This window comes from Peromyscus eremicus, chromosome 13 (assembly GCF_949786415.1).
Source record: "Peromyscus eremicus chromosome 13, PerEre_H2_v1, whole genome shotgun sequence".
NCBI lineage: Eukaryota > Metazoa > Chordata > Mammalia > Rodentia > Cricetidae > Peromyscus > Peromyscus eremicus.
Window position 1 is genome coordinate 324276 of NC_081429.1, and position 68555 is coordinate 392830.

General features: G+C 39.1%; 1 pseudogene; it reads right to left on the reverse strand.

Annotated features, from left to right (window-relative positions):
- Window positions 1-36326: 36326 nt before the first annotated feature.
- LOC131923131 (glyceraldehyde-3-phosphate dehydrogenase-like) lies at window positions 36327-37445 on the reverse strand (annotated as a pseudogene).
- Between the last annotated feature and the right edge of the window lie 31110 nt (window positions 37446-68555).

Genomic DNA, 68555 nt, shown 5'->3' on the forward strand with positions numbered 1-68555 from the left:
AATGGAGGCACAGTTCAGTGATCTGCTCCCCTATCCTGTCCCTTCTCTTTAAAGACTCATGAAGGCGGTAGTCAGGCCAAACCTAATGTGACCTCCCACCACTAACTCCACTCCCAAGTCCATCCCTGACTCAGTAAACCTCAAGACACAAGGAAATCAAATTTGCAATAATTTGGAATAGTAGTTGATCTAATAGAACATATTAGATCATCCAGACACAATTCTTCTGCCTAATGTTTAATTTTAAATAACAGCATGACACTCTGAACAATGACATGAAAAGAAGGTTCTTCATGAGCTCAATCAGGCTCTGCCTTCTTTTCTTATATGTTTAGGCCATGGAGTGTTTTCTATATTCCAGTCAGATAATGTAAATAAGTCTGGTTCAAGAGCAGTGATTTGACCCTCTTTGCCCAAAGGGGATTTTGTCAGCATAAGACCTGGAAGACCACAAAAATTCTGATGTGGGAATAGAAGCTGCTCTCACTCTTTTAGAAAATATTTTATTCATTATCACAAAAAAAATGTTAAAAGAAGAGGCATATACATGCATACACACTCACATGCACACACACACACACACACACACACACACATATATATATCCACATATATATATATGTATATATATATGGATATATATTTTGTGTGAGCTTATGTGAAGATAGCCTCTAATGGTTTCAGCTATACACATAGAACTGTGGCTTCCATTGTATGTTCACATGGGAGTGTGCTGAAGGATTAATGCCAATGTGGTCCATAAAGCAGAGCAAAAGAAAGGAATGTGGTTCTTAATGATGTCCTCATTTCTAATATAAAAATCTCCCACTGGGCTTCTTTGCAGCCCTCAAACACCTTATACCACCCTTAAACAATTATCTGAGATAGTCTCAATCATTTTTTTTTTCTCAACAAGGACAAGGTTCCACAAAGGCCCTTGGTGTCTTCTAGGTGGAATAAAAACCTTCACGCTCACTTCGCTGATGATGCCAAGGCAGCAAATGAAAAACCAGGTAAGAATTTTACCTCTACATCTCACCCTCATCTTCATTTTAGAATCATGACATCATTCACCATGCTTCAATGGCTCTATCAACTTTCCAACTTCTTGAAAGAAACTTCAGTTTCTCAAATTATTTCACCAGTAATCTTGCAAAGCCTAGGTTTCTTTAGTCCTTCCTCAACCTTCCTGAAAACAGGTACCTTATACCTAGAACTCTTCCCTTGACTCTCCCTGCTGGTCTAAAGCACCAAACAGTACCGACTGCTGTTGTGTGGCTGCATACCGCCACCATCCTCACACAAGTATTATACATTTTCACTGTTGGATGTGACTCAAAGCTGCAACAACATGCAGCAGGTGAAAGCTGTAGCTTCAGCTTCTGCTGCTAGAAATATTCCCATATGGAAACTGGAAAGCCTGTAGCAAGCAGAGCCTTCCTGATGAAAAGGTCTCCTCAATTCTGACACAACTGATAAAGTATGAATTTTAGGATAGGCTTGTCTTGTCTTGGGGCCTCAGGTCATTATCTGATTAAAACTGTCAACCAGCCCTTACCCTGTCTCCCACCTGATTCTCATTAAAATATCTTACTCCACCATGAAATGACAACTTAAAAATTGAAGGTAAAAATAACTTCTTATTTTGAAAATTATGTTTAAAACATAGCTACTTTTACCTGCTCCCATTGATTTGTTTTAATATTAGAGATATAAGCATATCTACCCACATATATAAACATATATTTAATGTTCTGAGTCCAAAGTTGCCATCATTAATTTCTTAAACTTTATGTATCATTGAGTGTATGTGTGTGGTTGAGGATAGGCACATGCCCATGTGCTAGAGTGCACATATGGAGTCAGAGGAGAAACTTGCGCAGTCAGTTCTCCCTTTTCACCTTTACATAGGTTCCAGAAATTGTACACCAGCTATCTGGCTTGTGCTTCAAGCGCTTCACCAGTACACTGAGGCATCTCACTAGTCCACCATCATTAAATTTTTTGAATGAATTTTGTCTACCATCTCTTCCTATTATTTTAAGACAAACTAACTTTCACAATGCATTTTCTTGTTTGGTTTTGGGGGGCTTTCTTTTTTAATCAAAGAACCCCACCCTCAACCATGACACCATTGCTCTCAATAACACTCTTAGTGAAGAGTGTTCGTCTTCTACTATGCTTGCTTCAGATGGTGTATGTATACACATATGTGCAAACAGGTACAGACATGTACTACATGACTTAGTGTGTCACATTGAGAAGAAAAGGAGAAAAGAGATACTACCTTTTACTCTTTCACTGTCAACTATCAATCTCATTCTCTGAAAACCTACTCAATCCCATGAAACCACTCCTCTTTTCCCCTTCTTGTTCCTTACTTATGTGCATGACTTCATGACACTCCTACACATGTGTCAAGAATTTGGCAGCAAGACTCTAAATCACACACCATCTACAGCTCTGATGTACTAGGGTAGACATGACAGCAATCCACAGGTCTTAAACTTGGATATGGCACTGCCACATTTGGCATTTAAGTGAATCACTTTAGACTGGAAGCAAGCATATCTGGGATCCAAGAGGTCATCTGGGAGACTGTCAGTAATCCAGAAAACATTTGATGAGTAACTAGATTTAAAAGAATGTCAGAAATGACAAGAGGTGTGGTAGTTTGAATAAGAATGACCCCCACACCCTCATGTGTTCGAATACTTAGCCCATGGGGAGTGGCACTATTAGGAGGGGTGTCCTTGTTGGAATAGGTGTGACCTTGTTGGAGGAAGTGTGTCACTGCGGAAATAGGCTTTGCTGTCTTATGCACTCAAGCTATGCTCAGTGTGCCACACAGTCTCCTTCTGCCTGAGGATCAAGACATAGAACATTCAGCTCCTTTTCCAGCACCATGCGTGCCTACATGCCACCATGTCTGGCCATGATGATAATGGACTAAATCTCTGAAACTGTAAGGCAGCCCTAATTAAATGTTTTCCTTTATAAGAGTTGTCGTGATCATGGTGTCTCTTCACAGCAGAAAAACCCTAAGACAGAAGTCATGTCTAAAAATTGCTGGTGGTTAGTCTGTGGTTGAATACAGAATATGAAAAGGCAGGAACTGAAACGTTCTCTAGGTTGAATGAACTAGTAGGCAGTGATGCTGAAATTGAAAGAAAAATATCAACAAAATATTAATAATAGCTTGTATTAATTGAGCATTTACATGCAAGATATTCTTCAGCATGGTTTTCAGGTGGCTTTTTACTTCATTCTCACATAACTTAGGGTTTTTGTTGTTATTGTTGTTGTTGTTTTGGTTTGGTTTTTACTATTTTAACTATCAAAAGAAAAACTGATTTGCACATTAAATATGTGATGTAAGGCATACTGTTGGGAATGATGGAGTATAGGTGCTCTAACATCAGGACATGTGCTTGTACTTTCTCTGAGCCTAAGGGGCCACAGTAGCACCATAGCCAGGCTTCTCCTGGTCCCAGCCTCCATTAGGCCTGAGTTTTAAGTTAGTTTCAGTTTCCATACCCTGTTAAAGCAGGAAGAGTGACCCCAGCCAATCAGGTTCAGGGTGACCTCATCCCCCTCCTGGCTGCCTATAAGAGGAGCTTGTGAGCTCCATTTGGGTTGCAGCCATTTTGTTGTCTGGCTGGCTGACCCCAGCAAGCTGGAATTAACAATGCTCTTGTTGATTGCATATGTGAGTAGTGATTTTTGTTTTGTGGGGTGTTCTGTGGACCCTAACAAGCCATTGGTGGAAATGTAGGTAGGTGAGGGGTGACATCCCATGAACATTATGGAAGAGATGGTCTACTCTGGTTACTAATGTGGATTCTCAGAGACTCCCTTATGCAAGGAATTGGCCAGATGAGTTGGAACTGTGGGTAAGCATAGATACATTGGAAGTGTTAGTGTGGGCAGTAGCTGAGGTACTTTGGAAAGTGAAAATTCCAGTGGACTGAAGAGAGATCCCTAGGGAAAAAACAACATGGAGAGACAGTTAAAACATGAATCTGAATAAGAGAGAAGCATCCATCAGGGTCTATGAAACACATAAAAGGTTGTGGTGGGAAACATAGTTGAGAGCCTCTTTTCATAGTAATAGATCTAATAGAAACAGCCCTGAAAACACTTCATTTAATTTTTGAATGAAAAAAAAATAAATAATGACCCAAAACATGTAGGAAGGGACCCAAGAATCAGGGGACAATAGGTTCAGAAATAAGTGAAAGGTGGCCAAGTGAAGAGGTAAACACTGATTAATTTGCAGGTAGTAGGGACAAGAAGTAGAAACCAGATGATAGCTAAGAGATACACATACTCAAGGTCATTTCTTGTTATTCATGTAGTTCTTTGGGATAACAGAAATAAACACACTGTTGCAAAATTGCCTATGTAGATGATCAGGGAGGAAGCCTCCTTCCCACTGCAGGAAAACAAGGGTCCATGGGAGAAGTTAAGGTTGCATAGACACCTTCCCCTGTACCCATTCCTATGTTTTGTTTCTTCAGTTCAGTAACAGAAAACTTATGAAGTAATCATGAAGGGAATTCCCCTCATCTTAGTAAAGTTCCAGCTCCTTTATCTGACCTGGAATCTATCCCAGAGTCAAGAATTCTTGTCATTAGTTTCTCTGTTATCTGCTGTACTTCAAGCTCAACTTCTCCCCAAGTCCTCTCTTTTTGGTCTCTAAGAAATTCCAAGAGACACTACTCTCCTCAATTCTATTTTCTCCTCTAGTTCCCAATCATCTGGGTCCCATTTCCCACTGACAAGCTTTAACAAGAACTGTTTTATAGGCAAAGATTACATCTGTTTTCCTCCATACTCTCATTCTATAAGGTTTGGGGTTCTATTACAGTAGTAAATTACTCTCTTAAAAGTTATCATTACGTCCATACCTCTTTGTTTCTTTTTTTCTGCTAAATTGAGTCCTGTAGTTCTGCAAGTTCACCATTTCCCTTGCTACAACCAATGACTATATTATTTTGATTTCTCCATATCTGGCTGTAAATCTTCTACTATTACCGGTACTACTAACATTGTGTAAAACTTTCCAAGTACATGCTAAGCCCTCCAGACTTGTCTAAATCATTACACGAATTAAACATTGGTTCAAACTTACTTATGAATCAGAGGTATAACTATCTCCATTCTGTAGTGGAGTAAACAGATTCAGTTTGGTTAACTGAATTACATCAAGATTACATCACTAATGAGAGCTATATACAAGATTGAAACCTAGAAAGCCTGATTCAAATCTTATGTTCTTGATCCCCTATCAGGAACAGCTTATAACAATTCTTAGCCTACATAGAGTGATCATACATGGTGACTTCTTAGGATCTCCCAAGTTTGAACTGTAATTGCTCCATAATTATTAAATAATCCACTTACACACACACACACACACACACACACACACACTCACACACACGCACACGCACACACAAATAAATAAATAGAAATTCCAATTTGAATAATAGACTACATAATCATGCTAATCATTTCCCTATATTCACATTTTTCAGTCTGCTTAAGGCCTGTCCTGGGCACACAACATTCACAATTACTAGTCCTTACAGCTATGTCAGCTATGTATCAAGCTTAGGTTTCTCATTCCCCTGCAAAGATGGGTTTAGGAAAAAAGCCACACAAGTAGTAAGTGGCTAAATCTGGCAGAATAAAACCATAGACATGTCTGGCTCTGAAACCTCTTGTCTGTGTTTTTATTTCTTCTTGTGCATTCTAATCATCTTAGCCCCTTTCTTTGAATGTCTCTGGGTGGTACCTTCTCTTTTACTTGTGTGATAGTCGCATATCTGTCTTCTATAATTGTCGTGCTAGAAACCTCATCCAACTACTGAGGGATCTGGATGCAGAGATCCATGACTAGGCCCCAGGTGGATCTCTGGGAGTCCAATTAGCGAGAATGAGGAGGGTTTATATGAGAGAGAATTGTTGAGACCAAGGTCGGATAAAGCACAGAGACAAATAGCCAAACAAACGGAAACACATGAAAAATGAACCAATGGCTGGTCACCAACTGGATCAGGCCCTCTGAGTGGGTGAGACAGTTGATTGGCCTGATCTGTTTGGGAGGCATCCAGGCAGTGGCACCGGGTCCTGTGCTCATTGCATGAGTCGGCTGTTTGAAACCTGGGGCCTATGCAGGGTCCCTTGGCTCGGCCTGGGAGGAGGGGACTGGACCTACCTGGACTGAATCCACCAGGTTGATCTCAGTCTGTGGGGAAGGCTTTGCCCTGGAGGAGATTGGAATGGGGGGCGGGCTAGGGGGAAAATGAGGGGGGCGGGAGGGGGGAGAACAAGGGAATCTGTGGCTGATATGTAGAACTTAATTGTATTGCAAAATAAAAATTAAAAAAAAAATCTGTCTTCTATCAATAATGAATGGGACCTATGCAGCCTCAGCCTCAACCAGTTTTACATTCTCCAGCACTCAGATCATTTGACCGTCCCCTATAAATCCCTTAGTAACTATTTTTTTTATTTTTATTCAGCAGTCTCATTATTATGCACAAGTAGCTCAGGTGTTGAATTTAACTCTTTTTTCCCCCCTGGCTTTCCTTGGGGCAAGCTTCTCAACTATTCAGCCCACGCACTACTCTGAGCTCTGATACAGTCAGCCACAGTCTGCTGAACACAATTTCCACTTGATGATTAGAAAATGCAGTCCGATCAAAAGCACATCTGCCCCAACATCCTCCATTAAAATTTGTGGGCATTGAGTGCCACCTCCCAAATTCTGAAAGCACCAGGCCAACTGCAGTCACAGATGCATTTTCCATTTGGAAAAGAGAATGAGTTTCACTTTTCATGTTCACAAACTGGGAGTGGATTAAAAACAACCTATTTTGATCCTCTACTCAGTGCCTGATGCTCAGGATTACATGTTTTTAAACTAGTGCATGATTTTAGGTTCAGTGATGGTGGTACAGTCAAATCACTTGGGAACTTAAAAAATGCACACATGCCCAGAGCCCACAACAGACCAATTATACCAGATCTCTGTGCTTCAGTGTTTCTTTGACCTCCCTCAAGTTATTTTTGTCTGCAGCCTGGTTGAGAGATACCAAGTTAGGGGGAATTTACCTGTCCCCATAGAGACTTTTGAAGACATCCCTAAAGGGTTCCAAAGAAGAGAATCTGGAAATAAGGTAGAGAAGATTCCCCACTGTAACAATCCAAATCCATGGATTATACATTTTGGCAGCTTATACAATCTCTGCTTCTAGAAGAATGCAGAAGACTCCCCCTTCTTGCTCCAGAAAGATCTATAGAATGAGTAGCTGCACTTCCTCATTTTGTGTTTGATCAGCTCCTTTTGGATGTGTGGCTCAGGATGAGTTACCCTAACTCCTCCCTGGACCCCTGTGTTTCTGGACATACTAGCTCAGGTCTTTCCTGGTTCTGGTAAGGCTAACTGAGGCAATATGTAAAACAAAAACACACCAAACAAACCACCAAACAGAATCACTACCAAGAGTGAATGTAGACATTTCTACAGACATAGGCTTTCATCTTTCTTTCTTAATCTTGGCCTAAGGATAAGAAGGGAGCATGGGAAGAGAGAATTACATCATTCAAAACCCTCATCAAAATGGAACTGCATTGTTATTGTCAGTGGAGTTTGCAGGCCTATTCTGCTTTGCTCTTTTGTGTATTTTTTCAGCATTATTTTTATGAGAAGGTATGTGGGACACTATAGAAAAATGAAGTGCCTTCATCATGGATCTGAGAACTTACTTCTTGTAAAGGATCAAATGAAAACCTACTGCCACAGGTCCTTCTTGATTAGTAGCTGGGAAGCCCTGATGGGGGACCCTTGCTTGCCCCCATCGTCTGAGTTAGGCAGGCTGCCAGGATTGGTGACTGCTCACTGTTTTGCTCATCATGTTCAAGATCTAAGTTTCCTGTTAGGTAAAAGTCCATCTCCAGTGATGACCTTGACTTAAATGTCTCTGTAAAACTTAGATGGTCTATATGTTATTGGCAAGGAATCCTGGACTGCCTTGACCCAATAATTTAATTTATGCCAAGCAATGTTAATCTCACTGGTGCCATAAAGAGAGACTCACATTTGGGCAGAGTTATAACAATCACCATCACTATCCTCAGAGGGCTTACCCTCAATTATGCACACCTTCTGCTGCTATCATTGAGTTCACCTTTCAGAGCATGCTCAGCTAGGCATGATAATTATATCTCTGTTCTATAAATGGAATATGAGACAGTCTTAAAGAGCCATATTTCATATTGATACCCAATTACATCTGGAGTGGCTTTTTCCCCATTGGTTTAAAGGAATTGGTGAGGAAGGTTAATGATTTAATTAAGTCCACTGCCAACCCCCACACCCATCCTACTATTACTCCTGAATGGAGGCTTGCATAGCTCAAAGGAGATGCAGGGAGGAAGGGAGGCATAGAACGGCAGCTTGGATTTTTCAGTTAATGGCAGTTTTATTATTGCATCTTGAACTAGTGATACTGGCTCAGGGAGTTGCAGGGGAACAGTGGTGGTTGCCAAAGTTCACATTAAACTATGCTGACAAAGAATATACTATGAATGACCAGCCAAGCAATCGAAACTCTCCTCTTGACAGGAGCAAAAGTCTTAGTCTATGTACTACTGAATTCTTAATCTGTCTGCCCAAGATTTGGGAAAAGTTTGTAACCCATTCTGTATACTTAGGGGTGGTAGGCATGTTTTAGACATTGTTTCCTCTTTCCATCTCACACCAAGTGGCATTTGGCCACGTCTCTCTCTAATGAATGGCCACGTCTCTCTTTAATGAATGAACGGTAAAAAGTAATTTGGATACAAAGTCTAATCCACCACTCTTCTGCTGTGGAATCAGCCATTTCCTTTACTTCTTTGTTCTATTCATTAGTCCAAAGCTTGCTTGAACATGTACTTGAAGTGCATTTGTGAGACCAGGAATAGGCTTCCAACTCCACAAAGGCTGTGCTTTAGAAGCAAAGAAAGTTACAAGAAGTATGTGATCTGCTTACTCTGTGAGAAGATAGCAAAATCTAGGGAAAACAAAGTAGACAAGATCGTTGGGACTGGCAGCAAAGGAAAGGGCATGCTCCACATCATCATTGATAAGGTGTGCCTTGGGCAGCCAGAGAAAAGGGACTCCCTTAGCTGGAAGATGGTGGGGAGAAACAGACCAGGCAGAAGGCAAAGGCCATGAAGAGGTTCTGTGGCAAAAGCCCAGGAGGAGCCTGTGAACTAAGTTGGGAGGGGGAAGCATAGATCAGAGAAGCAATATTAAGCAGGTTACATGAGGCCTTAAACCACTATGGAAGCTCATGTTCCCTTTGAATAGAAGAAGGGTCATTGAAGATTTTAAATGAAAGAGTAGCAAGATACAACCTCAATTTTCAAAGAACATCTGTGGCTCTGCATGGTGGACTTGGGGGGAGTACAGAAAGTAGAAGCAGAGGGATGGCATTTAAACTTTGAGTTTCTGGTTTCTTATTCATTTTAAGGCTCAGTAGACTCTTACTATTCCACTGTTCCAATGCTAAAAATGATCCTGTATCTTCTATTAACACTCATTGCAATGATCTCTATTTAGGGAACAACATTATGGGCTTCTTTCACAAAGTTTCCAAAATTTCTGCTGAGTCTGATTGACCACAGCCCGTCAATGAAACTGTATGCCACAGCTAATCTTTAAGGTTCCGTAACTCTCTAGATTCAGGTCCTCAACTGATAACCAGGGTGAAAAGAAAGCTTTGCCTAGTATCGTCCCCACCCTACAAGACCATACTGGCCTGACAAGGTGAATTTTCTCTGCCCACTTCCTTCCTTCAGGCAACTATATTCAGCTCCTTTACCAGGCCCACGGTGATATTGTTTCTCCTGCCTCCTTTGTTACTATCTAATAAAACCCACTTTTCTCTTCATGCAATCCTCAAGGCTGAAGTGAAATAATTATTTATCTAAGAGCTTGCTGACAACATAGATATGAAGAACAAGGCATGCTGTTCATTATTAACTATGAGCTATATCTGTACTGCAAAGTGGTCTCTAAACATTACATAGTTCATCTTTTCTCTCTGCTCATGGAATCAAAGAATCCAAGAGATAATTCTGAGATGATTTTTACTCTCTCTGACCTCATAATTCCCCAATTTTGCTTTGTTTACAGTGCTCAGTGTGCTCTGATGGGTGGTAAGAAGAGGGGTGGGGGCTATATTTGATGAAGCTTATCTGTGAGTATATAGAAATATCAGAACTATGATACTGCTCAGGAATTCTGGATTGGTGCTTGTATAACAGCCTTTATAATTTTTAGACAATTGCTAAGAATTAAAATCCAGAGGCATAATTTATAGTTCCAAATATCACCCTAAATAGAAATTTATGGATTCCTTAGCCCTGACAGTGCTGATGTTCTGATAAAATTTTTATAAAGAACAGAGTATGTCTTGTCTTTCCTAAATAGGATTAATTCTGAGTTATAGACAATGTACATTAATAAAATCACACAAGAGATCAGCATTGTGTCCTACCTCTATTTAAATTGTATATGTACCTTGAAGATAAGATTTCATCTGGTGAAATGGCTTAAGTTTAAAAACTACCTTATTAATTATGAATTTTCATCTAGTGACAATCATTTATTGTCATAAAATTATAAGAATTATTCTGCACTTATTGGGCTATCATATATAGCATGCTACTTGAATCTCACACTGGCCTGAGACCCACACTAGTGCTTATTGATAGAGAGCTGAAGGGTATTATATATATATATATATATATATATATATATATATATATATGAACTTCCTGATAAGATTTCAATATTTCTATCAGATGACAGAAATCTATGAGGACTAGGGACTGCACCTTCAGTTATTTTATTTTATTTTATTTTATTTTATTTTACATAGGAGAAATAAGGTTTGTGAGGGAGATACAGTGAGGACTTTCTCTTTTACTTTTTTACCATGGGCCATCTGGAGACTGGATATGATGAGGCTGCTTTCATGATGGCTGTGTGTGTGTAGCTTGTCTTCGCATTGCTAGGTTTTCAAGAGAGCCACCATTTGGCAAATGGAAAAGCATCGTTAAAGATTTACTCCACCTGCTGAATTAATCTGTGTTTTATTTGTGCCTTTTTTTCTTTCCAGTCCATGTGAATTCTGGGAGACTCAGTTTCATTCAGATTCTTGTGACTGTTATTGGTAAAATTAGAAAATAAATCAATGTCATGCATCATTTCTAATAGGTTACTAATGACAGGATGTCCCATCTGAGATAGCTTACTTATTCCGTCAAAAAATCCACATGGCAATTTCTTTCAGAATTAAGCTTTTGTCAGCTCATCTTGTCTCTTGATTCGTATTTCCTCAGCACAGTTTAAGAACAGAACAAAAAAGGGAAGGGGAAATGATTCAATGGCTAGAATGTCTGCTCTGCAAACATGACAACTTGAGCTCTGATCTACAGAACCCACATAAAGCCATGTGTCTGTGGCACTCAGCTGTAATCTCAACACTGCTACTGTGAGATGGGAAGGAGACATAGGGGAATCATTGGCAGCCCCAAGCCAGCCAGCCTGGTCAGTGGATATACTGGCAAGCAATAAGAGACCCTCTCTTTTAACAGGTAGAAGATGAGAATCAACAAACACCTAAAGATACCCTCTGACACCCACATGTGCACTGTGCTCATATACAGGAACACAAAACATACACATGGATGTATGCACAGCACCAGCACACTCTCACACATAGGAAATTTTACAAAATTTAAAAATGAATAGAGGGATAAAATATAATCCCTTCCCAACCTAGGAATCAGGCGGATAATATCTTGTCTCAAGTCAAATTTCAGACACCATATACACATGAACAACAACAACAAAAGATGAAGGAAAGAGGGGAAGATATCAAAATAACTGTGGTCTTATGATGTATAGTCATGCTTGCGGAGGACATGTGGATAGCGTTGAATGTTGGAAATGTTTCAGATGGTATTTTCTAATTGTTGTAACAGTTGTGTAAGGTTCAGACTTGCAGGGTGGAACTGTATACATTGGGTCATCCAGGATATGACAAAAGAAGACATCATCCATATAACACTAGGGTGACCTTTCCTGGGAGGATAAAAGGCTGCAAATGGTGGTTACAGATGAACTGTTACAACACACTCCGAGAATCTTCTTATTTCTGAATCTCGAGACAGTGGGACAAAAGAAATCACTGGTGTCTGTGATGAGGAAGAAACTGAATCTCAGATTAAAAACAATCTACAACTTCAAAGGGAAAGAGCTGATGGAAAAAATATTTGAATTAATTAAAGAAATAACAGGGCTGCTTGTTGGTAGGGATTTTTTTTTTCCATAGGCATATTTCAGAACATCTATGCTTGTTTCCATGGAGATGCTGGCAGGTTTGTTGTTAATATACCACATGAGCAGGAAAGAAGAGAAAAGTACCTGTTCAGAAACTAAATATACACCTTCCCAGAGAGTCTCAGAGGTGTTCTGGCCTCTCATCTAGGCAGAGGTTGCTTCAGTTGCTGTGTGAGTTGTGCCAAGATCAACAGACATCAACTATTTTTGGCACACTGATAACCTTCCTAAAAGTTTTACCAATGGTCCTTAGTTGTGATGCTTATTAGATGAAGTGATCTAGTTTAGAAAGATCAAAAAAGAAGTACGTTCATCTACTTGAATGTTTTTAAAATAATAATGATTCATTCAAGTTTGTCCACTCAGAATAGAAGCCATTCTGAAAAGCTTATATATATTTAGTTCTGTTTTCGTATATGAGATATCCTCTGCTTTACAAGGCCATGGTGTCTGTTATTCTCCTCTGATTTCCCTCTAAATAAGGGAAATCAAGTCCTTATCAGCCTTCAGTGTTTTGTTTCTGTTTTGTACCTAAGTTTCTGTCAGGGTGGAAAAGATCATTAAGTGGTCTTGGCACTCAAAGCCACTTCCTGGTTTGGTCTCAGCCCCTCTTCCCCTCATAGACAGAGCTGCCTGGCCTCCCTGCTTCTCTGCTTTCTAGTGATCCTCTCACCTCCTCGGTGATTCCTGCCTCTTCCAGTCTTACTCCCTTTGGAACTAAGTCTATTTTACTCCTGATTCTCCTCATTCTCTCTGTTGCAATGGGACGACATAAAATCCTCCATCTCATCAGAAGTCTCTTCTAGGTGTTTTGTGCTTCAGATCTTGAGTCAAATTAGTCCTTACTTCATCTTAAATTCATTTTTATTTATTATATAAGCAAATGGTCTAATTTTATCTTCTGCATATGTACATCCAACTGAGCCAGCACTCCCTCAACTGTGTGTTCCCAGAGATATTTTATGAAAATTATGGGTGTGATGGGTTCAGGGTTCTCCATTGTGTTTCACTGACTTGTGTCAGTGTATCCAAGACATTTCTCTTCAGAACATTCAATATCGAAGAGGATAGAAAGTTAAATTCTATGGTTTGGCATGTTCATTCAATTTTTGGTTTATTTAAGAACTTCCTAGATACTATTGGGCCAGCTAGCTAACACCACTTCTTATTTCAAACAGAATAAATGGTAAGTTCTAGAATTTCTCATGAAATAAACATGGCCCTACAAGTACACTTTGGGGTTGTTTCATAGCTATTAGCAAAGAAAAGATAAAACCAAGTTAATCTCAATAACTGTTCCTGAGGCACCAATATTCACAAAAATATAGTAGTCTAATATTATGATGGCTATAGTAACAGATGCCAAATATTAGACTTTATCTCTAAGTACTATTTAATACAAAGTAATGCCTTAATTGTGAATGGCTTTTAAGTGATTACCTCTTAGCTGATTTCAAACACTTCTAGGTTGTTAAAGAAAAATATATTCAAAGTGCAGGAGACCATCAGTGACCATCATATGCATGCCTGGATATCATGTTTGATAGCTCATTCACCTTTCAAAACAACTTTGTGTGATGTTGCTATTATTATCTTATTTCTTAGATGAAAAACCTCTTTTATGAGTTGTTCACAAATTTACCAAAGGGATTCTTAGAGGAAATAGGTTTCTCACCCATACCTTGTCCTCGGTATGTAGAACCCATGAAATGGGGTTCAGAGCAGTCTAATGCACAGTTCTTTGCCTTAGTGAATGCTTCATACTGGGTAGACAGTCAGTGCTTATTGAATCAGAATGAACTGGCCGAATTTGCATCTTTCTATTACCCCGTGGTACCCAGAACTGTATGCTGCACGAGCTGGAACTGTTGATACCATTATTCATCCTAGGAATCTCTAGGATGTTCCCAACAACTTTGAATTTTAGAAATTCACCATTAGTATTTGAAATAACTGGGAATCATCTCAATAACTGACATGCAAAGCCAGTGTGAGATAAAACAAGGTAAAGTACTGTGCCCTAATATTTTTACTATTATGAAAGACTTTTAAGTGATTATCTTCCAGTTGATTTCAAACACTTGTCATTTTTTGTTGTTCTTAAATGTACAACCACACAGATAGATGCAAAACACGCAATTGATCAAAGGAAATATTTATATAACAGATAAATACTTAATAGCTATGTTAAGCTGCTATGTAGTGTATCAATAAACCTTGACAAAGATCTTCTGAATGGGTCATAATGCCAACATCCAGTAAAACAGAACAGAAAATTGAATATTAGGAAATTTGGTTGGATCCTAGGCTGTCATCTTACTGGATTGAAACTGTTTATTTTTCATGAATACTGATATTATTTTTTAAATATATAATAACTAGAAGAATAAGATAAAACCCATAGAAACTTGACAGAGTTGTTATGATCAGTTTGTAGGGAACAGCAATAGTTTGTTTAAATGGGCATGATCCTCTTTAGGGAAGGGCTCTGAGATATGCATTATCTTTACCCTCACTGCTCAAAGGAGAGAGCAAAGTAAACATAGCAAGACAAACCAGCTTGTGTGAAGAGTTCCCATCGGAAGGGAATGTATGCATGGCTGGATCCCTTCTCCACAGTTTCTGCCATTTGTCACTCCATTCCACAGTTCCCTGTCTGAATGAAGAAAGGCTGGTCAGCAGTTCAAATCCAAGTGTCTCTGCTGGTTTTGTTCTAGAGAGTACTACATTTCATCACACTTGTATTTGACACAAGCAAAAATGAATTGCAGTGAAGTGAAGGAGTTGCTAAAATTTAGAAAACAAAGTTCTTTCTTCATCAAAGATGTAATTGTTCCTAAAATTATTCTCAACATTTTTGTAAAAGGAAAAATTGAGAAACCATCAAGATCTTGATGTAGGTTTTTATTAGTTATATATTAAATGATATGGAAATAAATATAGATACAGAATATGTATAACTATAGATTGGATGATATGGATATAGATAGATAGATAGATAGATAGATAGATAGATAGATAGATAGATAGATAGATAGATAGATGATAGACATCTGCCAGGCTGACTGGGTAAGTGCCTCACTACTGACCTACAGCATCAGCCAATCTTTATTATTTTACTACATATTCACTCTGCTATGAATAGTTAATAAACAAACATTGAGGCTCCAGAGATGGCTTGGAAGTTCAGATCTCTTCCTGCTCTTGCAGAGGACCCATTTCATGCAATTAATAATTACCTGTAACTCCTGCTACAGGAGAGGGGATCCAATGTGTGCTTCTGGCCTCAGTTGGTACATGCCTGTTGTGTTCATATATACACTCAGACATATATACTTATATACAAAATAAATACATCTTTACAAAAGAAATGAACATTTTACCACTTTCTATATCATTTCTATTTTTGGATTTTAATCCCTATTCCTTCTTGGTTATCCCTAAACAGATTCAATCTCTGTGTTATATATAAAGCGGGGTCTTTTTATTTTAAAGTTTTCTCAGCTTTTGCTGATTTTCCATTGCTAAATTGTTAATTTGATGCAAATCTTTTGTCTAGCATTTGACAGCCAGTGCTCCGTTTTGTTTGCTTGTTTGTTTTCTGTTTGTTTCTTTGTTTCTCAGGAGCTTTGTTATTATTTGTTTTTTGTTCCTTTGTTTATTATTCTGGAGAAGAGTTTTTTTAACATTTTATTCCTTGAACTAATACATCTATTAGAAGTCTGTTGTCTGGCCAAGTATGAAGAACTAACTACATTGTCCTCTCAGTCCCATCTCTCTAAACAGTGCTGGATTATTTCCTCAGTTATTTGGAGAGAACAGCCGTATTCACTCCTTGCTTGGTACTGAGAGTAGCAAATGTTAAAATTCATTTCACATTTTCTTTGCCTCTCCCCAAGGTATCTTTTTTTCAACCTACTTGTGTATAAAACTGTTTTCCTTTATTCTTGGATTTCAAAGTGTGCTTCACTATTTACTCTATTTCAGTTATCCTCACAGACATACATTTTCAGCCTGCTCATTCACAGATTTATGTCAGAAAAGTTTCTTCCTCCCATTTTAAAACATATTTTTTTAATTCCATTGTGGTTTGTATAGTGAGTTCCTGTGCACTGTATCCATGCATTCTCCATAATAATTCCCCCGCCTTTGCTCTCTTCTCAGTCTGAGATTGCTGCTCTTGCAATTTCCAAGCAAAAGGATTGAATCACATTTGCATAATTTTCTGGAGCTTCTGGTGTGCTTTTGCTTTTTCATTTCTAAAACTTTTTTGTGTTATGCTCTTTTCTCTTTTCTGTTCACAGCCAGCTTGTATTTTGTCTCCTAGAATTATTGTCATGTGATCTCTCCTTCAGCGTGTCCTTTGAGCTTTCCCTGAAAAACAATGCAGTGACAAAATATGCCACATTTGATTATTTCATACTCTGAAATGCTATTTTTGTTCATTTTGATGTGTTTTAATCAGCAAGCCTCATTTCATGCCAATTATGTCTTCCACGTGACTTCTGCTTATATTTCCCTCCCCTGGATTTCCATCCCCCCCCCCATATCTCTGTACAAGTTTCACGATGACTGCTCCTGGAGTAGAGAAAGAGAAGCAACTGGAAATGTCTACAGCTCTTACCTTGCATAGTATGGCAAGCATTTCACAGCATCAGATACTTAGCGCATCTTTTTTTCATGTTCCTTCTTTGCTTTGGTAGCACATGTTTCTCAGTTTTCAGTAGCCAAGTACCAACAATATCTAAGGGCAACGGTTCTGCCTGTTCCCTGATCACCTTTGGCTCCCTTGTGATGTCTGTGGTGTCCTGTACTTCTAGGTAATGCAGTCAAGTAGACATGGTACTGTTATCGTGGGTCCTCCTTCAGCTTCACATACCCATTCTGTCCCTCAAAATTCTTTAAGAACACACTCAAACAATAGTTCTAGGACTCTAGGATGTAACCAACTGATCTATAGGTCAGGCAACTTTGTAAAACTCAGTTTTGTTTCTTGACAAAAATCTGAGAATGTATGCATGGCCTTTAGTATTTTCACCTGGTTTAGTATAGATGCCACACTCAAATATGTATGTCTTCGGGTTGTGACCATTCTCTTACTTCATTGAGAATTTTTGTTTATCATTTCTTTTCTGAAATGGGTTTTATTGAGAAGTTGTTTGAACCCTTGAACCAGTTTATCAGTTAGGTGCAGGTAAATATGTTTAAAAGCTTAAAATTGTTCTTTATGCCAACCACCTATTCCTCTAGGTTTATGTGTTGTATTTTTCTTTCTGTGAAATCCCATTATCTACTTCAGGGAATAAACCCAATACATACCTCTCTCCCAAATAAAACCAGAAGTCAATAAACAAATATTGTTCTTAGAAATTCTTCTAGCAATGATGTCTAGCTAGGCAGAGGAGGTGGCGCATGCCTTTAATCTCAGCACTTGAAGGCAGAAGCAGGTGGATCTCTGTGAGTTCAAGACCAGCCTGGTCTACAAAGTAAGTTCCAGGAAAACCAGAGTGGTTACACAGAGAAAGTGTGTCTCAAAACAAACAAACAGAAAAAAAGAAACAAAAACATTATTCCATCCATCTTCCAAGATAGAAATTCTAAAGTAGGAAATACAGAACCTCTGTATTCAGAATCTGTTTAGCATAGTAAGGCCAAGATGGCCCTGTTCTTGACACATAATTTAAGTACATTTAGTTCTAGATAAAAGGAAAAATAAAGGGATAAAGAATATGACATAAACTGAGGTAGATAATAGTACAGGAGGCAGGGAATATTTTCTAGAAGCCTCCCCGACCCCATATTACTCCAGCCTGTATTTCAGTAATCTGTATGATACATACAAAATTACCAAATATTCTTTCATATTTTTTCATCTATGAGAAAAAATGATACTCAAGCTAGTGTTTTTGAGTAATAGTTAATATACAAAATAAACTAATATAATGCAAATAAAGGCTATTAAGAGTTCGAAGAAACCCAATATTCCCTTGCATATATTAACATCTTCTGATAATCTGGGGAAAACTCAATTTGCTTAGGAAATCTTTACTTAATCAAAAGCAATGAATACTGCTAAAGTAGAGATTATCTGATTTAGAACCAATAATGTTGTATCCTATCGTGGTGATCAGCATTATTATATCAGGGTTGTAAAAACATATGACTAATCTCAAACATTCACAGTATACCTTGCTCTAAACATATCGAATCATAAACATTTAACACATTTTAGTTAAGATATTTTACGATATTAGAAAAGTTTTATTCAATTATAAATATAGCACATATTTAGGGTCAAAATATTAAGATATCACTTGGAAAATATACCTAAATTTTTACTACAGTTACTTATGTGAGTTGTGGCAGCATGTGTGGAGGTCATAAGACAACTTTCTAGAGTTCCACCATATGGCTCCCAAGGATCAAACTCAGGTTGCCAAGCTTGGCAGCAAGCACTTTTAGACACTGAACCTGTAGTTAAAGTTAAATAATCTTTAACCCTTTAAGCACTGTATAATCACTATTAAGGTGCTGAGGTATTGATTATAGAATCTTCTCCATGTTTATCTCTCATTGTTTATTATTTAAAAACATGGAACTGGAAATTTTAAGGCCATTTTTTTCCTGCATTTTGCTGCTCTGAATTGGGTTTCCCAATTTCCAATTTCCCTCCAACTACTCTGGAGGGAAATACACAGTATATACAATGATGTCATTGGCAAATTTATAACATCATGTTAGATAAGCAAAACCTTTTAATTCTTTTCAGATGTGAGATCATTGGTTTATATCCAAAGTTAACTTTACATTTGATATTAAAACATGGTCAGATTCCTGGATCTTTCTACCCTATTTCAGACAGGATTATATACTTACCACAGAAGACCTTCAAGCTGTATTATCAAGACAGCACATAAAGCCTTTGCTGACATGATGTTACTTTAGTCAACCTTCATCTGTGATCTCACACAATATTTACTGATCTCATTCAACTTCCAAAGCATTGATAGAAAAGTTACAAATCAGTTTTCCTAAAATTGAAAATGCATGCATGCCATTTCCAGAGAATGATAAAGAAGTCATCCTGGGAGTCTCATGTAAGAATGTTGGACGGCCATTTGAATCATCCATATCAAGCATGTAGAATTCATTAGTTAGTGCCATGTGACAGAAAATAGTTGCTATGTCACCCATTAACTCATGTGGAGCACACAGAATTAGGCTGCATCAGCTTTTTCAGCCTGTGCTTCAAGAAAGGTAGACTATTCAAAAGAATGCCTCATTCCATGGGCTTTAAGAGACTGGAAGTCACAGCCTGGCCATCACACACCATCTGCTGCTTCTAACCACACCTGGCTCCCTGACATCAATCTGAAGAGAGTGGTCCCTAGAGGCAGAAGGTTCATTATGAGACAGCATGGTGCCTCCCAATTTATAGATGGTAATCATCATTGAAGTTGTTATGAAAATGTTTACCAAGCATGTCTTTCTATTACAGCAAAACCTGCCCAACAAGAGCATTTAATCAGTCATTTAATCAGATTTCAAAAGCTGTAAAATTCACTTTCACTCTTTAAAATCTATTTTTGGAATAGATTTAAATGTGTAGGAAATTGTGGAAATAGTACAGCAAGGTTCTCTCCTATTGGCTTCTTAAATAAGTTTCAATTAATAACCTGATATTTGTATACTGCCAATGAGTTTTAAAAATCTTCTTATTTTATCTTTTCCTTCTTGTGTTCCAGGTCGTTGTTCAGGTCCTCTAAGGTTGTTTTTCACAATGACTCTTTCTAAGAGGCACTGTTTTGACTGTTTGGATAGTTTCATGTGTTTTGATAAATGTCCATTCAGTGACGTTTGCATGATAGCTGTCTCACCATTAGCCTGGACTTTTGGATTTAAGGTGTATAAGGCCAAGGGAGTAAAATAGATCTGTATGACATTGAGCCAAGAGGGTCTACTAGCATAATACTGAATTGACCTCCCAGCCATGTTATTATGAGGGTTTTCCACAGTGAAGTTAGATGTTTTTTTCTCCTTTTCTATGCTGTGTTTTCATAAAGGAAGTCACTATGTGCAGCCCACACAAAAGAAGTAGATACAGGCTCTAAGTTTTAAAGAGTATATATCTGTGGCATTTTTGGAATTTATCTCCACAGGGAATTCATTTGTTGTATTAATCCATATTTCTCACCTAATATTTATTGAAAGTGGGAAATACATTAACATTGACACAGGAAGCACCAAAAGCTAACTGCCATTTTCTACATCAAATTATTTAATTTCCCACTTCCCCAAAGGCATTTTCCTTTGGAGCTGAATTACCTAAACTCATTGAGTACTTTGGCAGAAAGTGTCCTCTCTATAATCCCCCTCTCTATCTGGTCTTCATTTAGTGGGGAATCAATGAGAGGCACTTTATAATGTTGCATTGTATTGCTGCTTACATGGATTTTATTTTCTGTAGTTAACTATAAATTAATTGTCTTATTATTCCACAGCTTGACTTAAACCAAAAGTTACTTATTAATAATTAGGTTATATCCTTGCTGACTCTCTTAAGACAATTAAAAAAGATCTAGGTCGACTTGTGCATGGCATGTGAGCTTCTGGGGCTTCAACTGTCCATCTACAAAATGGCCAGATTAATTACTACAATGCATTAGGTTGGTGTAAATATTAATATAGGTAATTTATGAGCTGACACATATCAATAATAATTTATAACTGCTATAAAACAGGATATATTTAAGGCTTATTTGTACTTTTGTTTATGGGTATTCTTGTTGTATCTGCTAATGTGAATATATGCCACATGTATGGGGTGCCAATGAGGCCAGAAGAGGATTTTGTATCCTATTGAGTTCATGTCACGGGCAGTTGTGAGCCACTCAACATGGGTGCTGAGAACCAAACTTGGGTCCTTTGAAACAGCAGAAAGTATTCCTAACAGCTGAGCCATTTTCTAAGCCCTAAAACTAGTTTTCAAAAGAGAGGTCCTTTACATTGAAATTAAGGGAAAATGTAAGCAGATGTGGGGAATCACACCTACAATCCAGACATCTGGGAAGTTGAGGCGGGAGGATTATCATAAGTTTGAGTCCAATCTAGTGTGCAAAGTGAATTCTAGGCTAGCCTAAGCTAGAGAGTAAGAGTCAGTCTCTGTCTAAAACATTTGTTTCAATGCTAGGCTTTCAATGAATGTCTGTTAGCATTGTTGTATTCCAAGCCATATGCTGCAATGGGAACATTAGGAGGAAAGAACAAGGCCTTCTCCTAGGGAACATCAAAACTTGTGGGAACTGAGCTACATTCACACATAAAATTGTCTGTCACTGTGGATCTAGCACAAGAATCTTGAAGTTTTAAAAATACTTATGAGTGCAGTTTTACTGTTTTGTTGTTTTATTAATTGAAATAGAATTACATCATGTTCACGTGTGTGTGTGTGCGTGCACACACACACACACAGAAGAGAGAGAGAGAGAGAGAGAGAGAGAGAGAGAGAGAGAGAGAGAGAGAGAGAGAGAGAGAGAGAGGAACTCATGTAACCCAGGCTGGCCTTGAACTTGCCATGGAGCCCAGATGACCTTGAACCCCCGATTCTTTTTCTTTCACCTCTCAAGTGCCAGGATTACAGGTGTCCACCACACCAGTTTAATGTAATGCTAGGAAATGAACCATGCATGCTAGGCAAGCACTCTTAACAACTGAGCTACATACACAGCCCCCAAGTATAGTTCTGTATATTGCTCCCAATCATTTCTATAAAATCAAAGACAAAAAATTTAATGGCATTCTTTATCAAATGAATAGAGATAAATTTTTCATGTCATGAATAAGTAAATGATAAATTGATTAAGGGTTAAAGCAAACTCCTCTATTTCCCCAAGGAGAGAAATCCAACAGAGAATTTATTATGATGTCTAGGTGCTTTGAAATACAAGTTAGAAGGGTAAGTACTGGAGGAAGCAAGATTTGAGCTCTTTTCAGTATGAACTCAAACCAGTGTTTCCCCAGGGCCTTTCATCAGAGCTTCAAAGTCCAACAAGTCACTATCACATCCTAATAATTTTTGATAAAAGTCTCAGTGTTCAGCCTCAGCCTCAGAATGAAGAAAAGAAAGTCCTGTCATCTCTCTAATGCTGAAGGGCCATAAAGCAAGTGCAGACACCCTGTGGGAAGGAGTCATGAATAGATGCTGAGAAATTGCTGTTTCTTTTTCCTTTAACCCAAAGCTGGTGAGGTGTTAAGGCCTCTTTCTTACTCTCTTAAACATAGGGTACCTGCTACCTCACTTTTCATACTCAGGATAAAAGTCAGCCGTATTGACAGAGCCAGCTACATAAGTTGCCAAGAGCAGTAAACATGAAATATCAGGGCCTTTTATTCAAGAGCATTAAAGATTTCAAGATGGCAGCCACATAGCCTTAAAACAAGGCCATTCCTTCTGAAGTTATGATCCTGTATAAGTATGTAATCACAAGCCCTTGAGCAGCTCTGCAAGGGAGATCTACAATAGCATTCAAGGGGAAGAATGCCATAGATCAGCCTTACTTTCTCTTTTGAGGAGTAGTTAGAACTGGTAGAGACATACCCATTCCACAAAAGCCAGTGCTGGGTGGGAAAAGGCAGGTAGACTTTTCCTGTGGCCAGCAGCCTCTTATAGAGCAATGTTACAGGGAAACAAGGGGAAAGGTGGCCTCAGAGCTACAGTTTGAACAGAGAGAGGTAAAGTAGAGTTTGTCGTTGACATTGTTTTTTGCAAGAGGATGGGAAAGTTGAGACAGAAAGAAAATTGGGACAACGTGCTATCTATGCACATAGAGTAAGATTCCCTCATATTTTCTTCCAACCTCTTAAAGATTTGCAGTTTTACAAACTTAGGCCCTGAAATCTTTAAAAACCATTTCTTAAGACCAATTAACTTTTATTTTATGTGGATGAGTGTTTTGCCTGAATCTATATAAGAGCACCAGAGTGACTGGTGTTAGAGCCCCTGGAACTGAACTTGTAGACAACTGTGTAACTGGAAGATTTCCTGTGTCCCAGCCTGCTGGCAGTTAGGAAAAAAAATCTCTCCCACTCAAATCTCCCAAGTAAACACACAGAGGCTTGTATTAATTATAACTGCATGGCCATGGCCCAAGCTTTTTGCTAGCTAGCTCTTATATCTTAAATTGGCCCGTAACTATTAATCTATGTATCGCCACATGTTCTGTGCTTTATCTGCATTCCATTACATGTTGCTCCTTAGGTGGCTCACTGGCCTCTCTCCCATCCTTCTTCCTGTCTCTCTCTCTCTCTTTTTGAATTTCCCTCCTGCCTCTAAGCTGCCTTGCTATAGGCCAAACAGCTTTATTTATCAACCAATCAGAGCAACACATATTCTCAGCATACAGAAAGACATTCCCCCATCAATTCCCCCTTTCTGTCTAAACAAAAGGTTTTACCTTTAAGCTATTAAAATTACATATAACAAAACAGTTATCAAGCAAGAATTAAAGTTACAATATCTAGTCTATTTGAATTTTGTAAAATTAAAGAAAAAATTTTCTATCTATCCTATATTTGTGAGTCTAAGGTTTCATATCTAATTTATCTTTTATCATAACCGAGGAAAGTAAACAGGAAATGCATGTAAGCAACTTCCAAAATTCTGGAAATGACAGAGCCAGCTGCCTGCCTGGACAGTTATGCAAAATTCCTCTGTAACATTGGGGCATCCATCTTCAGCCTATCGGTCTAGTCTCGGTCATTTTTTTCTCTGTGTCCTGTAGAATGTCTGGCAATCTCTTCTGCAAAGCAGGAACCCAAAGAACCATATCACCTTGCAGAGTTCAGTGGTCACCTTTCTATGGACCCTGCATGTCCAGTTGATACAACATTTTATCAAGCAGTCCAGGCAAGAACAGTTTCTTCCCAAAATGGCCATTTTTGCCAAGAAGAAGATAAATTCCATGTGGAGTGTCTTCAATGCCCATCTTTCTCTTTGAAGTAAATTGGTGCTGCCAGGAGTAGACTTGTTTCACTGTCCAGAAAGTCTAAGTTTTTAAGACATTTTAAATGCCATATTCTGTGGGTCTTGAAGTATTTGAAGATTACCTACCTAATTGAACTGTATCTATGTATACCTAGAAAATTTAACTAACATAACTATAAGTTTGATTATCATAGATGACTAATTATTAATCTGTATTTCTCAACTATACATTACAATTTCAAATGAGTTGCACAAACAAACAAGAATAGAAATATACATACAGTATAACAAAATTAACTTTAAATTTGTATCAATAAACTAAAATCCATAGCATTGTAAAACATTTCAAACAACTTGTTGCTCTTTAAAAATAGATTCAATAATCTACCCTTTTATTCTATCATATCTAATACTATCCCCTTTTCTTCTTTAGAAGGAGATTGCCTTTATAATCAACCCCCTTTAAATAAAAATAAACATTTATAAACAATATTTTGGGAATTTGGGCATAGCTTCTCATACTACTTCCTGCTGGTTGTGGGCACTGATAATCTTACGGGGATCCAGAGAAAATTAAGAATTGTGGTCAAGTCCTGACTGGAGTAGTCTGTGATGCTGCATTGTCTGAGCCAATTGCCTTGAAACTGATTTTGAATGTTGATTCACCTGGAAACCTCTCAGGGGATCTTCCTTGACCAAACCATTTGAGCCGGGAAGTAATCCACAGGTTCTCATCTTCTGTGGAAACAAAAGCAGAAGCTCTTTTCCAAAGCAACATATCCTTATTCATAAATTTTGAAATCAAGAGATCTTTGAAATATATATTGATTTAATTCAGCAGCTTTTACAATCAAATGTCTCTCTGCAGTTAAAAATCCCAAAGACAATATAATCCAGATTCTCTGTGTAATATTCATCTTTATGTGGCTTGTTTTTTGTATTACCTTTACTGTCTCTTTAAAGACTTTATTTTTAAAAACTATTTCTTTATATAACTGCCTATATTCATTTTATTCTCTCTTCTAAGCCTACGTACATTTCTACACACACGGTAAATCATTTAAAGTCTTACTCCATCTGAATCTGCCTTATTGTGAATCTAATGCTGTAAACTGCAGTGGTTAGTACTGAAGCAGCAGCCTTGGCTGCTGACTCTGCCCATGTTAGCTTTTTAACATGGTGGAGGTAATTCACCACCATGCTGTCCGCTGACTCTGGGAGGCAGCGTATATCCCAGAAACCTCTTTCTTTTTCTTTCTTTCTTTTTTGTTTTGTCTGTACTAGCAAAGGCTAAATCCACCACTCAGTGTAATGTGCAACTTGAAGATGTCTCTATGTACCTTTGCAGGAATTGACTAGGCTGCAGGTCAAGCCCACACACCATGAACCTACCATAGAATAGCTCAAGCCCACAGGCTGTGGCTGGCCTGAGAAAGACAACTAGAAAGCTGTTTTTTAAGCTCTGTTTTAGAATCTTTTTTTTTTTTTTTAAGCTTTCTCAGATCTTAGGTGGAAACTCATGCCCCACATTTTGGCGCCACAACTACAAGCTGCTATATGAGTTCTTTGTAAGAGAAGCAAGTGCTTTTAACTACTGAGCCATCTCTTCAGTCCTAGCATTGAGTTTTTTTTTTCTTTCTTTCTTTTTTTGTTTTTTTCGAGACAGGGTTTCTCTGTGTAGCTTTGCGCCTTTCCTGGGTCTCACTCTGTAGACCAGGTTGACCAGGCGGTGGTGGCGCACACCTTTAATCCCAGCACTCGGGAGGCAGAGGCAGGCGGATCTTTGTGAGTATTGAATTCTTAATGAACATGATTGCATAATGAGGCAGGGTCATACAGTGCTCTGAGTGAAATAATCAAACAGCCCCTGTGGAAGCCTAAAGCAGGATTCAAATCTGTACTTGAATAGAAGGCCACCTGACTATCACCCAGGAAGCCACACTCTAATGTCAAGAAAGGGCTGAGAGTCAGCCTGTCCAGGGGCTTACCCCCACTCCCACCCCCACCTCCGCCACACACACAGACATACACAGGCATGCATGTGGCAGCAGATGGAATAGTGGGGATCTCAGACATTCTCTTTCCTCTATATAACTGCTTTCACCTCATTCTCACTTGGACTTTCTATTGCCGGAATACTGAGACTCTCCAGACCCTCTGTGCATGCTGAGGAAAGTGCTATTAGCAGTGCGGGGAAGGACTGCCATGTCTTTGACATGGGACCCTCAGAGAAAATGTCACTTGTACATATTAAGAACAACAGAATGTGGCAAGATTCCAAACAGAGGGACAGCCTTCTCTTTTAGGGTCTCTCCAGGTCTGAACAGAGAGACACACATTCAGAGATCAGGTATCACTTTACTGCTGTCCCTCATGTTTCCCAAGAGATTATGGTAGACATTCTCTATCAATGTCAGGCATCCCCAGAGGTGTGGTCCAGCCAAAGGAATCACACTGCCAGCTCCTGTCTCCTCAGCATGACTATTTTTGAAAACTATTTTTAAAAATTAAGTATCCAGAAAAAATTTGAAAGAAGAAATTACGATACAAATGCAAATAAACATGCTGAGAAGTGGAAGAAGAAACATTCCATCTACTTGATATATAGCTATGTAAAGATACCCCAGTGGATTGATTGATATCTATGAGGATATTTATGTAAACACACATACATATACCTGTACATAATATAATCATTTATTCTTCTATATATTTGTTTATGTAAGTTTAATTTATGTCTGCATAAATACATACATATGTATGTCTATACATTTTTAAAGCACCCACTAGAAGCTCAAGAGTCTATTTCTGAATTTTATTACTTCTTCAACTTAACCACCAGTGAGGTAAAAATGTAAATCTGGCTCCAATATCAACCTCAAAAAACTTGTGACTGACCTCTTACTTGGGGCTCTTGAGGCTACAGCCTCAGAGTACTAGATGTATGTCAGCATTTGGGTTTCCTCTTTTTCAATGTGTTACTGGTATAGCTGTGCTGGCCAGTGTCTCTGTGCACACTGTTTGGAACATTTCAGCATCCTCAAGGGTGAGGATACATAGTCTTTTTTATCAGCTTGCCAATAGAATCTTTCTGATGCACTCTATCCATGGCCAGTTAGTGTCAGATCAATGATGAACGCACTACAAATTCAGTATCAATCCAGAACCAAGTCCTATTGAAAGAGAATTTGGGGATTGAATGAAAGAATCTGTTTGAAAGTCTGTTCAAATGATAAAGACTGTAGATTGGGAACCAAAAAGATATTATAGGTAGTGAGTGTTATAACTCAGTTTTCTGAAGTAGAGTGGCTATCAGGAACTATGTAATCTCCAAGGAATGGTAGTGTAGGGGCTGATTTATCTTTGGTGTAGGCCTTTGGGAGTTAATAAATATGCATATATGAAAGAAAGATAATTTGCATAAGAAATAAACTATCAAGATGCTGTAATTGGCAGAATATCTCAAGCAGCACCAACCTGCTAGAGGCAGAGCTATTAGTGTGAAAGATTGTTAATATGCTTATCATTCCATTCATATTAGATGCACTTTAAAGCGTAACTGGCTTGAATAGCTTCTAGAACAAAGCTATTATGTTTGGAATTGGAAATGGCCCCCAGAGACTCATGCTTTGAACACTTTGTCCACAATTTGCAATGCTAAGGAACCTCTGAAAAGTGGGGTCTGCCTGGAGGAAATGAGTCACTTGAGGTGGGCCTTTATAGTTTATTCTTATCCCTGTTTCCATTCTAGCTCTTTCTGCTTGCTGGAACACTGCCATATGGATAATTCGCTGCATGCTCTTGCCACCCCTGATCTTACCCTTCATGTTGCACTCCCTGCCATGGTGGGCTATGTCCCTCTCAAATCATGACCCCAAATAACTCTTTCCTCCCATGAATAACTTTGGTCAATTATTTTGCCACATTGATGATAAAAGTAAATAATGGTATTTATGAGCCCACAGAGGTTAGCCTAGAGTTATTAAATTAAGAAACATTCAAAGCCACTATTCTTCCCTTTGAAATGATATTTTACCCAATTTGCATTTTTCCAAAGCTGAACAGCCTTGCATCAAAAATAGCTGAGCATTCATCCTCAAATTCTAAGAAGAAGTTGTCACCTCCTGTTGTGTTTTTCCACTACTGCTGTCATTGATTGTTAGTGAGCCATGGCATAAAAAAAGGACTAATTCTGCAGATGGGTTTGGAAACTCATCTGTCTACTGGATTCTAAATGAAAATGAGTCAGATGAGGTAAAGGAGGAGGAGCGGAGAAAGAAGAAATCAACTGCTCCATTACCTGTTGTTTCTTTAACCCAAGTTGGCCAGTGCATTTGCATGCATTAGTGATCCAAATATTCCTGATCTTATTTTCATTACATAGCACATCAAGGTTATTGGACATCCTATAGTACTGCTCTGTGCACTTATATAGAGAACTTGCCAATCCTATTTGACAAAGAAAGGCTATGTGTTTGTACAGCAGACAGATGTACACAAAGCCATTGTTCTTAAAACCTCTGACAGTCAATCTTCATTGTCAACTTCACTAAATTTGAAATCACCTAAGGAGACACACCTCTACTCATGTATTTGAAAGCATTTGAAGTGATAATTAACTGAGGAGAGAAGGCCCACTCTAAATGTGGATGCCAACATTCAATAGGTTGAGCTCTTGCAGTAAATGAAACTGATGATCTCCTTTCTTGGCATCCTCATTGCTGCCACAAGAGGAGTCACCCCCACTACCATGCATTCTTCACCATGATGGACTACCTTCTTCTGTATTGTGAGCCTTTCCTCCCTTGAGTGGCTTTAAGTCAGGTATTTGATTACAAGTGATGAGAAAGCAATGCACACGCTGTTATAATCACCACAGGCTGCTATAAAAAAATCTTAGACTGGGTGGCTTAAACAATAAACATGGATTTTTTTCACAGTTCTGGGGATGGAGCTACAAGATTATAGTCAGTTTCTTGATGGATACTTTCCTCCTGATTCACAGAAAACAAGTGTACAGATCTCTTCTCATACAGACAGTAGCTCTATTGCTCTATTAATTAATCCATTAATGAGGTCTACGTGCATGACTCAATTACCTGTCTCAGGCATCATCTACTAACAGTATTCTATTGAAGCTTAGAGCTTCAGCAGAAAAATTTTGGAACAGGAGAAACACAAGCATAATAGGGCCAATTTAAAAGACTAGCTTTCAAGCACTCTTGCCTCCCCCCAATCCCCATCCCCAGATGGAAGGTTACCTCTTGACAACAAAAAGCTGACAAGATTTAGGAAGCTCATGAAATTTACAAGTGCTAGGAGGTTCCTCCCAAAGGGAATGAAAGAGTAAACAATTGCTAGGGGTTGGGAGAGGAGATATTGGTAGAGTTGCTGCCTGTAAATTGGGCAGGTAACTAGAAGGATGAAGCTTTCATTTGTCCTTGACTATGCAAGGGGTACTTTTTGGCAATGCAGCTGCCTGAATTACCCATGGTCCTTTAAGTAACTTTTCATATCTCTTGCAGAAGACTCAAATGCATTTCCTTGATACTCTAAACCCAGTGTACTAGTCATAGATCATTGCCAAAACTGTATGTGACCCATATGGGGGAAGGATGTTTTAAATTTTATATATTTTAAAAGGTATAGAATTCTTAGCATTTCATATGATATATTTTAGCCAACAAAAAAATCATCATCATAGTTCAGACTATGTTTGGAGTCCTTGTTTATGAAGTGATAAAGTGTCAGGTAAATCCACCAGAACCAGCAGTTCTCAACCTGTGGGTCAAAATCCCTTTGAGGGGTCAAAGTACCCTTTCACAGGGGTCGCATATCAGATAGCCTGCATATCAGATATTTGCATTACAATTCATAATAGTAGCAAAATTACAGTTATGAAGAAGCAATGGAATAATCTTATGGTTGGGATCACCACAACATGAGGAACTGCACTAAAGGGTCACAGCATTAGGAAGGGTGAAGCACTGACTTTAATGCACATTGCCCTAATGTTTACCAACAAAGATATCTGAGGGTCATATATTAAAGGGTTAAAAAGCCAAGAAGCATTTGGAGATGTGATATAGTTTGCAAATATGGACTAAGTATGTGCCAGGATTTTAGTAAGGAAGTTTGAGAGAAGTAATAAGTAAATTTTTTCCTTATTTTTTAATTTTCTAAATTTAAAATTAAAAATTTTTTAATTTTCTAATTTTAAAATAGGAAAAGCTAAGAATGAAAAATTTGTTTTTGACTCCTGAGTAAATTATAACAAATAAAACTTCTCTAATGGGAAGTCTACTAATATTTTATCATATGTGTGATGGTTATCAAATGGCACCTATGAAGCAGCTGTCCATCAGAGCTTCTGAAGGACATTGCGTTCACAGAGTCAGAGAGGGTAAAACTTCAATATCACACAAAAGGAATTGGCTGCTATTTTCACAAAACAACAGCTACCTGAAGCCTGAAGAGAGGGAAGTTGTTCTTTTCACAGAAATAGAGTTGACATTGACGAATATATCCACATGTGGAGTGAAGATAGTATCATATTGAAGCCAGATGTGACCACTGACCTTGCGAAGAACAACACTGGGAGCTGGATGGGAGGGAGGAAAGTGTCTGGGAGATGTTCAAGACATGGCTGAAGGAGTGTAGCTCCCTGAGCAACTTTTCAAGTCCCTGAATATTTGTCCCAAGAATAATCATTCAGTTCTTTGAATAGAAGAATTTGAAACAATACTAACAGGAGATGTGACTGAGTGACCCTGATAAAGCAACTTTCCTTGAAAAAAGCTTTGGTGTCTTCATTAAAGGAATAGTTTCAATATTCTGAGAAAACAAGAATATGAAAGGTCACATTAGGCTCAGGCCTAATATCCAACTTCTTTAACCACTTGTACTATTACTAAACAAAAGTTTTTCTGACACTTGTTATAATGGTAAGGAAGGCTTTATTTATGACTTTGTGTCAAGACTCCAGTAAGATTGGAAGAAGATTCTTCTCAACCCTGAACACAAAAACAAATGGAAACCCACAGCTGAGGAGGAGGTGGGGGCAGAAATAAGGGCATTTCAGCTAGAAAGTCATGAAGGGGAAACATGAAGGGCTAAACAGATTCTTGCTAAGTTCACATCAACATTGTAAGATATCAATTATCAGGGGCATCCCCTCTATTCTGACATGGCAGGTTTCTTGTCAAACCTGGATCCTACAAGAGCTGATACCAAAACTCATCATTAAGCTCTAGCTAAAAACAGGCCCTAGGAGGCTGACTCACTGGCTCATGAAGAATCTTTGACATGATGCATCATGACACTATTTTGCTAGTCTCACAACATTGGGGTGGCAAATGTCATCTATGAGTGTTAGCCTATAAACTGTTGAGTCCTATTCCCTCATGAATAGATTCTATGGTCAGATGTTTCCCTTGAAGTCTAGTTCATGTTTTTTGAGAGCTCATTCTACATGGCAGGAATCCTAGGATATTATATAACACGGATTCCTTCAGAATGCATGGAGATGAAAACTTTTGGCTCCCAATCAGAATCTGAATGGAACAAGGCATGGTGCAAGCCACTCCCTACCCCATTTCTTAGCCTCTGCTTTGTCTTGGGTGTCTACTACATTTATTATCCAAATTATCCAAAGACATTTCTGAAAATATCAATACATCTATCCCTGTTAGCACCTTGGATGTACTTCAGCAGATTCCAAAGCACAGAAATAAAATCAGCTTTAACAATTAAGATACTTTTGGGTTGGGGATTTAGCTCAGTGGTAGAGCGCTTGCCTAGCAAGTGCAAGGCCCTGGGTTCGGTCCTCAGCTCTGAAAAAAAAAGACAAAATAACAATTAAGATACTTTCTACCACTAACAGAAAGCAGGAAACAAATTATCTTAAGCAATAATGAAACTGCTTAAGATGAAGCAGTGGTTGTCTGTCTAGGCATACTCTAAAAGTTTGCAGAATTGTGTGCTTTTAGTTGCTTTTCTCTTCCCTGTAGCCAAAACACCAGACAGGAGCAACCTAAGACAGAAAGCATTTTGGCTAGGAAGTTCAGAGGATTCAGTCTGCTTGTCATTACACACCTTGGAGGAACAAAATAGCTGTTGGAGGTGTTTGGCTCAAGAGAGCTCTTATTTCATAGAAGTCATGAAGTGAGGAGAAAAAGGAATTCTGGGGTTTTGCTGGCTGGAGAGATCCTTGCTCCTTTTAATTCTGTCCAGAACCCCTGCTCACAGGATGATGCTGACCATATGCAGGAAGAGTCTTCCTTCTAATCCTTTCTAGAAAGACCACACTGAAAGAAAGAAATATGGCCCCTCCTTTGCCAAAGTTATAAATTTAGTCAAGTTGGTATATATCATCTAAAAATAATATTTTGCCTGTATTGTTACTGTTTTTCTCTTAATGTTTACATCAGCCTGATCTCTTCATGGTTTCAAAGCAGATTCCAGTGAAAATGCAAGTTGTGTGTTTCCATTCACACTGGAAATCAGAGACATCAAAATATGTGATCTATCCAGAAACTACAAGCTATAAATTACATGTTTTAAATCACTATAACACTCACCGTCATTATTAAGATGTCATGACAACCAAGTCTACCTCTGACTAGAGCAATGAATGGTGTAAGTAAACTGCAAAAGCTCTGGGTTTGGTGTCCTGGGTTTCGGCACCAAATGTTAGTAAACTGCAAAAACTCTGGGTTTGGTGTCCCGGGTTTCAGCACCAAAATGTTACTAAATTGATGGCTGAAACTGCAAGGAGACAGTTCAGCCCTAGAGGGCAAGGTATCCCGGACACCTTGAGCTACTTAGGACAAGAACTCTGCCCTGAAGGTGTCCCGGACACCTGGAGCTGTTTAGCACAGCTCTGATGGCTGGGACTGCAAAGAAACAGCCCAACCTTGGAAACGAAGGTTTTCTGACTTCTCTTCTCGGGAGAGTCAGGCCTGGAACTGCTTCAGCAAGGAAGGGTATCCTGACTTTTTGGGAAAGTCAGGGTATCCTGACTCTTCGGGAAAGTCAGGATATACCTGGTGTGATGGGGGATGATCTCCCCTCAGGACACAGCAATCCTGCTCCTCTCCTGGAGAGCCACAATCTCTGGCTCAGTGTTACCAGCTCTTTCTCACTCAGTCCACTATGGGATGTTCCATCAAGGTTCTTCTATTCAGCTCCCCCTTGCTCAGTCCACTATGGGACGTCCCAGCAAGGTTCTTCTGTTCAGCTCCCCCTTGCTCAGTCCACTATGGGATGTCCCAGCAAGGTTCTTCTGTTCATCTGTCAATGAAGGTCTTCACCCAATACTCTTTTGAGAAAGAGGTTTATTTGGGAAGGAGGAGTCCAGGAGAGTAGCTGCCTCTACCAGGGTGGAGAGAACAGCTCACAACTGACCAGGCAGGGCGGTTTATATAGGATGTCTGGGGGCGGAATCAACTGTGATTGGTTAGTTTATTTTCTGCCCAGGGATTGGCCAGTTTTGTGAGCAAGGGGCAGAGATGGCCCTGATTTCAGGGCCAAACTGTATTTCTTTCACTGGCCTTTCTTGGCTTTTTGACACTACCTCTAAGGCCAGGACACATTTCTTTCACTGACTCTGATTCTAGGGGCCAAGAGTGTTATTTTGGTACTAGTTTCAGAGTCAGGGCATATTTCCTGGGTTCTGGGTTTGGGGATAAAGTGTTCATTTCTCTGGCTCAGGTCCCAAACACAGGCTGTGTTTCTTTTCCTGGTCCTGGACCCTAGGGCCAGGATTCTGCTGTCCTGCTCTGTGATTGGTTGATTTCACAAGTCAGTTGGACAGGGGCAGAGATGGCTCTGATCTGAGCTAAACTGTATTTCTCTCACTGGCCTTACTTAGCTTTTTGACACTACCTCTAAGGCCAGGGCACATTTCTTTTACTGACTCTGATTCTAGGGGCCAAGAGTGTTTCTTTGGTACTGGTTTCAGAGTCAGGGCATGTTTCCTTGGTTCATTTCTCTGGCCCAGGTCCCAAACACAGGCTGTGTTTCTTTCCCTGGTCCTGGGCCCTAGGGCCAGGATTCTGCTGTCCTGCTCCGTGATTGGTTGATTTCACAAGTCAGTTGGACAGGGGCAGAGATGGCTCTGATCTGAGTTAAACTGTGTTTCTCTCAATGGCTTTATCTGAGCCATCCTTCCCTAATTCTGGGCTCCAGGGTCAGGGTGGGTTTCTCTAGCCAGCCCGTTTTCCCTACAAATGGGGTAGATTTTGATGACAGTTAGGGTTCTGGTGTGCAGGAAAGAATAAGATAATGCCAAAAAAAATGATAGTAGGTAGAAACCTTGCCTCTCAAACTTCCCTCCAGAATCAAAAAGCCAAAACCATGTATTCACAGTTGCAGTTTTGAAGAATCTCTTGCTAAGGATACTAGTACAAATTCTTTCAAAGAATGATGATCCATCCACTATGGAAGACAAAAGAAAATAGAGGAATATTGACTGACATGACCGGCTGATTACAGTCATAAGAAGTTCAATGAGGGGTTAGGGGAGATGGCTTAGTCAGGAGAGTATTTGCCATTCAAGCATGAGAACCTACATTTTATCCCAAGCACCCACACAAAAATTGCCCCAGCATGCCTGGGTTCTAGTATTCTCAGTGCTGGGGAGGCAGAGACAGACAGATCCTTGAGGTTTGCTGACTATCCGAGTCTAGCTGCATCAGTGAGTTCCAGGTTCATTGAGAAACCCTGTCTTGAAAAGTAAGATGGAGAGGAAGAGAGGAAAACACTTGCTATTAACCTCTGGCCTACACAGACACATGTGCATCTATGTATGTGTACCTCCCATATACATGTGAACACCCCTAATTCCACCCACACACACATTGGTGCCTTCCACATACTCTGGGAATTATCTACATGAGCAGATAGCATAGTGACCATCACTTCCTAAATATTGAAGTTTATTTGCTTAAACTTTCCTTCCCAAACCCTTCCATTCATTCTCCAAATATCTCTTTCTTGATGCTAAATTAACACACCATATGTGTATATGTGTGTGTATACATATGTGTGTGTAAAATATTATCTATTTTCATAACCCTTAACTCACTACAAACTCAGCATGTACTATGCCCAGGACAATAAAGACACTAAGGCAAACAGTGCTACGTGACTCCCAAGAAGGTCTCCCAGGAAGGAAAGTATTATTTCCAGAATGTTTTCTACTCTCTTTAACAGTAATTCAGATCAGTTTTAGTGCATGGCTACTTTGTCAACATTCATTTATTAATCAAAGAGATACATCTGTTTATACAACAGAAATCTTATATTTGATGGCTGAAAGTAATTCATCACAGGACATTTATATTTTGGAACATTATGAGAACTACACAAAGTCTATTTACTAAGATTCTTTACACATAAATGTTTAAGAGCAGAAAAAGAAAAGTGTGTTTAAATATGAAAAATGATATTGTCTATGGAAATAAAAATAAAGTTAAATAATGCCCAATGACGTCCAAAGAAAAGTGCATGGGTCTACCTGATGGTTACTGATAGGCTTGGGAGTTGATCAGAACTCTCAGATTTATTATTTGGCAAAATATATCAAGAATCTTAAAAATGTTTGTACTTTTTGACTCAGTAATTTGAATTCTGGGATCTATCCTCAGAAAATAAGTCCAATTTTAAGCAGCCATATGCCTTGGATATATCTAGCATGGTGTTTATTATCATACTCCAAAATTATAAACAACAAAATATTCAGCCACAAACAACTTCAGTTAAATAAAATTTTGACTAACTCTATCAACTCAATATCTTATACTTGTTGAAACTATAGTTACAAATATTAGTAATCAGAATGTTTACCTTATTCTTTTTTGGGGGAGGTGCAGTGAACTTTATTGATGGTGTTAAAGAGAGTAGGGCTCCCTAAGCCCCTTCTGTTGTTCTGGGGGTCTGGGATGGAAACTGTGAGGGAGATGCTCAGTATCAAGGGCTGAGATGGGACAGGAACTGCTCAGCAGCCGAGGGTCTCTCTTGCTGTCCTTGCTGGGGTGGGTGGTCCAGGGCAGGCTTCTTATTCCTTGGAGGCCATGTAGGCCATGAGGTCCACCACCTTGTTGCTGTAGCCAAATTCATTGTCGTACCAGAAAATGAGCATCACAAAGTTGTCATTGAGAGCAATGCCAGTCCCAGCATCGAAGGTGGAAGAGTGAGGGTCACTGTTGAAGTTGCAGGAGACAACCTGGTCCTCAGTGTAGCCCAGGATGCCCTTTAGTGGGCCCTCCGACGTCTGCTTCACCACCTTCTTGATGTCTTCATACTTGGCAGGTTTCTGCAGGTGGCATGTCAGATCCACAACGGACACATTGGGGGTAGGAACATGGAAGGCCATGCCCGTGAGCTTTCCGTTCAGCTCTGGGATGACCTTGCCCACAGCCTTGGCGGCACCAGTGGATGCAGGGATGATGTTCTGGGCAGCCCCACGGCCATCACGCCACAGCTTCCCAGAGGGGCCATCCACAGTCTTCTGGGTGGCAGTGATGGCATGGACTGTGGTCATGGGTCCTTCTACAATGCCAAAGTTGTCATGGATGACCTTGGCCAAGGGGGCTAAGCAGTTGGTGGTGCAGGAAGCATTGCTGATAATCTTGAGTGAATTGTCGTACTTCTTATGGTTCACACCCATCACAAACATAGGGGCGTCAGCAGAAGAGGCAGAGATGATGACCCTTTTGGCCCCGCCCTTCAAGTGGGCCCCAGCCTTCTCCATGGTGGTGAAGACACCAGTGGACTCCACAACATACTCGGCACCAGCCTCACCCCACTTGATGTTGGCGGGATCTCCTGGAAGATGGTGATGGCCTTCCCGTTGATGACCAGCTTCCCATTCTCAGCCTTGACTGTGCCGTTGAACTTGCCATTGGTAGAGTCATACTGGAACATGTAGACCATGTAGTTGAGGTCAATGAAGGGATCATTGATGGCAAAAATATCAACTTTGCCAGTCTGGAAGGCAGCCCTGGCAACCAGGCGTCCAATTCGGCCAAATCCGTTCACTCCGACCTTCACCATAGTGTCTCAGAACGAGGCTGGCACTGCACAGAAAGATGCGGCTGTCTCTGGAACAGGGAGGAGCAGAGAACCTGTTCACCTTATTCTTATAAATACAAAATAGTAGATAAAATTTAAGTGCAGAATTTAATTATAGCCATATAAAACTATTAGAGATTAGCAGATTCAGATCCTGGCATAAGTTAACTTCTTGAGTTGCTCATAAGTACCTGCTCATGCACTCATAGACTAGAGAAACAGATCCCCCTATCTCTTGCTCTACTGATAAGGGCATCCACCTAATCTGATTAAGGCACCTACATTATGATCCCATTAACTATCTGCTTATGGTTTTATCATTGACAAAGCCAATGACACATGTTTTACTTATGCACTGGAAGGCATTGCTGAGGAGTTCATAGCAACATTCATGGGCCAAAACAGAGCATCACCTCTTACCAATCCTTGTTCCTACAGGATATCACTCTACCAGACTGCATGTCTCCATCCAGACAGTTTTAGTTATTCTTTATAACATCTGAAAAGCATTTAACATACAGCAACCTCTACAGAAAGAGGGACAGAGCTTAACATTTTCATTGCAAAAGGGGAAATTTTTCACTCACCTAGGAAATGAGAAGAATACATTTTAGCTGCTGCTTTCCACCTTTTAGCTTTGTATTTCTAATTTATATATTTCCTTTGTATTTTTGTTATTGAGCTACTTCCTGTAATCATAGAACATTACCTAGGTCCTGACATACATCTAGTTTTTACCCTATTAACTCATACTTAATTAAGCAATAGATGTGCATTAGTGTAAAACTTCTAAAACCTTTTACTTCTCCAGACTCTCCAGATTCCAGAGAGATCTGACAATGTTGAAATATTACTGTTAACTTATAATGCCAGAGAAAAATGTGATTGTGCCCAAAACCCTAGAATATAACTGGATGATGCAATGAAAACTTAAGAGCTGAATGATGTTCAATAAGTACATCTATGGCAAATAAATATTCACAAAGAGGGGAGAAAAAGAACTTACTTCATACTATATACAACATTCAATTAAGTTATATTTAGACTTTTCAGATAATAGTAGACATAAAATATAATGCATTGATTAAAAACATATCTTTGTCACTTTGACTTGGGTGAAGATTCCTTAACCAGTAAAGAGAAAATAAAATGATCATGTGGACTTCTCAAAGAGGGATGCTTAGATAAGAACTGGTTTTAGGGGCAAATGTCACTTCCACTCTTATTTTATTGAGCCAATTAAACCACTGGGCCTGCGTTGAACTGAATGAGGTGAATTATTTGAACTTTCTGAAGACAGGGTCACACATAGAAAGAATAGGGGGTATTTTGCCAAGGGAAATATGATTTTCAAAGTGAACATCAGAGCAATAAGAGAGGATAACGATACTGTTCTATAGCCCCTGTGAACTATTTACCTGAAACAAGATCTGCTGGGAAATAGAGCAAAGGAGGTTGGAAATAGAAAGAGCGCCTTTCTGATGAGATTATCCTCAGTGAAAAATCTGAGTAAACTGGAAAGGCAGCTGGGAGAATTTTCAGGAAATAAAAGTTGTTATAAACCATTCCTTCAAGCTTAACACTGAAATCTAGGGAAGATGGGATTTGAAAAGAGAAAAGCATTCTTTGTGCTGTGTTTATTTGCTAGTTTGGAGACAAGCTCACGAAAATCATCTTCTCCTCTTAGCAGTAAAGGCTCCACACACAGAACAACTGGGTTCTCAGTTCATGTTGAAATGAGGACTTGGATGATCACAGAGCAGATATCACATCTCAAGACACTAAGCATCCTGGGACAAGGATGTCCTTTTTTCTCATGCTCACCACCTTGTCATAATTTTCTTTCATTAAAACTATCTCTTTGTAAAAAACTGTATGATTTATAGGTAGGTGACTAGTAAAAGCCTTGGATAATCTGCTCACTATTGTTCCTGTGGAGGACTGATCCTGGGTCATGTCATTCTTCTCTCATAATTATGCCTGCCACCTGAATTGGGTTTGATACAGAATGACAGTATCAAGCATTATTTTAAATGTAAACTGATGAACGGCAACCATCACATCACTCACTGGCTGATACGTCAGTTGTTTTATTAATCCATGCTGAAGGAAACTGATTTTATTTTCCTTTTCAGCCAACCTTACTATTTCTTTACATGTATTGTGATTTGTATGATATAAAAAAGTTGCTGTGCCTGGTGAGCAATAAAATGTTGGACCAAGGGGAATGAGCAGCTGCAGCAGTGGCTTCCCCCTCCCTGGGGAGCTAAATCTGGTAAGCCCACACTCCCTCAACACACTGCCTCGGCTTCTAGGCTCAGGTGGGAGAATTCCATCTGATCACATAGGGTTCGTTTTGTTGATCTCCAACTTCATGCACAAAACCAGATTCAGAAGTGGAAATTGCAAGGGCAACCTGTTCTATAAATAGTAAAAGGAAAGAAAACACTGCAAGGGAGTTTTCAGTGGAAAACTTGGGTGGTGTAAACAGGCTTGTATAGAAAATATTTACTGTTTTCCTGGTAATTATCTGTGAGCAATTATGAAATCAAATATTTTTTCTTACATTTGAGTCCATATGCCATATTAATATTCATGAAACTGTTAATTACCCACTTGTTTTAATTGAGTATTGAACTTCTGACAAGTTACATTAAAATAATGAGGTCTCACAAGAGTAGAGATTATGTAGGAACTATGGAACAGACACATTCTTTTAGACAAAGGCTAAGTGTCAGTACTAAGGTGATAAATGAACACAGAGCCTGAACATAAATCAATAAACTGTTGCTCTGAGAGCATTCCTGTTAGCACACATTCCATATTTCTCTATCTACTGGTGTTTCAGGAATGGATGCTTATGTACAACATCACTTTGTATTAAACCACTCCCGTGCTCCAAACTCTACTTTGCTTTTCCTTCTCTACTCCTCAGATAAGGGCCTCCCAAGTGCCAGCCACTAATTGACTCAGCAACTCCATCAGCCATTGTTCCTCCCTTGCCTGTTCTCTCTTCACAGCTACTCTGAGCTCTGCAATATCCTTTAAACACACCCAGCACATTCCTGATTAATGGCCTTTGAGCTTCTTTCTCCTGTCCTTGGAATGCATTTTCCTATGGTAGCCAACTTACTGACTAACTTCCCACAGTCCTCTGAACAAGTCCCATTTTATCTGAAAGCCGTCCTTGATGTTTGAGTATGCATGTGTGTACATGTTATGGACTGAATTCCTGTGCCTCCTTAAAACCCACATGTTGAAATCCTAATCCCCACTGTTATTGGATTTGGAGGTGGAGCTTTCTTCAAGGTAATTAGGTTTTGATGAGGTGATGAGAATAGGACCTTGGTCAGTTGAGGTAAACCCCCTTACAGGAAGAAAACCTTTTGTGTGTCATAAGATGACACAGTGAGAAAGGCCATCAATATTCTGCCTTCATTAGAATCCAACCCTGCTGGCCTTCAGGTCCCAAATTCTAGCCTCCAGAATGGTAAATAAATGGATATTATTCTCTCTGTGTGTCTCTGTGTCTGTCTGTCTCTGTCTCTGTGTTGTTAGGGTTTCCTTGATTGTTTTGTGTTTCCATTTTACATTTCTTTATGTTTCTCCTTACCATTATCCTTACAATATACACTAGGGTACACTTGCTTATTATTGCTAACTTGTTATTATGTCTTCTCTCTCTGTGGGATGTGAGCACCAGGAGAGGAAGGCTGTTTCCTGTTCATTGATATACATGGAACAGTAATGCCTGCCACTAACTAATTGCTGGATAAATGTGTGTTAACTAAAACAATCACTGATAAATTAGCTCCCCTGCTGAGCACAGGGCTTGGTGTACGGTGAGAGTCAATTTCATGGTCAATCATATCAAAACTTCATGATGCTTATACAATGTTATTCAAAGCTCCCAATTGGTTGTAAGAAACACATATGTCTTACAGGAGCAAAACCATGTGCTTTTAAGAGTATCCTTGTGGCCTCATGGACTTACAGATGCTGCTCTCTCATTTCTTGGATAAACACACACAGACATACATACAGAAATGCTGGGCTCAGGAGGGCTGTGATCTCTCTAATGGAGTGGCACCAGTTATGCAACAACCCTGAACCTCAGTGTGTTCATTACATGTATCAGGAGGAGGAGGGCTTAGCTAGTCTCTGTGGGTGGTCTCCATAATGGAGTAGTCTCCAACTGCAGTCTGTTCAGGTTATTTCTGCTTCAAAACTCATGGGCTCAGGACAAACACAGGCACCCATCAAACACAGATTGGATGACACTGAAGCATTAGGTCCGAACTAAGTGTAACCTAAACCTTGGAACACAGGCTATGGAGTCTGTCGTTCCTGACAGAAACTGAATTTGAAAAGTTATGAGTAATGAAACCAAGAAGAAATGAAGTGAGCATCCCAGAGCTGTCCTTGCATGTAAGAACAAAGTAATAGTTCTTTCTTCGGGTGTTCGCTTCACATCTATTGTTGCTTTGCTGACGCGATGCTCATGTGATCCAATTCTTAGTTTCAGTGAAGAGAAAACATGTGGTTATAAGACAAGGGGCCAGGACTCGCATTTCCAATCATACGATTCAGTTCAGTGCTCCAGGGGAAGCAAAGGGCACTATTGAGCATGAGGCAAGTGGGATTTGGTTAATATGTTTATAAACTGAATTGTAGTTGTGTCACCTCTCATTGGGAACTTGCCTGGACTTTTGATTGATTGGTTAATTAAACATTTTATTATCTTAGTTCGCTTTCTATTCCTGAGATAAAACACTATGACCAAAAGCAACGTGAAAATGAAAGGATTTATTTCACCTTACAATTTATAGTCTATCATGAAGGGAAGTCAGGGTAGGAACTTAAGGCAGGAACCTGGAAGCAGAAACTGAAGCAGAAGCCATGGAGGAATGCTACTTAAAGGCTTGTTCTCTATTGCTTGTTAAGCTGCTTTCTTAATCATCCCAGGACCACCTACTCATGAGTGGCACCACCCACAGTGGACTGCTCTCTCCCATATCAATCATCAGTCAAGAAAAGGTCCCCACATATTTGCCCACAGGCCAAGCTGAAGAAGACATTTTCTCAATTGATGTTCCCTCTTCACAGATGACTTCAGTTTGTGCTGAGTTGACAAAAAAAAATTTAACTAGCATATCATGTCACAGAAATAACCCAAGAGGTTGCCAGTTCTATCCCTGGATGACCTTGTACTACATATACTACATAATTGAAAATGGCTGGTCTCCTGAGCACACAGTCTTCAGACTGTGCAAGCTATGATTTTATTAACCAAAAAAAAAAAAAAAAAAAATGGGCAAAGATCCTGTGTTTTGAACCTTCTGGGAGAACTTATTTTATATATCATTCTATTCTGAGTGATTATTCATCCTGTACTGAGTGATTAGAAAGTGTAGTCCATTGGAAATGTAAAAACTAGCATAGATAAAAGCACGTCAGCACTATGGATGCTCTACTAAGAGCATTGTCATGAATTCTCAATGAAACACTAGCAATGCTAGTCACATGAAAATGCATTTGCATTCAAGTGCTGTTTCAAAACGTGAGCACTCATTGCTGCACATTTCACTGCCTTCATCAAGTATTTTAACCTCATCATGCCTCAGTTTACCTATATATGAAACAGGGACTAATGATCAGTATGAATGAATCCACACTTTCTGGAGCTGATGTGTGAGGCAAATGAGATAATAAAATAATTCTCAGAATCTTAATAACAGAGCTTGTTTTGACTATGCAAGCCCACTAAATAATAGACATTATCACAATAAAAGATGTAACTCATATGCTTTCCCCCACCAAAAAAAAAAAAAAAAAAAAAAAAAAAAAAAAACAAGAAATGATCAGGGCAGTTGTGACAACTGTGGGGAGCTGAAAAGCCTTGGAGATGTGTAAGGAGCAGATGAAGTTCTGAATGAGTGTATGTTATCAAGAAGGACCAGTGCATTGAACCAATGGGAACTGGCAAAGCCTTCCTGTGGTCCAAGAATGAGTGTACAAAAGCTAGTTGCTATAGTATTCTCTTTCTGGATGACTGCAACCCGAGACTTCTCCCCTGCAGAGACCACTACTGAGACTAGCTAACCCCGCCTTCTCCTGATGTATTTAATAAACACAGTGGGGTTGTGTAGCTGGTGCCACTCCATTAGAGAGATTGCACCCCACCTGATCCCAGCCTTTCCGTATGTATGTGTGTGTGCCTGTCCTTTCTTCATTCCTTCCCCATCCTAGTCAGGTTTCCAGGACTAAACCATGCAGGAAGAAGCAGATTAACATTGGTGAGTTTTAAGCATATCATTGCTTGAATTCTGTAAAGAGGACCCAAACACCACATGAGGCATTTAACTGCTGACTTTGTAGATCTGATAAACCGATTATTTTTCACCTATTATTTATACTTCATACCCTCTTCGGATGGTATTTTGATTTCATTTTCTTCTGAGAATGAATACAATGTAACAACCAACATAACTTGAAATCTTTGCTCAAATGCTCTAGACTATGGACCAAACTCTTGTAATGTGCTCACACCTAGAACTGGGAACCACTTCTTTCCTGCCAACCTCTATCAACTCACTTATAATTGACAGTTTTCTTTGCATGTAAATACTCATATGTGAAGCCCTGTTTTCCTTTGTTTCACAGATCTAGAACTGAGTTTCTACTCCCACCAATTTTCACCTATGTTTGCTCACTTCCAGGCAAGAGTAGCTCAGGTAAGCAATGGCAACCACACTGCTTGTTCAACCAACTTACCCAGCAAAGGAGTAAACATGATTTATCATGAACTTTGAAACTTCTCCCAATATAAAGCACAAAATAAAATCACTGTTCTTGGGCACTAATTATACTTAGACATGAAAATGGCCCTCATTTTAAAAATACAAAATGTTTATGCTTTTATTTAATTAAATTTGTATACCTTTGGAAAGAATTCACACACACACACACACACACACACACACACACACACACACATACGAGAGAGAGAGAGAGAAAGAGAGACAGAGAGAGAGGGGGGGGAAACGTTTTCACTTCCAGTCCATGATGAGTTCCAGTTGTATGGTCCTAGTTGGTGGTATGAGTATAGGTCTTTTCTCCCATAAATTTAATCCATAGAATTGAGAATTAGTGAACTTAATATTGTCACAAGAAATTTTCCTTAAGACAAAAGTAAATAGTCTGAATTAAATTAGTATATCCATCTGTTATTACATCACATAAGGGAGCCAAGAAATGAAGCTTGAAGGTTAAGGTTGAGGGGAAAACAACACCATGGGGCGTTTGGTTCAGCTGGAAGATGTTTAATTCAGCTAGAGAAATATCCTTCTTGAATTTGACTCAGCTGGATAAGTTCTCTGATTCTGGACTTGGATGTTTACTACAATTTATTTTCCTTAAGCAGCACTTGTCAAAAGTAATTCTAGATTTCTGTGTTATTCTGTTCTCTTCTACTTCTCTTTAACTCCATTTCCCCAGGCCCCTCACTGCCCCTGCCCCTGCACCACTTACTTTGGGAGTTAGGCTGTGTCTGCTATCTCGTTAGATGTCAGCAGATTTAAAGGCTGATTGGGCTCTTCTCTCACAATCAGCACTTGGAAAAGACAGGGGCTGAAAAGGCAGTGCTTTGGATACTAATCAAAGGAATGGGATCATAGTTGTATCCCTGGCCTTGGATAAGAACATGAGCTCTAAATTTCCCCCAGATTCTTAAGATTACTATCTAGCAGGAGGCCTTCTGGTAAAGAACAAAGACATGCCATGATCTCTTCCCTTAAGAGTTACACCAGATAAACCTGTCAATCAACTAGACAAGAAACTGTCCTCAGGAAAATGCTTCCAGTGACTTTAAGAGACAGTATAAAGCCTACCTAAAAATGTGAGCTGGCACAATGGTCTCTCTGGCTGTGGTCACCCTTATCCCTGAGAACATCTCCACAGTGGTCACTCTAGCTGTCCTCCACTCTTACTCCTTCAGGGCACACCACTTTAAAATAAACCCTGTCTTCTACACTGCTCTCTGTGCATCTCCTTTGGCTTCCCTGGATGTAATATGGAGGACTAAAGAGCCTAGATAAGGACTGAATGTGCTCCCCATGACAGCAGGACCATGGAATTGGTTAAGAAGCTTCTGTCCCTTCCAGAAAATATTGGTAGGGATTGCTAGTGGCTGACATTCCAACTCCCTTCCCCAATGCATGCCACCCTGATGACGCATGTTGAGACCGTGGTGTACAGAAACACACAGAGGAGCACCTCCAACTACTCCCAAAGAGCAGACAGACAACATGAAGGAAAAGATAAAAACTTTAGCCACTGAGAAATGGGATTGTTTGTTACTTAGTCTGTGCTGATTGATTCAGGGCTCATGCTGTCAGTATAGCATAACCAAGTAAATAGATTATAGCAAGTGACGACCATCAGTGTGTGATTACACAATCAAGTACTTTACCAAACCTAAATATTCCAGGATTTTATTTCCTTGGAAACTTTGAAGAGTCAAAAACCTAGTGGATAAATCAAATATGTTTATGATGTGTTTTATTCTGTTATTTATTATACTATATGAATTAAACTATGGATATTTTAAGGATAAGAAACAAAATTTCTTTATTGGTATCTTAATGTTGACTATAGAACTTTAGAAGCAGCTGCTACTAGTTTAATATGATAGCACAAGCCTTTAACCCAGCACTTGAGAGACAAAAGCAGGCAGGCAGATCTCTGTGAGTTCAAGGCCACTCTTGTCTATATAATGAAACCCTGTTTCAAAATTAATTAATTAATTAGTTAATTAATTAAAAAGCAGTTACTGAACAATTATTGGATCAAAATTGTTCATTCAAGCTACTCCTTCACATAGAAAATTCCATGTCAGTATAAATTTTACCTTAACTTGATACTTTATTTTGGTTTGACTCATAGACTTTTCAGCCAAGAACACTAGATTAGTCTGGCAATGCTGTTCTTCCCATAAGGAAGGCTGGGCAATCTGTCTACTTTCTATGATCACATGTCAGCATCATCTAACCCAGTTGTTCCTCAGACTCCAATGACTCAGGACTGCTACACACTTAAAAAAAAAAAAAACTATTGAGAATCACTGTAATGCATGTACACATATACAGCACCCTCAAAGAATAAATAGTATTATTCATTGAGGGACTAGAGAGATGGCTCAACAGTTTATAGTGCTCACTGCTGTTGCAAAGTCCCCAGCACTCATGTCAGGTAGTATACTCTGTCTGTATCTCCAGTTCAGGGGATCTGGTGCCCTCTTCTGGCTCTCCTGGGATACCCACAGGCATTTGAATATAAGCTCACACAAGCACACATACATACACATAAATAAAAACAAATGAATTTTTTTTAATTATTGAAACCCCAAAAGAACTTTTTTTGTTCACATGGCTTGTAGCTATCTATTAAAATGGTATTTTAAAGTTTTTACTAATTAATTTTAAACAGAAAAAATAAATACCGTTAATGTACGCAACAGACTTTTGTTTCAAACACTATATTTTCCAAATGCAAAACACTTTTACTGAGAAAGGCATTGCTTTACATTTCCATAAATCTCTTTAAGGCTTGGCTTAAAGGAGCACAGCTGGACTCTCTTATCTGATTCTGCATTCAATTTGTTACAATATTCCACATTGCTGGTCTTCTGGAAACTCCCTCCTAATGTTTTGAAAGTGTAAGTGCAAAGATGATAACTAAATGCTGTCCTTATTACTATGGAAATAGTTTTGCATCTGTGTACTTCCTGCAGGGATCTTCAGGACTCCCAGGGTTTCTCTTTCTCCATTGAGATGCTCTGGGGTCAGAAAACCCTATAACAGAGTTCACCACTTGACCATTCTCCAAACATCTTGTGTATGCTAACAATGACCCTCAACCTATGGAAAATACTAAATAGGATGAGAGTAGTGACAGTGAATACTCACGAAGCACAGAGAAAGGTAAAGGCTGCAGGAAGGAGTGACCACGGAGACTTGATAGAATTACAATCTTATTTTAACAATCAATACACACTTATTCATCTATTGTGTATGTGCGTGTGTATGTGTATACATGTGGAGGACAAAAGGTGACGTCGGATGTTCTTCTCAACCACTTGCCACCTTAGTTTCTGAGACTGAGTCTCTCACGGAACCTGGAGTTCACTAATTTGGCTCACACGGCTGTCTAGTAAGCTCCAGGTATTTCCCTCACCTCAGCTTCCATAGCTCTTGGTTTATAGTTACCAGACACTGCATCTAGCCTTTGGGTGGGTGTAGGAGTTCTGGGCTCTGATCTTCATGCTTTTGTGGCAATCCTTTTACTAGCAAAGCCACCTCCCCAGTCCCAGACTGTTCAATTTAACCTGATTTACTTACTTACTTCCTAGTGATGGACAATCACACTGTTGTCAAGTCATCATTATCTATAAATGATACTCCAATAGGTACCCCTATTTGTGTGTCCTCAGTCACTGTTATGATAATGGCTCTACATTAAAAATTTTACATAGCTTATCTGAGACTCTATACATGTGTGGTTATCTGTTTTCACAGAGGCAGTCTCTAACCTTTTTGCACAAGCAGAGCATGGGAGGGTCTTCTCCTGCTCACTGTGAGAAGACATTGCTCTTGTTTTATTGTGCACTTCTGAGCCTAGCAGTGGTAAATACTTATCTGCAGTGACTGCTGCCTGAGCTTGTGCACATGGACTCACTTTGTGAGCATAAGCACATTGCCTCTTTCCTAGTCTATGTGACATAAAGTAGAGCACGCTTTCTCTCCAGGAGGCAGAGTACAATAAGATAAACCCAGAAGCTCCTTTTGGTTTGTTTCATTCCAAGAATCACATTGCATTCTGCATCCTTAAAGAACAGTAGCTCTACCTCATTTGATGGTCCACATCTTTCGCCTCCAAGACAGCAATCTCATCTTTGAGGTCATCATGACCATGGCGCTGAAACAAGTGCAGCTGAAATGCTTCATCTTTGATAGAAGCTGCCAGAAAGCCCCTTATGCACAATTTACTGTGGGATGCATAGCTATGCAGTGAGGGACTGATGCCTGCAGTCAATTATGCTGCTGTGAGGCTGATGTAATTGCTTCAAGACCCTACAAATTACCAGATGTCCACAGCCTACTCAAATGTGTTTCCCTCTTCTTATAACCTGAGGGGAAAATTTAAAGCTGGGGAAGAGAGTAGTGCCTCTAAGAAAGTGTGAAGATAGTACTGTTTTAACTCAGCTGCTTTAAACACATAGGATAGACTGAGCTCACCCACAAACATACACACACACACACACACACACACACACACACACACACACGCACACATTTGTTAAATGACATACACTAGGTATTTATTAGGTAAACATGGGCACATGTACATTTTAATGTCTTTGGTTTTGTAAGTTAAAGCTTAAATTTGCAATAAAACAATACAGGCCAATTAGAAAATGTTAGTACAATCACTTAACATGAATTTCATTATATTTGATGGAAAAACCTAGGTATGAACCATGGAAGTGGACAGTTCTGTGCACAGGCCAGAGCCCACTGCACTGCCCTATTATAAGCCTTGAGTTTCTCCAATATCCATGATCACAGATTGTGTTGGTGCTTATTCCTGCTGCACTCTAGCCATGTGCATCATTCCTGAACTTCTTGGGCAATCTTAACATTCACAGAACTGGTAGGCTGACTCAATGGTTTGCCTATGTGAGCAGTTTCTGATGCTGTTCAGGATCCTATCTCTACTTCCCCTGCACATGTAGATACAAGTCCATAGATGCAAACCATCTGTATCCTTCAGTGATGCCTTAAGTCTCCCTTGACATTTGTTTCTTTCAAGTTTGATGTTTTCTTTCCTCCATGCTAGAAGTGAGTGTTTAGTCAACTGCCTTCTCTCTAGACTTACTGAAAAATCTACTAGGTTTTAAATACCACAAAACACTATTTCTATCAAGAATGGCATCCCAAACCAGTGAGACATTAGTATAATTAAATAATTGACCATTCTTGCCCTAAAGATTATGTCTTTTCAGAAATAAGCAAGTCTGGGATGGCTCCACAGTTAAGTTTCTTACAATACATAAGAGTACTTTTGCATCACAGATGAATATTAGCAAAGTGTTTATAATTAAACATTTTCCTTTTAGAGCAGGCATAGGGGAGGGGCCAAGCACTGTCTTCTGATCTACACAAGTTCTTGTTTTGTTCTAGGCATAGATAGCAATCTGCCTTTTCCCAGATACACAGCTCAAAGATAGATAATGTGAATCGAGAACTTGTTCCTAGACAACAAATTAACTTCATTAAGCAAAAGAAAAGAAAAGGAAATAAATGAAAGGCTTAAATATAACCTCAAGCTGGGAAAAATCACTTTGAGCTCCCAGATGTTTATTTGATATTATCTTTCCAAAAATAATGGAGCAAAACTCATCATATTCTTTTTTCTTCCCACCCTTCAGTTCAGAGAAACCAGATGCAGAAAGCCTGTCTGACCCCTGCCATCCCTGTTGAACAGCAAAGGTTTGTAGAATGAAAAGCAAAGGAACTATCAAATTATCAGAACTCTCTGAGTTCCTGGAGTTCTGAATTTCAATTGCTTTCAACTGTGTATCCTGAAAGCAGCCATGGCTTGTGGAGTCCCCTGTGCTCTTTGAATGTTTCACACTGTGGTTCTGTGGCTGATGGACAGCAGAGTAGCCCTGTAAAGAAGGACATGCACCTGCCCTTTCTACTCACTTCAATGGAACATTTGTTTGGAAATAGATTGTGCCTTTCCCAGGACCATTTCCCACCAAGAAGTATTCACAGGTTGTGAAATAGGTGTCCTCAAGTCCATCATAGTTGTAGTTAAAGTCGTGAAGACCATCGTCCAGTTAGCCTTTCTTTACTCTGTGCTACAAACTGATCAGAAGCTCTAACCATATTTACTCACTTCTTTATAGCAATGTTTTGATGGAACTATGACTTTAATCTTCAATTTTAAGGAAAGAAACTGTGGAGCTGGAGAGATGGCTTGGTGGGTAAAGATGTTTGTCACAAGCCTGAGGACCCATGTTCAAACCCCAGAACTGACATGGTGCAAGGAGAAAATTGATTTCAGCAAGTTATTCTCTGCCTTCCACTCATTCACTATAGCCACTATAGCATGTGCGCACACGCACGCACACACACACAAATATAATTTAAGAAACTTAAAAATGAAAACAAGTCACTATTTAAGTAACTCCATATAAAATAAGAGGTTGTTTTATTTAGTGTGTGTGTATGTGTGTGTGAGTATGTGTGTGTGTGTGTGTGTGTGTGTGTGTGTGTGTGTGTGTGTGTGTATTTTAATCTCTGGGGACACTTTGCTCTAGATAGAATATATTCAGCTAACTGTCCTGTTCTATTTACTTTGATCTTGGCAAAGTGATTGTATTTGGCTCATGGGACATGAGTGGAAATTTAAATGCTACACTTCAAGTAGAGACTTTAAATGGGGTCAAGCAGCTTGGCACTAGACTTCTTGTGTCCTTCTTCTCCCTACAGGAACAGAGAGTCTTACTCAGATAAGGGCTGCTGCTTTGCCCTAGGCACCACAAGGAGAAGGCACAGGGAGCCTAGACAAGCCAGGTGCCATCAAGCAGAACAGCTGCTGACCCCACACCCTCAAGCAGTACGGCCAGGAAATAAACCCACATTGTGAGCCACTGAGTTAATGTGGTTGGTGGTCACAACAGCTAAAATAAAGTCCAACAGAGGGGAAAATGCTGCAAAATCTAGCAAACAGAGCTAAAGACGGGCCATTTGAGGACAAGGAGAATAAAGAATTTCTGGAGGATGCAAAGTTGTTGGAAAAGAGTTTGATGGAATAGTTTAAGACAGACAGGGCTTGAAAAGCATGAGAGAAAACTACAACTTGCCTTTCATGAGTTGGCTGGATTTATGAACTAGACCCACAGACATTAGGGAGCTCAAATACTACAAAGAAGTAATTAACTTCACCTTCCAGTTCTGACCTAAGCAAATCTCAGAGGTAAAGGAATCTTACTTAGACTAAAGGAACCTCATATAGACTATAGTACTCATGGTTTCCTACTTCCCCATTCTTGGCTACCAAGAGATGCTGGCCATTTAAGTAAAGCCTACAACACACACACACACACACACACACACACACACACACACACACACGCACACACATGCACACACATGCATGCACACACATGCACACACTCACACAACCAGAACTTTCATAAATAACACACGTTTGTAAAGAAATGTTATTATTCACACTGAGGAAAACTTAAAATAATTTTAATTATCATTTTTAAAGATATTTGAGAAGATACTGTATTTATAAAGAGACAAAAGAAAAACAAAATATTGAAGAGTTATCAGAAATGAGAAAAGATACAAAAAACTAGAGGAAGAGAGTCCACCCAGCTGCTCAGGCTGTCATCATAAAATGCAACCAGGCCAGGGAGTTCAAATGCTTGAAACTTATTCTTTCATGAGTTTGGAGACCAGAAGGCCATGATCAAGTGACAGTTCTACAATGAGTAGCTTCCATATGGCCATAATAATAATGAAAATATGCTTATGAAATGTCAAGTTTTGAAATCAAGCTATCGATAACGTAGAAAGTTTGGAAGATACTTAAAGAAGAAGCATTTCTGTAAAAAAGAAAGAAGATGCTAGCAAGTAAAAGTAAAAAAGAAAAGGGGTTGGGTTGATGTTAAGACAAGTAGAGAAGACAGATTGTGTGGGGGAGAGGCTATTAGACTTTAAGAGACAGGCAGGATGATGGCTGTCACAGTATGAAGTGGACCATTCAAAGAGAACATCTAACCTGGCCACATTACTGATTTCTTCCTGCTGTGATAAAACACAGAAGCAATGTAGGAAAGAAAGTGATTACTTGGGCTTAAGGTCCGAGAGGGAAAGTCCATATGAGAGTAGACTGGGCTGCAGACAGCCTGAGCAGGAGACTTAGAGATCATATCTTCAATGGAAAACACTAAGCAATGAGTGGACTGGAAATGGGATAAGGCTATAAAATCTCAATGGCCATCCCTAGTGACCTGCTTCTTCCAACAAAGCTACACCACCCACACCTCCTAAGGTTTCATACCCTCCCAAACAGCACCATCAACTGGGGACCAAGTGTTCAAATACCTGTGCCTGTGGGGAAAATCTCTCATTTAACCACATAGTTAGTGTTATAGAAAATAAAAATATAATCACTATTTGAGTTTCAGTTGATCCCTAACCAAAATATATGTTGTAGTCCTAATTCTTAGGACCTCAAAGTGTATATTTCTTGTTAAATAAGAAACACAGAGCCAAATACAGAGTTAAAAGCCAAGAGGTCAGAGCAATAGCTAAGAGCTAAGAATAAAAACCTCCTTACCCTTCCTGCCACTGCTGTCCTTCCCTCAGCCAGAGGCCTACTTCCTGTGTATCTATCCTTTTTATTGACTTTCTCTTCTGCCTTCTCATTGGTTGTAAACCCAACCACATGACCTCCTCATCACTGCCTGTCTATACATACCTCCAGGTCTTCTATGGTTGGTATTGAGATTAAAGCCATGTGTCTCCCTGCTGGCTGTATTCTTGAATACACAGAGATCCACCTAGCTCTGCCTCCCAAGTGCTGGGATTAAAGGCATGTGCCACCACTGCCCAGCTTCTGCTATGGCTTGCTATTAGCTGTGACCCCCAGGCAACTTTATTTATTAACATACAAATAAAATCACATTTCAGTACAACTAAAGTATCACATTGGTAATTCTAGATAGTCTTTATAAAGATAATTAAGTTAAAAGGGACCATTATGCTGGATCTTATTGCAATATAACTGGTATCTTTATAAAAAGTAGAGACTGGGAGGAGTTTGTCTATAGAGGCAAAGTGGTATGAAGAAGCCAAGGAGAAAGACAGCTGCCTAGCAAGGGGACCTGGGCAGATTTCCCATCTCACAGCCTTTAGAAGAAGCTAGCCTTTCTCACACCCTGGATCTTGGACTTCCAGGTCCAGAACTCTCAGGTAATACATACCTGCTGCTTAAACCACACAAGGTGTGACACCATGCTCCATCAGCCCTAATTGAACTAATGCAGCCTTGCTGCTCACAGTCACAAAACAATCCCTCACAGAACATGGAAATTGGTGATATTGCTATGTGGGGCAAAGGAACAAGAACATTTGTGCTCTTCTCCTTTATCAAGACAAAAAGCCAGCAGCTATCCCAACAACTAATAAAGCAGGACTTTTAACTTTTCGTTGTTCTTTTCTTTTCTCTTTTCAAGACAGGGCTTCTTTGTGTAGCCCTGGTTGTCCTGGAACTTGCCTCCAACTCAGAAATCCACCTGCCTCTGCTTCCCATGAGCTGGGATTAAAGGTGTGTGTCACCATGCCCAGCTAAAGCAGAACTTTTAAACCTATTCTTAGAGAAATGGGAATTATTATTAACAAAACTGCTTTGGATACAAGAATGGAAGTGGAAAGAATGAGGTAGGGAATAGATTCTTTTACTTACATTTCCTCTTATTAACAGTGTTTCTGTTTATTTTTCTGATAACAAATAATGAAATTTATTCTTTGGAAAATATCAATTTACCATTAACTAAAAATGAAACCAAGTTTAAATACAAATGAGAAGAATTGTATTGTCAGTTTTTATATAAAGGATTAAATTTTGGTTGAGTATTAGATACTGTAGAACAAAGCACTGTCAACGTTTTCCAGAGCTGAATAGTGCATTTGTAATTATCAGCACTGAGAATTCCACTTAGCATAAATAATAGTATAAAATGATAAAAAGAAGGGTTTAGAGCCATTTCAGAAATTTTTACATTTTTGTCCCAATCCCAACTAAAAATTTATTTAATGATTTCTTTTATGAAACATGAGCCAGCAACTTTAAATTTTTGTTTTGTTTAAATATATTTTTAATTTAAAAAATTAAAACATAATTATATCATTTTTCTCTTCTTTCCTCAAACCTCTTCATGTACTTCCCCTTGCTCCCTCTTAAAGTTACTACGTTAACCATTTATTTGTTATTATTACTATTTTCTTTAACTGTTATTGTTACATATACCTATAAATGTGTAAATATTTACAATCTGCTGAGACTTCCAATGTTATTTTCCTGTCCTTCTGTATTGACCTCTTTTTACCTTCCCCAGTTAAACCCTCCTCCATGTTTTTGCCATTTTTCCCTTTCATATCAAGCTGCATCCTGCTATTGTCCTCTCTCATGCTCTCCCAACACATCCCCGATAGTTCCCTTTTACTTTCCTGGTTTCTGAACATACTTGTACTGAAATGTGATTTTAATTGTATGTTAATAAATAAAGTTCCCCAGGGGTCAGAGCTATTAGAGTCATAGCAAGAGCGTGGCGGTGGTGGCGCATGCCTTTAATCCCAGTACTTGGTAGACAGAGCTAGGTAGATCTCTATGTGTAAAAGGATACAGCCAGCATTGGAGACACACGCCTTTAATCTCAATCCCAACCATAGAAGACCTGGAAGTCTTTACAGACAGGCAGTGATGAGGCATGGGTTTACAACTAATGAGAAGGCAGAACCAAAAGTCTTTATAAAGACAAACACACAGGAAGTGGCTCCCTTTTCGGAGAGCTCTCTTGGCTGAAGCAGGAAGGGTAAGGCTCTTAGCTCTGACCTCTTGGCTTTCTTCTCTGAATTGGCTCTGTGTTTCTTATTTAATAAGACGGTTGGTTACATCTACATACATGGCCTTCACCCTGTCCTCTGGCTCTTACATTTTTTCAGCCCCATCTTCTATAATATTCCCTGAGCGTTGGGGTGAAGAATTGTCACAGATGTCCCGTCTACAGCTCAGCACTCGCAATCACTTCTTCTCAGTAGTTTGAATAATTATGAGTATTGGTAAGAACAGGTCTTTAAATTATGATAATATATTGTTTGGTCACCATTTAAAGTTGATTAAAAACAATAATCAAACTTTTGGTATGGAGCCAACATTTTTATTAAGTATTGTATAACCTAAGATCAGCTCTATAAAATAGACTTGTGCACCACGTGTGAAAACAAATTATAGTTCCTAGTTTATCCAGCTGAGGCTTCTCAAGAATATACTCATGCTTTCCCCAGGCAAGGTTCCTCCCACATACAAGAGAAGGGAGCTCTCATTATCTTAAAATTCTTTAAGATAAATAGTTACTGACATCATTGTGTGTTCAGAATATATTAGATCCTTGTAAATTCAGAAATAATACAATACCAACATATTCTGACATTACTCAGACATGAGAGAATCAAATGTTCTTAAATGGCCTGCACCAAATATTGTGTGAATTGTTATACATGTAGTGATGGGGAGCAGTTGCATTTTACTTCATTTTTTAACTTAATTATATGCAATTCAGCTTCCCACCCATAATAGAAATTCAGCAGAAGGATTTATAGGGGCTATGTTTAAAGATTAATGGAGTCATGCCAAAAGGACACAGGAGCTGGCTTCCAGGGACTCCCACTGGCAAAGCAGGGGGCTATAAGAGCATCAAGCAGAATGACAGTGATGTATTACAACACACATAATTTTTAAAACCCTGTGCATGCATTGTTATAATGAGGTAGGGGGTGGTAGAGAAAGGGAGAAAAGCATTATTTCCAGAATAATATGAGATTTTTCTCTAGCTCTTAAATAGAAGAGTAGAGAAAGACTTGTCTAGCTGTCAGTAGAATTGTTACATAGAGAAATGTCTGCTTTTCAAATCATCATTATTGTGGTCTGTGAGGAGAAATGTCATTAAATAGACATAACTATGTGGTTTCATAAAGGATTTATCATTATGGCCCTAATTTTTATCTAGAAAGATAATCTGATAAGAAGAACATGATGAATTCTAAATGATGAGAGAGAAATATATAAGTTTAACCCTTTAAAATGAGTTAGAAATCTCTATTAAAATTTGGATAAGTTTTACAGGATTACCCTGATATTAATAAAAGAAGTGAGTACACCCATACATGTACTATTTGTGTTGGGGTGTTCAATGAGGGATACTGGGAGAATACCTAGGTATTTGGTGTTGCTAACAGGAATAAGAGGAGGCTGAATTTATCACATTTCTTACTTCCAAGTAAACTACAAATCACTCTGAACTTTAAACGTTAGAAGTCAAGTCTACAAGCTTTAAAAATCAAGAAAGGAAATATCAGTACATATTCTGAAGCGTTTAGATAACCATATTGGTCAGGGCAGTTATTTATCAGTCTAAATGACAATGACAATGAAATAGAAACTGGCCACAAAGGCTTGGAAAACCAGCGTAGCTGGAGTTTTCTCCGTCCTGCCTGGCCCACGGTCAGGACAAAGCTCTCTCACCTGCCAGTCCTGCAGCCACTTAGAGCCAACTAAGTAAACACACAGAGACTTACATTGTTTACAAACTGTATGGCTGTGGCAGGCTTCTTGTTATCTAGTTCTTATATATATCTTAAATTAACCCATTTCTATTAATCTAAAAGTTGTCACATGGCTCGTGGCTTATAGGTATCTTAATATCTTCTCATGGTGGCAGCTGGCAGCGTCTCTCTGCCTCAGCCTTCCACCTCCCAGAATTCTTCTCCTCCTTATCCCACCTACCCTATCCTTCCTGTCTGGCTACTGGCCAATCATAGTTTTATTTATCAATCAGTCATCCACAGTACTTCCCCTTTTTCTTTTTTTTTTTTTTCAAAAAGGAAGGTTTTAACTTTAACATAGTAAAATTACATATAACAAAACAATTATCAAGCAAAAATTATAGTTACAATATTAAAGAAGATATCCTATCTATCCTACATTTGTGAGTCTAAGGTTTCATATCTAACTTATCTTTTATCCTAACTGAGGAAATTAAGCCGGGCAGTGGTGGCGCACGCCTTTAATCCCAGCACTCGGGAGGCAGAGCCAGGCGGATCTCTGTGAGTTCGAGGCCAGCCTGGACTACCAAGTGAGTTCCAGGAAAGGCGCAAAGCTACACAGAGAAACCCTGCCTCGAAAAACCAAAAAAAAAAAAAAAAAAAAAACCTAACTGAGGAAATTATAACTATCTAGTCTTCAACTACATCAAAAACCTCAGAAGGATATAATATTACCTGAGAAATGGGAGAAGGATGCAAGCAACTTCCAGGAGTTTTGTGAGAGTAGACAGAGAAGCTGCCAGCCTCCGCCATGAGAAGATGTTAAGACACTGGTAAGCCATGAGCCATGTGGCAACTTTTAAATTAATAGAAATGGGTTAATTTAAGATACAAGAACTAGATAACAATAAGCCTGCCATGGCCATACAGTTTGTAAGCAATATAAATCTCTGTGTGTTTACTTGGTTGGGTCTGAGCGGCTATGGGACTGGCAAGTGAGAGAGATTTGTCCTGACCATGGGCCAGGCAGGACTGGAGAAAACTCCAGCTACAAACGAGCAAGAAAAAAGGGAGGTGGGGCAAACTGTAGCTACGTTCACTCCACAGAGCCAGCCTGTGTTTGTATCCTTTCCTGCGAGGCCCGGGCTTGGATCTCCCAGGAGCATGTCCCTGATGACCTCAAGCTAAGAATGCTGCTTTATTTGCTGTTCCCTGGTGTGTATGATTCCTCCACTGGTGTTGATGCTAAGTCCTGCTGAAAGATGGGAGAGGCCAAACACAGGCTGTACAGCACCAGCCCTGTGCAAACTATAAAAGCAAACCTTTCGACTTTCAGGTTAGGAAGACAGCTTGGAGCTCTACCTGCAGACATAATTTATGATCTGAATTTACCCATGTAAGTAAGTGACTCAGAATCTGAGTAGCCTAGATCATAAATATCAATATAAGATGTAAGTGCACAACAATAGCCATACCAAAAAAGAATAGTTCAACATTATTTAAAGTTGCAGAGCAAAAGAAATAAAATTAAAACTTAAAAAGGGGTAGATACAAGAGAGCTAACACAAACATTAACATAATATTTATTTAATGTAGTCCAAACAGAAGTCCTAAAACTATATATATATATGCATTCAAATACTTGCCCCTAGCTAACAACTGGACAAACTACACAAAGATACAGTTCAGAAAAAAAGTAGATGCAGATAAATGATTGAAATAAAAGGAAAAGGGCTGAGTCTTTCAATTCAAGAAGTGGTGGTTGAAATTAAATTCATGTACAGTCTTTGGTTTTCATGTAAAAAAAAGATTTTGGTTTTGTTTTTTATTTTGTAAAGAATTTTTAAAATGAAATAGAACACAAGGAACTGTTTCTCTACCTAGCAATCACTTACAATGGATTTGCTTGTTCCATGGTAGTTTATATTGTCGACCTGATACAATATAAAATCATTTGAGAACAGTCTCAATAGGGATTGCATAGATAATGTTGGCCTTCCATATATCTGTAGTGATTATCTTGATTAGATTAATTGGTGTGGGAAGATTCAACCGAGAAGTCAGCAAGACAATCCCTTCGGTTTAGGTCATAAAAATGGAGAATTCAAACTGAGTAGAAGCACACATGCACTCCTCTCCCTCACTGCTCTTGTACATCTTGTAGACCTAACTAGCTGCTGAAAGTTTCTGCCTTGACGTCCCTACAGTGATAAATTATAACCTAAAATTGTAAGCCAAATAAGCTCTTTCTCCCTTAAGCTAATGTTGTCATACAAACAGCAAGGAAACTAGGATAATGTGCTCTGTAAATAATCTCTCTGTGAAGTCATCCTTTGTAAACTTAATAAGTCTACATTCTTTTCTCCCTTTACTCTTCAACCCTACTCCTTCTCCAGGATCTATGATGTTCATAAAAACTGGCTCCCTCCTAACCCTCCAACCTCATGCAAACTATTTTCTCTTCTACCAACTTAAATTCCTTCACACTTGTCCTTTCCTTCTACTGTAAACACATGGGATTATTTCTACACTTTGGTTTAGAATGTTTGTTAGCAATAAAATACAGGATGTTTTGCCAAAATTTGAACAGAATATGCATATGTCAGTAATGGTGATGGTAAGAATTCCTTCTGCTTCTGGTTAAACTATTGGTGACAAAGCTGGGTCACCCTTTTCTGAAATACTCTTTGCTATATGCTTGCTATAAAACAAGAGTAGAGAGAAGATAATTAAGGAAGAGAAGTATGTTGGCTTCTGTGCAATCCTTAAAAGAAATTATCGAAATATGTTTCCCTCAAATATGAAGTCCAAGAAAGGTTCCTTTAAGAAATGGCAACATCAGAGCTAGCATTAAAGTTAATAGTCTCTTGACTCACTAATTCATGCATCTACTGAGACAGTGTCCCTGCTCTATTATAAAAGACATTCCAGCAGAGGATAACAGATGTAAAACTAGAAACGCATAATGAGAGTGTAATGGAAATGCATGGCGGGAGCTACAAAGGTACAGAGGAGAGAGGGGGAATCATTAACTCTAGTGAAAGGAGGGGCTGGTTAGGGTTAAGATGAGGTTTAATCTTCTCAATTAGAAAATACATTAATATGCTTGACCATAATGGGTAGTCATGGATAGTTCAAAGGAAAAGGTCATCCCATGCATATGAAATGCATGGGCAAAAACACGGTGTGCTGAAGAAAAAGCAAGAGATAAGAGCCATGGTAAGGGGAAAAAAAGAAGAAGAGAATTGGCATGCCTCCAGAGATACGTAAAAAGTGATTTGAGTCGAACTATAGCAGGGAATAACTCAGCCTCCAGAAAAGCTATTGCCAGTTACAGCATGCCTGAGGAACATGTGGATGCATTGTTAAGTGCACTTTTATGGGGTCCTCTTATGAACCCAGAGAAATCTGGTGGCATCTGAGAAACTGCATTTCTCAAGAGAGGCTGATGTGACTTGTATAGGACCACAGAGAATGTTGATCTACATTCAAAGTTCTCTATAATATTTTTTTCTAGCAAGTGAGTAAGACTTTCTAGTGACAGGTTGGGTGAAGCATATAATTGCATAGTAAGTGATTAGTCTGAAAATTCTTGTCAATGATCCATATGAAAGATGGTTATGATACCTGTTTCCATTCAATTAATTTCATTTGATTCAAACAGACCTGAGTTGGACCCATGTAACAGGGACTATGTTTTTGATACATGTAGGAAGGTACAAAGAGGGATAAGCTGTAGTGATCATATGGACAGGAAAATGGAAGAAGGGGTAAAGATTATTTAAAGCACTAGAAATAGAAATTGAAAGATAGAAAGAAAATGATGGTGATAGGCAGATAATAGAAGTTAAATATATGATATATTGATTAGATATAAAATTGACTACATAGGTAGGTAGATATATAGGTAATATACACAGAGAGATGGATAGATATAGATAGATAAGAAAATGATGGTGATAGGCAGATAATAGAAGTTAGATATATGATATATTGATTAGATATAAAAATGACTACATAGGTAGGTAGATATATAGGTATATATATACACAGAGAGATGGATAGATATGGATAAACAGATAGATGGTAGTTTGTGAACTCTGAATAAGTGAACAATGAACAGACACTATATATGATGGAAATAAAAGTAAATAAAGAATGGAGTTGTATATAAGTTGAGTGGTTTGATTATGGAACCTGTAGATTAATCTTCATGTGACTATGAATCATGCCACTCCATCTATCTCGGATTTGGATATCAAATGACCAATTGTGAATTATGTATGCTGTAAAAGTACAATGATCAATCTATAAAGTCCTGTCTGAGTTAGATAATTGGAATGATTCATATACTCATCTCTACTCTACTCATGGAATACACTTTTCATCACCTCTGGTGAGCTAGAACACAGCTTTGAAATCTCAAGTCAACCTCTCTGAAGCTTCCTTTGTTTAGAGCTGATAAATAAGTTAAAAATAATTTTCTAGCTTTGACCTGCAGCTAAACTCCATTTCTTCCATGAAATTATCCTCTGAATAGAGTCTTCAAGTAATTTTGCTACCCAGTTGAGGATATTATAAAAATGAAAAATTGACACTTAAGAATTTACTGGAGCAAGAAGAATAAATTAGGTCTCTATCAGGATAATCATAACACAAGAGCACTAAAAATGATTACTGTTAAGGTGATTATGAGAAATATCCAGCTGTGAGGTCCCTTTCTTGAATCGTGTATTACAGATTGGTCCTTTCCCTCCACCCTTCAATTTATCACCACACACAGCTCTACAATGATTGTGGCACATAACCTATACATACATAGATTGCTGTAAAAAGTTAACAATTATGAAAAAAGCACTATATTTAATAGAGACGTGCTCACAAAGAATGAGTTCTCTTACTACTGACCACTTGCTCACAAAGCACTGCAAAAGAAATCTAGGCAAATGAGTGAAAGAGAAGGAGAGTCTCATACTTTTCCCTGTTGGTAATAGGATTGTAGGGAGGCAACTGAGGGGCATTCCCTTCATCTTCTGGGTGACACTGGACATAAGAGACTTAAGATCGCCTTAGGAATCAAGATGGCAGAGTATCTAGACATGCGGATCTAACCACAGACAACTGGTAATAAATGCAAACAAACAATTGAAACTTGTGTAGAAAGGAGAAGCAGGTGATCTGACCCCAGTTGCCACAGAGCTAGGTCTGTCATGGTTCCTACAGACATCTGAACTGGTTATGGGTAAAGGGTTCAGCTGGAAGTTGATTATAATCCTAGACCATTTTACAGCTATGCAGAAAACCTTGGGAAATCATCTTTTTAAGGGTGAGATGCAGAAGTGATTGGTCCTGTGAGGTATCACTCACAGGGGAGGCTGGTAGAAGTCTTGCTATATTCCAGAAGGTCTGTGTACCACACACATGTGAAAATCAAACTTCTCCTACATCAAGCCAGAACATCTAAAGTAGGCTGAGCTATGGCAGACCCTAGAGAACTTGGGATGGACATGAGGGTGAAAGAGATACACAGGGGAAAAAATCAGTACTTGTAATGTTTACCTGAGGTTATGCTCTAGAACATTTTCACATAGAGCAGTGGTTCTCAACCTTCCTAATGCTGTGAACCTTTAATACAGTTCTGCATGTTTTGGTGACCCCTAGCCATAAAATTATTTTCATTACAACTCCATAACTGTAATTTTGCTACTGTAAACATAATGTAAATATTTTTTGGAGATAGAAGTTTGTTGAGGGGACCATGACCCACAGGTTGAGAAACACTGTCATAGAGCACTAACTAATTGTCCATAAAAGAATTGAGTCTCAGAATCCTACCACATCTGACATCTGGCTTTGCAGTAGCATGACTTTCTGTCCTTCCCATTTGACCTTTTTGCTACTACTTCCTGCTGGGATCATTGTCACTTTTCCTCCTGAAAACATGACACTATACCTTTCTCATCTGTGGTACCCACTGCAAATGTCTTCCCTGTATGAAGTTTTATTCAGTACTGTGTATTGAACCCGGGGCCTTCCTTGCCTCAGGCTAGCAAAGCATGTACTCCAGCACTGAGTTACATTCTCAATGCCTTTAGTTTGTTCTTGACATATTAAACATACCAAATGCATGAGAGGAAGATGAACAAGAGTAGAAATTCTTCTCTGAAGCACATTTGTACATGAGTTAATTCCAACATCAGGATCCAGGCTCTATACAGGCCAGGATTGATTTGACTGGTTGAGCTACATGGTGGATTTTTGTCTCTCTTCCTTGTCACATTCTTTATATATAAATGGGAGTGGGAAGAAAAGAAAGAAGAAAGGAGCAATGGAGTCTTCCCAGCTGAAAACCATTCCTCAGTTGGAGAAGTCATAAGTGGACTCATCTCACTGCTAGATCCTCTGAACACTATGACATTTTGAGAACAAATATAATTTGGAGTTAGGATGAATCTTCTATATAAAGTTCAGTTAAATTGGAACCTACTCAGATATTACAAGTTTGATTCTTTAGGGCTATTAAGAAATACCTAAAGTGCCTATTACAATGACCATAAATGAATGCCTTCTCTGTAATCTGTGAATGAATCAAAATCACATCTTCATGATTCCCCAGCCAGATGACTCTTGCTGCAAGCCAAATGGTATTCTGGCCTTAATAAAAGATGATTATAATTTAGTAAAAACATCTGATAATCTAAACAAGCTGAACAGTGCCAGCAAGCACATGAGACCCAAGCACATGGTCCTTTTTCTTTTTCCAAAACATCAGATTGAAAAAATGATAAATATAAAAACACACAACACAAAACACTTCCTCATGTAGCTCACAGATGTGTATCATACAACCCACATTTACTAACAGTCCACAGAAAACATTCTCTGCATTCTGGATTATTTATAAAGGTTTCAAAAAATACTTTTAGAATAGATGAGAAAGGAATTCCAAACAGAGTCCAAATACCAATAGAATCCAGCTGTTCTCATTCTGATGGCTGGATCAGCAATGATGAATTTCAGAGGTTACATGTAGAGTTGTGAGTTTGTATTCGGGTTGTGGGTCAGGCCTTCCATGGACTTAGACCATCAATGGGGAGGTGTTAGTCTCTTATTGTGAATTTTCTTTTTTAAACAAATTTATTTATTTTACATCATGGATGCAGGTTCCCTCCCTCCTCTCCTCCCAGTCCCTCCCCCGAGTTCCCTTCTGCCCACCCCCCATCCATTCCTCCTCTATTTCTATTCAGAAAAGGCAGGCCTCCCAGGATATCAACAAAACACGGCATATCAAGTTGCAGTAAAACTAAGCACCACCCCATGTATTAAGGCTGGACAAGGCAACCCATTATGAGGATTAGGGTCCCAAATGCAAGTAAAAGAGTCAGAGACAGCCCCCACTCCAACAGTTAGGAGTCCCACAAGAAGAGCAAGCTACACAACTGTCACATATATACAGAGTGCCTCGGTCAGTCCCATGCAGGATCCCTGGTTGTTGGTTCAGTCTTTGTGAGCCCCTATGAGCCCAGGTTAGTTGATTCTGTGAGTTTTCTTGTGGTGTCCTTGATCCCTCTGGCTCCTATAATGTGAATTTTCTTATTATTTCAGTATTTTTATCAGCATCTTGTCAATATTGGGATTACAAGGTTGTCTTTGAAAGCCCTGGAGACAAACCTTTATTCCTATCTTTTTATTGAGTCTTTCACAAACAGCTTTCAGTGGACATTTCTATCTAATGAATCTTGGATTGTTGCAACAGGAAGAGTGTTGATAGATTAGAGAATGCAGGGCAGGTGTGTTATAGACTGTATTTGTAATTCTCCCACTCAAAGCAAGCAGGATATTGATCACATACTCCAGGGCCAGAGACTTTAGTGAGCTCATGGTTCAGGTCTTTAGTGATCTCAAAAGGCTCATGTGCTGAAGTGAAGTCTTGGTCTTGATCGACAGCTTGTTACCCTGTTTGAGGCAGCAGAACCTTAGGAGGTGGAACTCAGTGGAAGGAAGTAGTGCCCTTGCTGAAAACAATAAAACCCTTAAGGTTTTTTTTCCCCCTTATCACTCCCTTAGCTTCCAGCTTCCATGAAATTAAGTACTTTCACTCCACAATGTGCTTTCTGCCTTGATGTTCCACAGGGTCAAAAGCAACATGGCCAAGCAACTGTTGCTGGACACTCTGAAACCATGAGCCAGAACAGATATTTATTCCTCCTGTAATGTGATTATTTCAGGTATTTTGCGATAGCAACAGAGAACTCAGGAATACAGATCCTAAATGGGAAACCTGGTTTCCCAACACTTAGGAACCCATTTTCTTAAATTAAATCCTGTGCCTCTTTGTATTGTCAGAGGGTATATCGGAACTAATGTTGGGACTGAGTATATGTATACTCTTGTTACATGTGTAGGTGATGATGTTATAAAGTCAGTTAGTGAATTCAATCAAATAACCTATTTGTTATCATTTATTATGCTAGAATCTTAGGTAATTCAAGCTTACTTAACTTTGGTTTCTTTCCCTAAATACATCATATTTTTAGAAAGTAGCAATTAAAATGTGTTTAGCATTGTGGAATTATGTATGTCAAAATAAAACATGAAATCAATATGACAGAAGGCTAATCAGTCTCTGGTTTTTTATCCTATACCACATTTGTTATTCTCTCTCCCTCTCTACACCATCATCTCTTCCCACCTCCATGACCGTATTACTCATTTTTTTAAAAATCATTACTGTAAACCAAATGTGTAAGAGAACAATTTAAAAGGTACATTACTACTCTGACTCTCAGTTTGGAATGTTCCCATCTATGGTGGCAGTAGGGGTGAGTCACTGTCATCCATATCATGGTAGCAAATAAATCACAAGTAAAATGGGTTACAGAAAGGGGCCAGGGAAAGTATAACTCTCTAGGACTTGCCCTCTAATAACTTACTTTCTCCATACAGGCCTTACTTTAATCTTTCACTGCTTCCCAATGGTGTCATCATGTTTTGAACCTTTGAGGCACTGATACATTTACCATGTCAGCATCCTCATGACCTGTCTCTTGAAATGCTATGCACACAGCTAGAAGTATGTTCTAACATTCTCCTAGACAATTTTTGGCCAATCAAGTTGGCAACCAAGATCAACCCATCCCAATGACTTGTCAACATTTTTATCAAAATCTTTACCATCAATCAGACTCCATAGATGACCCAAACGCTCATTTAATAGCTGGTTTCCCGTCAAATATCTGCTACATCCTATAATTTGAACCCCAGAATTGTCTTTCATGACCATCCCATTAATTCAATATTAGTTACTTTGAGTTAACAGTCAAGTTCGGGGGAATAAGCCCAAGAACTTGGATCACGAGGTCCCAGCAGAACAAATAGGTGTGAATCAGGAGCCAGGGGGCAATCCAAGGAAGACTGTACAGGTAGAACAACGGGCTCAAAGTGAAGAGATCAAGAAGATCCATGGGAATCCAGAGAGGGAGCTTAAAATAAATGTGGTAGGCCTCCATAATGAGGAAAAAGCCACAGCAGATCAAACTGAAAGATCTCTGAAGGTCAGAATGTACTTAATTTACTGCAATCGTGAGCATGGTAGCCTTCCTCCTCCTAGTCTTTCACATGATTTAGGAAGCTCTAAAAATGATGGTGATGAAGCATAAATCAGCAGACATCCTTTTCTTTGTAACTTTAATGCATTTATTCCAGGCCTGCTGATAATTTCTTCATGCATGTCATGATTGTCAGAAAAGAGGATCCTGTCTGTGGACATGTCCAAAAGTACTGTCAATAGGGATGGGACTCCAGGTGTGGTGTGTGGTGAAAACTACTACAGAGAAACTTCTGAGGCCTACAACAATACAGAAAACCTAATCAGACCTTTCCTATTTCGAGGAAATCTCTGTGCCTCTGTCATTCTTTCTTTGTCATTAAGAACAAAGGGATAGCCGGGCGGTGGTGGCGCATGCCTTTAATCCCAGCACTCGGGAGGCAGAGGCAGGCGGATCTCTGTGAGTTCGAGGCCAGCCTGGGCTGCCAAGTGAGTCCCAGGAAAGGTGCAAAGCTACACAGAGAAACCCTGTCTCGAAGGAAAAAAAAAAAGAACAAAGGGATAAGAACAAACAGAATGTTGAACTCTTTTTTTGGAATGACTCTGTGCCTGTCTTGTTAAAGTCTAGACACCCATGACTTCCTTTCTTATTAAAGACCAGTTGTTTCACCAGACTGCATGACATAGATCCCCTCCTAGCCCTAGATCCATGAGCCTTCCTTCTCATAAAAAGCAGCTGACCCTCACATTACTGATAGTCTAAGAATACCTCATTTTGCAAGGAGCTCATGCACATCCAAACATCTAAAGTGTTTGCTTCATTCTTTGTCTATCACTAGTTAATGCCTACTCTCTAGAGTCCAGGTTGGCAGTCACAGCCCCTCACTAGAAGAAAATTGCAGAAAAACTCAGCTAAGTTATAAACCAAGTACACCTCCTGCTGATAATACAGATAACTGCTGACCAGTTTGGAGATAATGTTTTACATTTATATATAATCAAGTCACAACTTTATACATGCTACATTTAATTCTCCAAAGAAACTTAGCTTTGATTATTTCGTATGATTGTTCTGATATTTTTTTCAATGAACAATGAAAAGTGGCACTTGCCACTGTGTCCTATTTAAATAATTTCCAATAAGATGGCACCTATCTTCTTTTCAGGATAAATAAGTCTTGGACTCTTCTTGTTCTGACTTTCCCATTTGATCACTGGAAGAGGTAAAGCTAAGATTACATGAGGTAGTGAGGAGACAGGTGGAAATGGACCTTGCCCCTCCTGCTCTTCTCTGAATCTTCAATGGCGGATGCTACAGAACAGCTGATGTAATTGGTTCTCTGGAACAGAAGACACTTTGAGAAACTGATCATAGCTAGCCTTGTATGACTTTATGTGTTAGGGGATCATGAGCACCCAACAGTATCTATGTCTCACCTTCCACCTTGAGGAAGACAGAGTCTCTCTTCCTGTTCCACACTGCACAGGCCAGGGCAGCTGGCCTATAAGCTTCTAAGATTCTCCTTTCTCTGCCTCCTCTCATATTCTGATGGGAGCTAGGATTCTAACTTCAAGTGCTACTGTGTTCAGCTTTTATGTGATTCTAGGGACCAGAATTCATGTCTTCATGCTTGCATGGCAAGTGCTTTACTCATCAGCCATCTTGGTTAGCTATTGAGATTGTTTAGACACCCAATGGCAAATTCTGCAGTCCTGGTCAACTTGTTTCCCATCTCTACCCACTGGGCTATTCTCTCTCTAACTCTGCATCTTCCCACTAGCACTTAGTAAACATCAAGTCCACAATTCCCCTGAATAGAACATGGAGAAGTCAGTTGACTACCTCTTGACACTAATCATGAAATAGTGTTGACCCTAGGAGGTGTTTATACTCTGCTTCTGTCCCTCTTCATACAATCCTCACCACCACCCTCTAAACAGAGCCTAACTGTCTCCCTTTGTTTTCTGTCTGATGGGCATTTCTACAGTAGACAGCATATAGAGCAGAGAATCACATGTCGCTGGGGAGCATTTTAAGTATTTTAAGTTCAAATTGAAACCATACCACAGCACGTTTCTTCCCCAGGCCTCCTTTGACATCTGTTACAATGGACTCCACTTCTGAAATTCACTGAGCAC